The sequence below is a fragment of the Hypanus sabinus genome, chromosome 15 (assembly GCF_030144855.1).
Source record: "Hypanus sabinus isolate sHypSab1 chromosome 15, sHypSab1.hap1, whole genome shotgun sequence".
Lineage (NCBI taxonomy): Eukaryota > Metazoa > Chordata > Chondrichthyes > Myliobatiformes > Dasyatidae > Hypanus > Hypanus sabinus.
Genome location: NC_082720.1, coordinates 65605819 through 65677907, shown reverse-complemented (window position 1 = coordinate 65677907; position 72089 = coordinate 65605819). Strand labels below are relative to the sequence as shown.

The 72089-nt window shown below is 41.9% G+C and overlaps 1 protein-coding gene across 1 annotated transcript; it reads right to left on the bottom strand.

Annotated features, from left to right (window-relative positions):
• Positions 1-35394: 35394 nt before the first annotated feature.
• On the bottom strand, positions 35395-48358 carry LOC132405173 (uncharacterized). The gene is made up of 5 exons (XM_059989871.1): positions 48253-48358; positions 39661-39930; positions 36159-36497; positions 35820-36080; positions 35395-35438 (listed from the first exon to the last, which is right to left on the bottom strand). Exons 2-5 carry the CDS (start codon positions 39764-39766, stop codon positions 35401-35403), a joined length of 744 nt encoding a protein of 247 aa, XP_059845854.1. The 5' UTR covers positions 39767-39930; positions 48253-48358; the 3' UTR covers positions 35395-35400.
• Between the last annotated feature and the right edge of the window lie 23731 nt (positions 48359-72089).

Here is a 72089-nt window from a genome sequence, read left to right as displayed (position 1 = left end):
GCATATAGACAAAAGTTCAGAGATTTGAGCAAGTCTTGGAACCAAACCTATGTGCAGTTTTCCCATGAAAAATGGGGGATTTTGATCATTGATATACATTAAAAAGGGCGAGAGAGGATATTAACACCTTAATGGAGGTGATGCTGATTGAAGAATTTAAAAACTGGGTCCCTGAAAACATAAAGACGTACTTAAATGAAAAAGAGGCTGCAACCCTGTCAGAGTCTGCTAGTTTTGCAGATGAGTATGCTTTAACCCACAAGGTCAAGTTTTTCCTGAGCAAGAACTACCAAAGAAGTAGCTGAGATAACAAAGATACCCCACAGGTTAAACCAGAGAGTACATTGGGAACTATGTGACAAGTGTAAGGAGGAAGAAAAGCAGTTAGAAGGGAAGTTTTCCATTTTTACCTGTCACTATTGTAAAAAGCCTGGTCATGTGGCAGCAAAATGTTTTGCTATGAAAAGAGAAAAAGGAAAAGAAAAGTAGACAATCCCAACTGGTTGTGGTCAGTTGGTTGAGACGCTGTGGGAAAGAAAGGGTCTGACCGAGTGCAAGAGGGATTTGAGCGGTTTAACTCAGATGAGTTTGTGTCTGTAAAGGAGGAGTCAACCCCGATTCCAGTGAAAATCTGGAGAGATACTGGGGCTTTTCAGTCAATGATATTGGATAGTGTTATGGACTTTGGTGATGAGACAAAATCCGATGAAGACAATATTATTAAAGGAATTGGAAAGGGGATTGAGTTTGTGCATTTGCATAAGGTAATTTTTTAATGTAGACTGGTATCAGGACCTGTTAAGATTGGGGTACGATCTGAGTTACCGATAGACATTGTTGATGTTTTGCTGGTAATGAATTTGCAGGTGGCAATGTTTATTCAGCAGTGCAACTAACGAGCAAGCCTCTGTCTGATGACACACACACACACAGATACTGATGTTTACCCCACATGTGCAGTAATTCGAAGCATGTCTAAAAAGTCTGCTGATGCAGATAGTTTGGGGCAGGGGGATTCTGAGGCCCATGATAGCAAAACCAGGAGTTCAAATCATGATGACTTGTCGCAGACTTCTCTACCTTCCATGTTACAACAGGATTTCGGTAGTAAAGAGGATGAGAAAGACTTGCACTTGTTCAGGGATGAACTAATTGCAGAACAAAGCCGACATTAAGAAATTGTTGTGTTAAAGGAGACAGCTCTCATAGGAGGTTCAGACAGAGTCAGTAGGATATTATCTTAAGGATGGGGTGTTAATGAGGAAGTGGAGACCACTTACAATGCCTGCAAATGAGGATTGGGCCATTGAACATCAAGTTGTGGTCCCGAAAGTTTACAGGGCTGAGATTTTAAACGTGGCTCATAGTATGTCTTTAGGTGGACACTTTGGAGTGAGAAAGACAGTGAACAGGATTATGAAGGAATTCTACTGGCCTAATTTAAGAAAGGATGCTTTGAATTTTTGCAGGACTTGTCATACCTGCCAGGTTGTGGGGAAACCGAATCATGTTATTCAAGTAGCGTCACTTAAACTATTAACTGTTTTTTGTGAACCTTTACCTAGGGTCATAGTGGATTGTGTTGGCCCATTGCCAAAGAATGCAGCTGGTCATCAGTACTTGTTAACAATTATGTGTACTGTGTCTAGGTTCCCTGAAGCAGTGCCTCTCAGAAATATCAAGGCTAAGACTGTGATAAAAGCACTCAAGTTTTTCACACTGGCAGGTCTGCCCAAAGAAATGCAATCTGACAAGGGTAATAACTTTACTTCGAAAACATTCCAGCAGATCATTGGTGAGTTGGGAGCTAAGCACATTGACTCATCTGCATATCACCCAGAGTGGTTCCACTCTACTCTTAAGACCATGATTAAAACATATTGTGTGGAAAATTGAGAAAAAAACTGGTGTAACACTTGCCCAACAGGCTGGTATATGTCTAGGGGAAAAAGTCCAGCCACTCACCAACACCATCTCCCGTATATGCAGCTGCTGTGGAAATAAAGTTAATGCAGCGTCGCACACACAATATCAAACTCACACCAGATACCTTTATGGAAAAACTTCAAAGATCTTACTAAAACTAAATTAATACTACCAATACAGTATATATGAAGGAAAAGAAAATAAAGTAAAAGGTGCCAAACTTATCAGTCAGTTTAGTGCATATTATTGGAGCTCAACCATCGAACCATTCAACCCCTCGTCACTTTCCTCCAACCTCCACGTCCTCGCACCTGGGAACACCTGGGTGGTCGATCCAGCAGTGTAGCACATGTCCACCTTCTTTGGTGTCTTCTTCCTGACTCTCCGAAAAGACCGTGAAAACCCTGCTCCCAGACCCACAAGACAAAATAACATTTCCCCATTGGTTAACAAATGAATACAGTCCTATTATCAGCAATTCTAAAGCTAAACAACTGTGAAAGAAAGCACTTATCATAACAAAGAATCATTCCTAATCTTAACAAATCAAAGAAGCCATTTTGATTAACATACGCAGTACATTGTACACTGGGATGAAGGGGTTCCTCTGCTCTTATTTGCTGTTAGATATATGATTCAAGAATCATTATCGTTTAGCCCGTTTGAACTTGTTTTTGGTCACAAAGCTAGAGGGTCTTTGACACTACTCAGAGAGCAGTGGTCTGATCAGAAAGTGTGTGTAAGTGCGCTTAATTATGTTTTTGAATTCAGAGACAGACTTAACAAGGCTTGTGACCTTATGAAGCAGAATTTACAGCACTCTCAGACAAAAATGAAATTTTAGTATGACCGGAATGCTAGAGAACAGAGATATCATGTTGGAGATAAGGTTCTGGTGCTGCTCCCCCTCCTTACCTTCAAGCGAGATTTAGTGGACCATACCAGATAATTTTAAAAAATTGATTCTTTGAATTGTGTTATTAGAACTCCTGACCGAAGAAAGGCTACTCAAGTTGTGCACGTAAACATGATCAAGCCTTATCATGACACAGAGGCATCACCTGTGAGTACTGTTATGACAACAGATAAAGTTGTGAAGCCTGGTACCGAGATACCAGATAATTTTAACAAGCTCACTGTAGTCTCCATAAGGCTTGAAAACGCTGTTGTTTTGAAAGACCTTGATAGTAAAATCCATCATTTGGAGCATGAGCAACAAAAACAATTGAAGGGCTTAATTAGCAAGTATAAAGATTTATTCACTGACATTCCAAAGCAGTGCACAGCTACAGTGCATGACATGATTGTAGATAAAGTTGATTTGATTAAGAAGCAGCCTGACAGAATGAAACAAGAGAAAAATAAAATCATTGAACAAGAAATTGGATACATGCTGACAGCTGGCATTATTAGGCCATCTACCTCAGACTGGGCATCAACCTGCGTTATTGTCCCTAAACCTGACTTAAACATGAGATTCTGTACTGACTACAGGAAAGTTAATGCAATAACCAAGACAGATGCTTATCCTATCCTAAGAATGGATGACTGTATTGATAAAGTGGGGAAGGGGAAGGCTAAATACCTTACAAAGATTGACTTGTTGAAAGGTTACTGGTGTGTTCCTTTGACAGAAAGGGCTAAAGAAATATCTGCATTTGTGACACCATCTGGACTGTATGAGTACAATGGTTTACACTTTGGGATGAAAAATGCTCCAGGGTCATTCCAAGGGATGATGAATTCAGTGATCTGGGGTTTAGAAAATACAGGGGCTTATATTGATGATTTGGTTGTATGGATTAACACATGGAAGGAGCATATCTCAGCAGTAGAGGAAATATTTGAAAGGCTGTCCAAGGTGAATCTTACTGTAAACTTCACTGAAAGTGAATTTGGCCATGCCACTGTCACGTATCTTGGCTATGTAGTAGACCAGGGCCAACTGGCTGCTGTGCAGCTGTTTCTTTATAGAAAGTCTTCAGTCTCATCAGGTATGTAATTATAATGCTCCTTGACTTAACTGCACATATTGTCCCCTTGACTGCTACAGAGAAAATCTAAAGCTATACAGTTTTAAAGAACCATCTTATGCATGGTGATATCATGCATATGAATATCATTATTAAAAATGAACACAGTGAATAAAGGAAACTAGACACGATACATTGCTTTCAATGTATCGGGGATATGTAATGCTCCCTACCCTGAGATACTTCCATAGTTACAGATTATAAACTGGCTAAAGGGACTGGCATGTTGCTCTAAAACTCCACACCCATGTGACAAAGGACTGCCCCAGGATAAAGGGGCATTTGGTGTCCAACTCTGGAACTCCCCATAATGATCATGGCCTCAACAATAGGGCATGCTTCTCTCTCATGAAAATGTACAGATTATACCTTGTAAAAGGGGATAATTGTGCATTATTTCATAGCAATAATATGAGGAATTCTAAGAAAAAGCAATACGATAATACATGTAGTTAAACAGTCTATTTAATTCTCTTGAGATTATTTTTAACTCTTGCTGCAAAATCCATCTCAAATTCCCTTTTTTGCCCCCCTGCTTTCCTTATTTAGCCACCTGTTAAACATTTTCTATCCATCAAAGGATTTATTTGTACCAAGCTGTTTTAACTCAGTGAGTACCTCAGTTTTTTTTTCCTGACCGGAGCCTCAATATCTCTCTTTATCCAGGGTTTCTTGAACTTGGTATGTCTACCCTTACTTTGTATGGTATGTTGAAACATAATTTGTATGTATCATCTGAGAATGAAACTTTCGGTTCTTACTGAACCATTAAATTTTGATGACACCAGTGTGTGGAAAATAAGTTTATTACAATTAACGAGTGAGTTTGTGTCTTGGTTAGAATCTCACAGACATAGCTCACAACATTGAGGTAAATACACATATTAATGACACAATAATCAACAGAAGCGTAAGCCTGTGACATCAAGGATGAAACATGTTCTATTTTTCTTTGGTGTGAAGAGATTTCAGTATTATTAATGTAATAAGGGATGTGATGATTCCTCTGCTCTCCCTACCCTCTTTGCTTTAAACATACACTCAATCACCTTTGGGGTCAATCTCTGACAAGCCCATGAGGCACAACAACCTGTAACTGACCAGGCCACCTTTCCCAACTGCAGCACCCCTGAGGCTGAGACATTTCAATTTGAATGGAAAATCTATGTTTCTGTTAGCAGCTAAACTGGAGCTTCCCCTTTACTCTTCTACAACATTTCCCTATTCCCCTTCCTCTGACTTGAGCGAATGGGAATTCAGCCCAAAATATTTCTTCTCATAGAAGTCATAGAGAAGGACAGCACAGAAACAGGCCCATTGTCAAAACCATTTAATCTGCCTGATCCCATCAGCCTGCACCAAAACCATAGCCAACCATATCCATACTTTGCATGCAACTCACCTATCCAAACTTCTCTTAAGGGTTGAAATTGAGTTCCAATGCGGCACTTTATCTGACAGCTCTTTCCACACTAACACAACCTTCTGAATGAAAATGTTTCCCTCATGTTTCCTTTATATCTCACCTTTCACCCTTAACCCATGACCATTTGTTATAGTCCCACCCAACCTCACTGGAAAAAGTCTGCTTGCATTTTCCCTATCTATACCGCTCATAATTGAATATACATCTATAATATCTCCTCTCAACCTTTTATGTTCTAAAGAATACAGTCCAAGCTATTCAATCTTTCCTTAAAACTTAAGTCCTCCAGACCCAACAATATCATTGTACTCTTTTAACCTTGTTTACATCTTTCCTGTAGGCAGGTGACCAAAACTACACACCAAATTAGACCTTACCAATATCTTATACAACTTCAACATAAAACCCCATCTCCCATACTCAGAACATTGATTTATATGCCAAAAGCTTTCTTTACGCCAAAATGATTTTTATACACCTAAAATCTTTCTATGTTCTATGTTCTATGTTTACGATACTGTCTACCCGTGACACCACTTTTAATGAATGATGTACCTGGATTCCAATCACTTTGTTCTACCACACTCTGCAGTGCCCTACCATTAATGGTGTAAGACCTGCCTGGACTGGTTTCACTGAAGTGCAAACCCTTGCACTAATCTGTATAAAATACCACCTATCATTTTTCAGCCCACTTTTTTAACTAATGCAGATCCCTTTGCAAGCCATGGTAGCCTTCCATATTTTCCACTACACCCTCAACCCTGGTGTCATCCACTAATTTACTGATCCAGTTAACGACATTATCATAGAAACATACAGCACAATACAGGCCTTTTGGCCTAAAAAGCTGTGTGGAACATGTCCTTACTATAGAAATTACCAAGGGTTACCAATAGCCCTCCATTTTTCTAAGCTCCATGTACCTATCCAGGAGTCTCTTAAAAGACCCTATCGTATCTGTCTCCACCAACATTGCCGGCAGCCCATTCCATGCACTCACCACTGTCCGCATAAAAAAAATCTACCCCTGACATCTCCTCTGTACCTGCTTCCAAACACATTAAAACTGTGCCCTCTCATGTTAGCCATTTCAGCCCTGGAAAAAAGACTCGGACTATCCACACAATCAACACCTCTCATCGTCATATACAGGTCACCTCTGTCAAGGTCACCTTTCATCTTCTGTCGCTCCAAGGAGAAAAGGCCAGTTCACTCAACCTATTCTCATGAGGCATGCTCCCCAATCCAGGCAACATCCTTGTAGATCTCCTCTACACCTTTTCTATGGTTTTCATGTCCTTCCTGTAGATAGGTGACCAGAATTGAGCACCCTACTCCAAGTGGGGTCTGATGAGCGTCCGATATAGCTGCAACTTTAGCTCTTAGCTCCTAAGCTCAATCCCATGACTGATGAAGGCCAATGCACCATATGCTTTCTTAACCACAGAGTTAACCTGCGTAGCAGCTTTGAGTGTCCCAAAATCCCTCTTATCCTCCACACTGCCAAGAGTCTTACCATTAATACTATATTCTGCCATCATATTTGTCCTACCAAAATGAACCACTTCACACTTATCTGGGTTGAACTCCATCTGCCAATACTCAGCCCAGTTTTGCATCCTATCAATGTCCCACTGTAACCTCTGACAGCCCTCCGCACTATCCACAACACCTCCAACCTTTGTGTTATCTGCAAATTTACTAACCCAGCCCTCCACTTCCTCATCCAGGTCATTTATAAAAGTCATGAAGGGTAAAGGTCCCAGAACAGATCCCTGAGGCACACCACTGGTCACTGTCCTCAATGCAGAATATGACCTACCGACAGCCACACTTTTCCATCTGTGGGCAAGCCAATTCTGGATCCACAAAGCAATGTCCCCTTGGATCCCTTGCCCTCTTACTTTCTCAATAAGCCTCGCATGGGGTTCCTTATCAAATGCCTTGCTGAAATCCATATACACTACATCTACTGCTCTACCCTCATCAATGTGTTTAGTCACATCCTCAATAAAATTCAATCAAGCTCATAAGGCACAATCCGTCTTTGACAGAGCCATGCTGACTACCATCCAGATCACTGACATAGATGACTAACAACAAACTGCCCTGTTCTGACCCCTACAGCATTTCACTACTCACAGGCCTCCATTCAGAGAAGCAACCCTGTACTACCATTCACTGGTGTCTCTCACAAAGCCAATGTCTGATCCAGTGTACTGCCTCTTCCTGAATGCCAGGCGACTGAACTACTTTGCTAGTCTGCAATGCGGGACTTTGTTAACTGCGTTACTAAAGTCCACGTAGACTACATCTGCCACGTTGCCTCCATCCACTTTCCTGGTAACTTCCTTGAAAAAATTAATAAGACTTGCTAGACATGACCTACCACGCATGAAGCAATGCTATTCTTAATCAGTCCATGTCTATCTAAATACTTATATATTTAGTTTCTTGGAATACCTTCCAATAACTTTCCCACAACTGATGTCAGACTTACCGGTCTATAATTTCCTGGTTTATGTTCAGTGCATTTTTTAAGCAGCAGAACAACATTGGCTATCTTCCAGTCCTCTGGCACCTCTCCTGTCATTGAATGTGCTTTAATTATATCTGCTAGGGCCTCAGAAATTACTGCACTTGCCCCCTCTAGGGTTCAAGGGAACATCTTGTCAGGCCCTGGGGATTTATCCACCCTGATTTGCCTCAGGGTACCAAGCACCTCCTCCTCCATAATCTGTACAGTGTCCATGGAATTGAAGCTGCTTTGCCTCACTTCTATAAATTCTGTATCTATTTCCTGAGTAAATATAAATGCAAAGAATGCATTTAAAATTAAACTGTTAATGATTTGGAATGTGGGATTAATGGATTTGTGGCTAAATTTGCCGGTAATACAAAGATAAGTGGAGAAGCGGGTCGTGTTCGGGAAACAGAGAGCCTGCAGAGGGACTTAGATAGTTTCGGAGAATGGGCTATTAGCTAATACAGATCTTTATATTTTTAGTAATTATAATACCTAAATATTTAAAAGAATTAACAATTCTAAAAGGAATATCATTATATATAAAAACAGGGGCATTTAATGGAAACAATTCACTTTTATTCAAGTTAAATTTATATCCTGAAAATTTACCAAAATTTAGTGTTTCCAAAAGATTAGGAATTGATTCCTCAGGATTCAAAATAAAAACCAAAAGGTCATCTGCATAAAGAGAAAACTTATGTATGGTTCCATTCATAGAAATACCATGAATATTTTTAGCTTCATGTAGTGTTATGGCCAAGGGCTCCAATAAAAAATTAAATAATAAATGGCTTAATGGACATCCCTGTCTAGTACCACGTGAAAGTGAAAAGAAAAGAGGACCTGAAATTATTAGTAATAGCTGTGGCAATAGGATTCTTATAAATCATTTGAATCCACCTATTGAAATTATTACCAAAACGAAATTTTTCTAGTACTTTAAACAAATATGGCCACTCAACTCTATCAAATGCCTTTTCTCTGGCGAGAGAGGTAACACATTGAGGTTGCTTAGATAATGGTGAATATATAATGTTCATCAATCTCCAAACATTGGAGAATGAGTAACCACCTTTGATAAAGCCCGTTTGATGCATGGAGATGATTTTAATTAAATATTTTCCAAGCGGTTAGCCATTATCTTAGAAAGCATTTTGGCATCCATATTTAATAACAAAATAGGTCTATATGATGAATATTCAATAGGATCTTTATCTTTCTTAAGAATTAAGGAAATAGATGCTTCATTAAAAGAAGAAGGTAAACTACCCTTCTCAAAGGATTCATGAAATATTTCCAAAAGATACAGAGAAAGTAATCATTCAATTTTTTGTAAAATCCTGCTCAATAACCATCAAGTCCAGGAGCTTTGCCTGATTGCATTAATAATATAGCTTTCTGAATTTCATGCCCGGTAATTGGAGCATCAAGCATCTGTTGATCTTCAAAAGAAATTTCAGGAAATTTAATCTTATGTAAAAATGCTTTCATTTTGGAGGAATCTACAGGAAATTGAGGTCTATAAAGATCAGAATAAAAATCTTGAAAAATATTATTGATGTCTTCATAGTTACTTACTTTATCTCCATTATTTTTATGAATCTTTAAAATTTGTCTTTTAGCTCTCACTGCTCTTAATTGTGAAGCTAAGAGCTTATTACTTTTATCCTCAAAAATATAAAATTGACTTTTCAATTTAAGCAAATATCCTTCAATAGGACACATTAATAATAAATTATATTGAGATTCTAATTCTACTCTTCTTTTAAATGAAACATTTGGAAAGGTTGCATTAATGTAAAATAATTCTTTAATTTGTTTAGAGATTTTATCTAATTATATTCTTGTTTGTTTCTTCAGTTTAGCTGCATACAAAATAATCTGAACATGTAAATAGGCTTTTAATGCATCCCAGATTACTAACTTTGAGACATTTCCTGTATTATTAAAGAGAAAAAACTCTTCTATCTGAGTTTCAATAAACTCAACAAATTCAGAACTTTGTAACAAGTGTTCTGGGAAACACCAAAATGGTCTGGTAGAAGCAATATCTTTCAGTTCAAATATTAGGTTTAAAGGAGCATGATCAGAGATAACAATTGCATCATATTCACATTTCTGAACATTAAATAGAAGTCGAGGGTTGACTATAAAATAGTCAATTCATGAATATTTATAATAAACATGTGAGAAAAAAAGAGTATTCTCTATCACTAAGATACATATGCCTCTAAATTTCAATTAAGCCATAATCAATTAAAATGGAATTAAAGAGTGATGCAGAATGATTAGGGAGTTGATGTTTGGATGATGATTTATCCATCAAAGGATTTAAACAAGTATTAAAATCAGCACCCATTAATAACATTTATGTATTTAAATCAGGTAATAGATCAAAGACAGCTTTAAAAAAATTAGGGATCATCAACATTTGGTCCATAAATATTAACCAAAACCATTTTCCTATTATCAATCTACCATTAATATTGGCTATAATATCCTCCTGATTAAAAGGGATATTGGAATCAATAAAAATATAAACACCTCTAATTTTACTCTGAGAGTTTGCATGAAACTGGGGATCCTTTCAAGATTTAAAAAATCGATTTTTATCACATAACCTGATATGCATCTCTTGAGCAAAGATCATATCAGGTTGGAATTGGTTAGTAATTTTAAATGTTTTCTTACACTTAATAGGATGGTTCCAACCATGGACATTCCAACTTAAAACATTTAACTGTTTAGATATCATCATGAGACTTTTTATCTAAACAGAGTAGTTAGACGTATGTCAGGATAAGGTAGTTGAAAATAGTGGAGATGAACAACAATAATAATAATTTGCGTATGCTTCAGGATTCCATAATAGGGAGAAAAAAAAGAAAAAAAAGAAAAAAACTTACACAAACTACAAAGCCAGGAAATAAGTTGATATCAATTGATGCAAGCCCCAAGGAAAGCATAGAAAGTGAAAATAAACTCCACCTACATAAATATATTTTAAAAAATGAAAAAAAAGTAATCTCTGTCTCCCTCTACCAAACATAAACCTCATTACAGTTGACATATATCTCAATATAATTAAGATGGAAAGAACAGTGTTTTTTTTTGTAAAACCAACAGAAGGTAGGGGAGTGGGGAAGACTGGAAGAATTGGATCAGACCATGATTAAATGGTGGAGCAGACTCGATGAGCTCAATGGTACACTTCTGCTCCTATATCTTATGATCTTAAAATCGCCCCCATCTCTTTTGGCTCCACACATGGATGACCATTCTGGTCTTCCAGAGGACCAATTTTGTCCCTTGTAATTCTTCTGCTCTTAGCATATCTGTAGAATCCCTTAGGATTCTCCTTCACCTTGTCTGCAAGAGCAACTCCATGTCTTCCTTTATTTCTCTTGCATTGTTTATACTCCAAAAGCACTTCATTTGTTGGAATTGCATTGACCTGCAATGGGCCCCTTTTGTCTCTTAACAAAGGCTTCAAAATCTCTTGAAAAACCAAGGTTCCCTCCAAGGTTATTTTTACCTTTTGCTCTGACAGGCACATACAAGTTAAGTACTCGCAAAATTAATTTTTGAAGGCTTCCCACTTTCCAAGCACACCTTTGCCAGTAAACAGCCTCTACCACTCCACACTTGCCAGATTCTTGTCAGTCTAGTTTCCATTTTTGGCCCATTGGTCATGATTATTTTCCTATCAACCTCCTAGCAGCTCAACCCAATCCTATTCTGAATTCTGCTTAAGCAATCTCAACAAAGGTTCCAGACTGTAGGTGTAAAACCTACCTGCAAAGAACAGTCAGTCCCACAAATCACCTTGATATCACAAGTGACCTGGACTGGAGTTTCCATTTCTTAATGAAATCTATTGTTCATTGTTATAAATATCAGATGCCAGATGAATAGGCAGCAACGTTACCTACAATATTCAATTTGCAAAGTGTCCGTGTTTTCCTGTTACAGAATATCAGCAGGAGGTAAGTAAAAATGCTGAAATAATTCAGATAACTTATTCTCACTCGCAGGTGTTTACTCAGGAGTGCAGACACCCTGCTTTAAAAACTTAGTGCCATGATTATGTTAAAGCTGAGTATGGATAACAGACAAAAGCTCTGCAGTGGTTCTCACGTTAAAAATACATTTCACAACAACGTTCCATTCTGGAATGTCACCTCTGGAGAGGAATTTACTCCTCCTTTCCATGCTTTGTAGATCTTTCACAATTTTGTTTTTAGAGTTTGTGCACAGATGACAAATGAATCATTTTCCTATGAAAGAGTTGGGGTCTGAAAGATGAAAAAATAACTGTTATTTTTAAACAATTTCTAATATTATTTGCATACATCAAAAAACAGTTTAACATTAGTGGAAATTTCCAGAAATTAATATTTTAGCACCTGGGGTTTCCCCACATGTATTCATTATATCTGACACTCGATTGGTCAATAGTGAACTGTGACTTTGCCCTGTGATAATTGCAAACATCACAATTAAAGGATGCTATGGTGGATCACACCAACAAAGGAAGAGGCAAATTAAAAAGAAATGTCAGAAACTTACCGCATTTCACATTTCCTGATAAATGATCAGCTTGGCAAGGATTTTCCAGAAAACTTAATTGTAATTTGTGTGACTGGGATACACACATTTATACAGTATTACACTTCTATAAAAGTTCTTCCCTGCCTGTTCCAAAGCTGACTTTCCGGATCTCTTCCACATCACAGGACACTTCCAAAAGACTTTTTTTTATTTTGACCCCCATGGCTTCCTTTTCCAAAGTTGTGAACTCCACTTCTAAACTTCCATTGTAACCATATAACAATTACAGCACGGAAATAGGCCTTCTCGACCCTTCTAGTTCATGCTGAAGGCTTACTCTCACCTAGGCCCACGGGCGGCACTCAGCCCATAACCCCCCATTCCTTTCCTGTCCTTATACCTATCCAATTTTACTTCAAATGACAATACCGGACCTGCCTCTACCACTTCTACTGGAAGCTTGTTCCGTTGAAATAATATTGTCAGTAACATATCCAGTGTTGTCATTATTACCTATCAGATCATACCCGAACTGGTCATAGTCACATTTATTTGAAGTCACTCTTTGCCCAAACAAGGCAGTGATCATTGTCTGTGAGGTAACTACACTTTCATACAACAGTCAGGCATAACCATATTGTGTACAGCATCATTCCATTTAAACCTCTTTGCCTGCATACCGGATTTCAGCCAAATTTTATTACCTGAACGTGGGCTGCATTGCAACTGATGCCAAAATTTTATTTTACAATTGTGAAATTGAGTGCAAATACCTGACAAGCAGCATTCTGAGATCTTAGGCACAAAGTCACACAGTAAAGAGGAATCTGTGTTCTTCCCATCAGGGTCTGCACCAGGAATTTGCATATGTTATGTCATTGCCTCAGTGATCACCAGGAAGGGCACCAAACCTTCAAACTCTCCCTCTGGCACACACAGAATAGCTTCATGAAAGGCTGTCATGGGGCTGAGGGAAAATCGTAGTGAGGAGGGAGAAGGTGATCTCTTGAGTGTCTGAGCACCCAATGAGATGATCTACCCCAATCCAACCATGTGCAGTGAGTGGAAATGTGTCACAGTGAGGTATGGGTTTATCAGGGAACAGAGATCACAGCCTGTGTTTGGAACAAACTACCAATCTAATATCAGTGAAGAAATTTGATCATTAAAATAAAAAAAAGATCATGGAAGTTTAGATGACGTAGGAGTTTATCTGAATAAAGACACAATGTTGATGGGTGTTCTGGGATTCCCATGTCACACTCACACCTGTGGTTTCTACAGTTCTCTGAACTATTTCTTACTCCGACTCAACTCAATTCTGAGTTCCTCCAGAAGTTTGTTTTTTCTCTCTTGGTTCCATCATCTGCTGTCTCTTCCTTTCCAAATTGTTTGTGTTTGACAGATAATTTTAAATACAAATGGGAGACAAAATTACCATGAACAACTGGGATAAAAAGTTTGTAAAATTTCTCATACTTTTTGTCTCAGAGTTACCTTGCATCTGCTGGATTTCCTGAAGATTTGACAGTCGGTAAGATTCATTTTCTGTGCTTCCATTTGAATTTGGAGATGTCTGCCTTTGTTTTCTGAAACCTGTTCAGAGAGAGGGCACCTCAATCAGTTTTCCATTTAACTTCTTACATTTAACAATGAATTTTGCATTTGTGCTCCAAGGTCCCTGACTCTTCACAGCATTCATCAGTGTCCTGTCATTCACATTATGGGTCCTACTCTGGTTTAAATGTTGAAAACATAGCTCCTTATATTTATCCAAGCTGAAGACCACTTGCTATTCCTCAGCCCATCTTTTCAATTGATCACACTCTATTTCTAATACTTGTCACCTGTTTCATTATTAGTAATGTCACCTAATATAGTAACATCAGCAAACTTGCTACTTTTAAATTCACATCCATTAGAGTTATATAACTAATGAACAGAAGAGGTCCCAACACTGATACCTGGGCCAACGCACTAGACACAAGTGTCCAGTGGAAGAATCAACCATCAATCATTATCCTCTATTTCCTATCATGAAGCCAATTCGGATTCCAACTCACTATCTTCCACTGAACCACCTATAATTTAAACTTATAGATCAGGCTGAAATGCATGAATTTATCAAAGGTATCACTAATAGACAACATCCACTGTCCTCCCTTCATCTATCCCCTTGGTTACCTCTTTGAAGACTGCATTAGATTCCTCTAATATGACTTCCCATTCACAAAACTATGCTGACTGGGCATTGACTATTCAAGTGATGGTGGATCTTGTCACTCAGAATTCCTTCCAGAAATAACCTGACAAATCAAGTCAGGCTCAGGTGTCTGTAGATCCCTGACCTGACTTGTTACCCTTTTTAAGCAATGGAACAATATTAACCACCCTCTTGTCTCCTGGAACGTTGCCAGCGGCTACATTGAAGCAATTATCTTAACAGGGACCTCCACAGTTTCTTCCCTGGCCTCCCATAAAGATCAGGGCTGCACCTGTTCAGGCCCTGGAGATTTTCCACCATAATGCACTGCAATGCAGCAAATACTTCCTTCCTCAGAGCATGCATCAGATCCAAGATCTCACTGCTTGAAACTTCATTTCTTTGGCATCCATGACATTCAACACTGAGGAGAAAATAGAAAATAAAAGAGTCGACCATCTCCTCCAGATCCACATGTAGGAAACCCTGATGATCTTCATGAGGACTGTTGCCCTCTGTAGACACCATTTCACTGTTAATATAATTGAAGATTCTCCTGGGATTATTGTTAACACTTCCTGCCAATCCACTCAGATCCCTTTTTTTTTTGGCCTCTTGCTTTCCTTCCTAGGCCTTCTCTTAAACATTTTCTGTCCATCAAAGGATTCATTTGTACCCAGCTGTCTTATCCCAATATGCACCTCATTTCTTTTTCCTCACCAATATCGCTTTCAGCTAGGGTTCCTTGAACTTGATACCCCGACGACTCAACCTGATAGGAAGATGCTGCCAGAAGATATGACTTTTGATACAACTTTGTTAAAAACCTCCTAACCTGACTGCCAATGCTGTTGCGTTCAACGCTGACTGGCAACTCCTGCAAACACTGCTGGTGACAAACTATATCAGTCTCTGCTGCTCTTTTGGTTTCATCAGATGCATGGAGAGGGGAAGCTTGCCAGATTGGCAACAGCTTGCTCTCTATGTTCTACAGTCAAGGCTTGCATATCTAGACAGCTGAGAGGCAACATCCATGTTCCACCTTGACTGGTGGAGCTGCATAAAAGCCCTCCACTTACCAATTTTTCCTATGAGTTTGAATAGAGTCAGCTGATCAACTCCAGAGAGATCCACCCTAATGCCCTCAAAGTTGGTCTTGCCTCAGTTGAAGATTTTAACTTATTGACCCTGTTCTATCTTTCCCCATAACAATTTTTAAATAATAGATTTATGGTCACGTGAACCAAAGTTTTCCCCAACTGCCACTTCAGTTACTTGGCCTAGCTTGTTTCGAAGAAGTGGGTACAGTATTCTTCCTTCCCAAGTATGTTCTTTTATAGATTGGGTGAGGAAACTGTCTTGGATACACCACACGAATTTGGCTCCAACCCGAGAACCTGCACTCTGAGTGGCCTAGTCATTACAGGGAGAACTGAAACCTCCCATAAGAACTACTAGTTCTCAAGATTCTCACAACTGCCTGCAGTTTCTTTCCCTCTGACTATTGGAGGTTGGGATGGGAAGAGTCTCTAAACTTGCTGCAACAAGGTGACCATCCCATTCTGATTTATAAATTCTACCCAAACAGGCTCATTGGATGATCCACCAGAATATCTTCTCTAAGTACTATGGATATTTCATCTCTTATCAAAAGGCAACACACCCTTCATTCTGATCTGTTCTTCTGTCATGACTAAATTGGATTTTGGTAGTTTTCTGAATCATGTTCTGTATTAATAACCACTTCATGCACCTTACCTGAAATCTTATACATTCGTCGACAGAACAGCACCATCAGAATCGTGAAAATGAGAAGCACCAGACTCCTGATAATAACAAGAATGATGTGTTCTGAGGTGAAATCATCTGTCAGAGGATAATCATAGATGTCACATTAATTCATAAATTATTACTTTTATGCTTTTCCAATATCCCAGCTGTAATACTGTGAACCTACAGAGACCAGAGGTCATGGATTTAATTAATCGTTCAAGTTAGCTGACATCATTCAGAAAGTTTGGAGAGCTAAAACTCTTCTTAGTACCCAGCAGTTAGAGAAAGGAAACAATTCACTTAGTATTAGAGTTCCTGATATCAGTCAGATGACTGCTTTCAGCCAGAAATGTGTGCAGAGTGCAGCAAATACCACTCCATTCTTTCAGAAGACAGGAAGGCAAAAGAAAGGAATTTATAGGCCAGTTAGCCTAACCTCACTGGTTCAGAAACTGTTGGAGTCTATTATTAAAGATGAAGTTTCAAAGTACCTGGACACTAACGTTAAAATAAGTAAAACTCTGCATGGTTTCTGTCAAAAGAAATCTTGCCTGGTAAATCTGTTAGAGTTCTTCGAGGAAGTAGCAAGCAAGGTGGACAAAGGAGAGCCAGTGCATGTCATTTACTTGGATTTTCAGAAAACATTTGATAAGTTACCACGCATGAGACTGCTTAACAAGATAAAATTCTATGGCTTTACAGGAAAGTTAGTGGCATGGATAGAGGAATGGCTGACAGGCAGGAGTGAGTGGGAATAAAGGGTGCCTTTTCTGGTTGGCTGCCTATGATTACTGGTGCTCCTCAGGAGGTCAATATTAGGACTGCTACTTTTCACACTGTTTTTCAGAGATTTAGATAATGGAACTGATGGCTTTGTGGCAAAGTTTGTGGATGATACAAAGGTAGCTGGAGGGGTAGGTAGTGCTGTGGAAGTAGTGTGATTGCAGCAGGACTTATTCAATTTGGAAGAATGGGCAAGAAAGTGACAGATGGAATGCAGTGTTGGAAAATGTACAATAATGCATTTTTGTAAAAGGAACAATAGTTCAGACTATTATCTAAATGGGGAGAAAATTCAAGCATCAGAGGTGCAGAGAGACTTAGGAGTCCCTGTGCACGACTCCCATAATGTTAATTTACAGGTTAAGTTTGTGGAATAGAAGGCAAATGCAATGTTGGCACTTATTTCAAGGAGAATAGATTATAAAAGCAATGAGAAAATATTGTGGCTTTATAAGACATTAGTCAGGCCACACTTTGGGCCCCATAGCTCAGAAAAGATGTGTTGTCATTGAAGCAAGTCCGGAGGAGGTTCATGAGGATGATACCAGGAATGAAGGGCTTAACACATGAGGAGTGTTTGGAAGCTTTGGCCTGCATTCACTGGAATTTAGTAGACTGCATGCAGATCTCATTGAAACTTACCAGATGTTGAAAAGACTAGATAGGGTGCATGTGGAGCGGATGTTTTTGATGGTGGGGGTATCCAGAATAAAAAGGGCACAACCTCAAAATTGAGGGGTGACCTGTTAAAACAGAGGTAACGAGGATTTTTTTTTAGCAAGGGAGTAGTGAATCTGTGGAATGCTCTGCCACAGACTGCAGTGGAGACCAAGTTCGCATGTATATTTATGGTGGAAGTTGATTGTTTCCTGATCAGTCAGGGCATCAAAGGATATGGTAGAAAGCAGGTGTATGGGGTTGAGTGGAATCCAGGAGAAGCCATGATGGAATGGCAGAGCAGACTTGATGAGCTGAAGGGCCAAATTCTGCTCCTATGGATTGATCAGGAAATGATCTGATTGGGCTGTGTATCTTACAACTGTACAAATGATGAATACCCTTCATAGTCAGAGTTCATATTGGAACTATGGCTGAATTATAGGGTGCTGTCATTGTCTTGCACACATCAGGGTGATTGTTGGTCTAGAATTTCAATCTATCCGAACAGTACCATTAAAACTGCAACTGTTGAAAACACTCAGCAGTTCAGACACCATCTCTAGAATGAGAAACTGCATTAAAGTTCCAGTTTGTATATTGATTCTATCAAAGCCTCTTCAACTGGAAACAACAATTGTGTTTCTCTTCTCACAGATGCAATCTAAACTGCAATTTCCAGTTATTACTGTGTTTTTTTCAGATTTCCAGCATCTGCATAGTTTTTCTTTCCAGCACTCATTGAGATCAGTGTCACTGGGACATTCAGTTCCATTGCAATCTCAATTGCTTTGATGTGCTTGTGCACAGATTTCTTCAGGGTTGATCAGTGTTTTGATACCTCACACCTGCCCATCTACTCAGGCACTATGGCTCCAGCATCTAAAGGACACCTCAACACAAGGCAACAGTAGGCCGTAGATAGGTCAGAGAATGGGGAAACCTGAGTACCAGACAAACAACGGTCATGGTTCAACATCAAACCTATTCCAGAGAATTCTCACAGGGACTGTGGAACACTCATTTTTAAAGGCATCTTTACCACAGTACTGTATATGGAACACATAGCAGGGATGTTGAGGCTAAGGATGAGAAGGCTTTGAAGTGGATCTTTGGTGCTTTTTAAAAGTTTTCCCAATCTTCCAATTTCCTCCTATTCTTAGCAACTTTCTATGCACAAGCTTTTAGTTTGTTGCTTTCCTTTATTTCCTTAGTTATCCAAGACAGGCTTTCCCCACTTTTATTGTCCTTACTTTTAACTACAACCATGAAAAATCTCTTTCAAAGTTTTCCACTGTCCTTCAACTGTCCCACCATATAGTCTGTATTCCCAGTCTATCCTATCCAACTCTTCCCTCATCCCATTGTAGTCTCCTTTTTTTTTAGTCAGAATATACTGGCTTTAGTTCAAACTATTGCACCCTCCAATTGTACGAAGAACTCAAACATACTGTGATCACTCTTACCAAGAGGATCCCTACCTGTTCCATTGCACAGGACCAGAGCCAAGATAGCATGTTCCCTTGTAGTTTCAGTAATATACTGTTCAAGAAAGCTATCACATATGAATTCTATGAAGTTCTCCTCAAGACTGCCTTGACCAACTTGATTCACCCAATCTATGTGCAAATAAAAAGTCCCCCTTGATAACTGCTGTCCCATTCTTACATGCCTCAAATATTTCTCAGTTTAATGCCTGTGCCACTGTAATGCTATTATTTGGTGGCTAATAGACAACTACCACCAGTGATTTTAAACCACAAGACCATAAGACATAGAGCAGAATTCAGCCATCTGGCTCATCGAGACTGCTCTGCCATTCAATTATGGCGGATACTTTTTTTTAATCTCTTCCTCAACCCCAGTTCCAGGCCTTCTCCCTGTAACTTTTGATGCCATCTCCAATCAAGAACCTATAAATTTCTGCCTTAAATACATCCAACAACCTAGCCTCCATAGCTGCATGTGGCAACAGATAACACAAATTCACCACTCTTTGGCTAAAAAAATTCCTCTATCCTGAGGCTGTGCCCTCTTGTCCTAGACTCTCTCACCATGGGAAACATCCTTTCCACATCTACTCTGTCTAGGCATTTCAATATTCAAAAAGCTTCAGTTTGATCCCCACTCATCCTTTGAATTCCAGAGATTAAAGTCCCAGAGTCATCAAACCTTCCTTGTATGATAAACCTTTCATTCCTGGAATCATCCTTGTGAACCTCCTCTGGACCCTCTGCAATGCCAGTATATCTTTTCTAAAATGAGGGGCCCAAAACTGTTCCCAATATTCAAGGCGAGGCATCACCAGTGCATTATAAAGCCTCAGCATCACACCCTTGCTCTTGTATTCTAGACCTCTAGAAATGAATGCTAACATGGCATTTGCCTTCCTCACCACCAACACAACCTGCAAGTTAACCTTTCCTTTGTCCCTTTCCTGTTCTTAATCTCTACCCAAATGGATTCAACATTCTGTTACTTAGATCTTAAAGCATCTCACACTATCCCCCTGATCTCATCCTTAACTAAAAGTGCTACCCCGCCTCCCTTTCCTTTGGTATCCTTGTATACTTAATTTTCAGTCTTCTCCACCCTGCAACCATGTTTCTGTAATGGCCACTAAATCATACTCCTTGATAATGATTTATGCCACAAGTTCACTGACATTGTTATGAATATTACAGGCATTCAGATAAAGTGCCCTTACACTCACTGAGCCTTGAAAATCTAATGATCTTTGTCTCTTACGCGCTTGACTTTTCTGCACTCCACCTTTACTTTTTTTTTAACTTTTGCTATTACTTTATCTTTATATAGACTTTTCTCTTTTACTTTATCCATACATTTCCAATCTTTTGAACCCACCCCCCTGTTATTTGCAACCCTAGTTATGTGATTTGTCAGGATGCAGGTAACCATCATGGTTCATGTGGAGACCGTCCCAATGGAACAGCTCCCATCTTCTCCAATACTGGTGCCAGTTTCCCATGAATTCAAATGCACTTCTCCCACACCAATCTTCACCCATACATTTAATTCTAATCTTCATAACCCTATGCCAAATTGCACATGGTTTAGGTAGTAATCCAGAGATTACCTCTTTTTTGGTTCTGCTTTTTAATTGAGTCTTTAGCTGCTCAAATTCCCTCAGCAGAACCTCTTTACTCATTCTGTCTATGTTGTTGATACCCATGTGGGCATTGCAACTGGAACTATTACCTCCCCCTACCCCACAAACCACTGCAAATTTCTCTGCAAGTCAGATAAGATATTTCAAATCCAGGTATCAAAGAGTCCAGAAAATTGCTACAAAATATACCATGGAGAGCATTTTGACTGGTTTCATCATTATCTGGTATGGGGAACCAATGCACAGAATCCTTAAAAGCTGCAGAGAGTTGATGACTTAGCCAGCTCCATCATGAGCATTCATCTCCTGACCAGAGTACATCTTCAAAAGTCATTCCTCTAGAAGACAGCATCCATAATTCAGGAACCTCACCATCCAGGACACACCCTCTTCTCATTAGTCACATCAGGGAGGAAGTTCAGGAGCCTGAAGACACGCAATGTTTTAGAACCAGCTCCTTACCCTCTGCCATCAGATTTCTGAACAGTCCATAAACCCATGAACACCAACTCACTATTTTCCTCTTCTTTGCATTACTCATTAATTTCATAGAATTCCTTATTGTAACTTAAAAAACTATTTTATGTATTGCACTGTATTGCAATAAAGCAATGAACTTTATATTATTCAGAGATGATAAAACTCATTCTAATCAAATTCTGATCTGACTTTGCATGAAGCTAATAAGTTGATGAGATAAAACATCCAATCATTCCCAAAGCAATCTGCCTCTCCAATTATACTTTGGCCAATTATTTTAAAGGGAGAATGGTACATGTTTTCCTTATAATTGAATTTCACTCATCCTGATGTGGATCACAGGTGCTTGAGGGGTCCTTACTGCCGATGTGTGAATGGACGGCTGGTATTACTGGAGCAAAGGTGTGTGGTCAGACACAGCGAAGGCACAAGTTTTCCCATTTGTAGTGGCCTTTGGTGAAGTTATTGTGACTGCCCTGGACAGTCTACTCAAATCAATATCCATCACTCACATTTCCAATCGCACAGTCCTGCTGATGTTGTAGGGATCAAAAAGGGACAAAGCTGTTCAAATTAGGTTTAAAAACAATTCCCACAAGTTTTGCAATTGGCCATTGACTGGTTATTGGACTAATTGCAGTGGTTATTCTGTGCAGTAGAAATAAGTAAAATCTAATTTGCGAACAAATATATCACACTTATTATCAAGGTCTGGCACAACATGCTTCTGACTCTGACATTTTAAATCCAGAGATTTTATGTTCTTTAACCAATGCCATGGAATAGAGAAAGACTTTATTCCACTCCAGGACTTGATGTGACTAAGGAGGCCACTGCAGAAACCACAGACTCTTTGGCAGACGTGTTATGAGCTACCTGACGCAGTGGTCAGCAAGTAGTCTCTGAGGAGTTATAACCATTCCATTGCTTAGGCAGAGCTTCTGTTTGCTGCCAGCACAGGGAACTGAGGTTCTCAACTTTCTCCACCTTGAGAAGCCATGGGCCAGAGAGTCCCGAGAGTACACAGTACAAGGATCAAAGTAAATTTATTATCTAAGTACGTATATCACCACATATTACCTTGAGATTCATTACCTTGCTGGTGTTTGCAGTAGAACAGAGAAATACAATTGTATCAATGAAAAACTACAAAAAAAAACAAGAAACTGTAAATAATAATAAATAAATAATATGGACAACATGAGTTACAGAGTCCTTGATAGTCAGTCCATAGACTGTGGAATCTGTTCAGTGCTCAGGTGATTGAAGTTATTCAGCCTGGTTCAGAAGACTGATAGCTGTAGAGTAATAACTGTCCCTGAACCTGGTGGTGTAGGACCTATGGCTCCTGTACCTCCTGCCTGATGACAGCAAGAAGAAGAGACCATGGCCTGTACAGTGGGATACTTGATGATAGCTGCTGCTTTTTAGTGGCAGTGCTCCTTGTAATGTGCTCAATGGTGCAAAGGCTTTGCCTGTAATGGACTGTGATGCCAAGGGTAAATTAAATCTTCTCAAGGAATATTTAAACACAGATTTCAATCAATCTCTCTGTCCACTTGGAACCCTCTTCCCCTCATGAAGCTCAGCAGACAGTGTCTGTTTCAGATGGTGTCAGATGCATGATCAATGTGGGCAGCCCTACAGAGTGTAACTCAAGGCTTAGTGGGATTGTAAAAGTTAGTAAGTTGTGAGCATTCTATATTGGTGGAGGAAGCATGGCAACACTTGTGGGTTACCCTCAGCTGAATCTTGAGATGCAAAAGCTCATCATCGTGCAAGGTCACTAAGAAGATTAAAATACAAGCAGTTTCAGTGTGAGATTCATTTGGGAGAAGAGTGCAAATGCTGTATCTTGCCATCACACAAGGCAGATGAAAAGTTTCCAGGATAAAAGGGAGACACTGCCTAGCAGAGGGGTTGTCGAAGGAACAGTTGACAGAGTAGTGTGAGACAGGTTAACAGGGCTTTGGTTCATTGGGGCTTCAATAAGGACGGTCCTAGGCAAAGTAAGGAAATAAGTTACATTCATTTTTCTTTTTACTTCTTTATCAATCTTTTTATTGATTTGAAAGGAGCATTTTTTCCTCTGACTTAAGAATATTGGGTATGACTGCAAGGCCAGTTTTCTGCTCTAAGGGTCAGCTGTTGGATTTCCGGGAGACTTCCAGCCTCTCTGATGGCTACATCTGCACCAGGTGCATCAAGCTGCAGCTCTTTAGAGATAAAGTTAAGGAATGGAGCTGCAGCTCGATGACCTTCAGCTTGATAGGGGAAGTGAGGAGGTGATCGATAGGAGCTACAGGCAGGTAGACAGACTGGGGCCACAGGAGACAGATAAATAGGTGAAGAGAGGGAAGAGAAAGCATCAGGTAGTGGAGAGCACCCCTGTGACCATTCGCCTTTACAATAAGTACTCCATGTTGAGTAATGTTGCTGGGGACAACCTACCTGGGTTGTGTGGCTGTGCCTCTGGCACTGAGTCTGGCCCTGTGGCTCAGAAAGGTGAACCAAAGAGGATGGCAAAGAGTATTAGGGGACTCTATAGTTAGAGGGACAGATAAGCGAAGATGAAAAAGGAGGCATGGATGGTAGCTTGCCTCCAGGTGCCAGGGTCCATGATGTTTCTGAATGCATCCACAATATTGTTAAATGGGAGGGTGAACAGCCAGAGATCATGGTACATATTGATACCAATGACATAGGTAGAAGGTTCTGAAATCAAAATACAGGGAGTTAGGAAGGAAGCTCAGAAGCAAGACCTCAAGGGTAGTAATCTCGTAATTGCTGCCCGTGCCACGCCACAGTGAGTCTAAGAATAGAATGAAGTGGCAGATAAAAGCATGGCTGAAGGATTGGATCAGCGGGCAGGGATTCAGATTCCTGGATCACTGGGGCCTCTTGGGGGGCATTTGTGACCTGTACAAGAAGGACCAATATCCTGGCGGGGTGGTTTGATATTGCTGTTGGGGAGGGTTTAGACTAGATTTACAGGAAGGTGGGAACTGAAATGAAGAGGCAGATGGGGGGGCGGAGGTTGGAGCAAAAGAAGCTTGTAGGGAGTTTGTGAAGAAGGGTAGGCAGATGTTAGAGCAAAGATGCATTCAACCTGATAGTTTGAGATGTGACTATTTTAAAGCAAGGAGTATTATAAACAAGGCAAATGAACTTAAAGAGTGGATCAAAACATGGAACTCTGATGTTTTGGTCATTACACAGACATGGATGTCTCAGGGAAAGGAATGGCTGCTGAGTTTGCCAGGCTTTTGATATTTCAAAAAGGACAGGGAGGGAGACAAAATTATCCACCATTATCCCTATACTATAAAAGACCAAGGTAACATGCCTGAACGACTGATGTCCTGATGCACTCACCTCAATAATAAGCAAATGCTTTGAGAAGCTAGTCAAGGATTACATCTGCAGCTTGTGTCCACCCAAACTGGGCTCCCTACAATTCACCTACTGACATCATAGATTGACAGACGACTCCATGGCCACTGCTCTACATACTGTCCTTACACATCTAGAGAAGAAGGATGCTTATGTCAGAATGCTGTTCTTGGACTATGATTCAGCATTAGTGTTCCATTCAGGCTCGACAAGAAGCTCAGAGATTTCAGCCTTGACCCTGCCTTGTGCAGCTGGATGCTGGACTTCCTGTCAGATCGCTGGCAGGTGGTAAGAATGGGCCCCCTCACCTCCAACCCTCTGACTCTCAATACAGGAGCCCCTCAGAGCTGTGTACTAAGTGCCCTCCTTTACTCCCTGTATACCCATGACTGTGTTGCTTCCCACAGCTCTAATCTGCTAATTAAATTTGCCAAGGACACTACATTGATTGGGCTAATCTCAAACAATAACGAAGTGGCCTACAGGGCAGAAGTCATCTCTCTGACACAGTAGTGTCAAGAAAACAATCTCTCCTTCAATGTTGCAAAAACAAAGGAGCTGGTTGTAGACTAAAGGAGGATTGGTGATTGGTTAACCCCTATTGACATCAATGGATCTGGAGTTGAGAGACTTTAAATTCCTTGGCATCCACATGTAAGGACCTCACGTAGTCTGTACACACCAGTTGTGTGGTTATAAAGGCACAACGTGGATCATCTCTGACGGCTGAGGAAATTTGGTATGGGCCTCCAAATCAAAGGACTTTCTATAGAGGCACAATTGAGAGCATCCTGACTGGCTGCATCACTGCCTGGTATGGGAACTGTACCTCCCTTAATCGCAGGACTCTGCAGAGTGGTGCGGACACCCCAATGCATCTATAGTTGTGAATTTCCTATGTTTCGGGACATTTACAAAGACAGGTGTGTAAAAGAATACGTACACAACACTGGAAAAACTCAGCAGGTCAGGCAGCATCCGTGAGAAAAGTGTAGCCAACATTTTGGGCCGAGAACCTTCATCAGGAAACAATGCATCTCAGCCCAAAATGTTGGCTACTCTTTTCTCATGGATGCTGACTGACCTGCTGAGTTCTTCCAGCGTTGTGTACGTATTCTTTGATCCATAGCATCTGCAGTTGTACTTTTGTGGTCAGGTGTGTAAAAAGAGCCCGTAGGATCATTGGGGACACAACCACAATCTATTCCAGCTGCTACCATCTGGAAAACAGTACCGCAGCACAAAAGCCAGGACCAACAGGCTCCGGGACAGCTTCTTCCACCAGGCCATCAGCCTGATTAACTCACCCTGATTTGAGTGCACTTTTATGTTACATTGACTGTTCTATTTTATTATAAATTATTTTAAGTTACTATGATTGTACATTGCATATTTAGACAGAGACGTAACATAAAGATTTTTACACCTCATGTATGTGAAGGATGTAAGAAATAAATAAGGCCAATCAATTAGTTTCACAGGTGCAGAAGGGGAGGAAGTCATGGAGGGATAATCTACTGAGTCAGTGTGGGTGGAAGTTAGAAAGAGGAAAGGGGGCCACCCAGTAGTAATAGGGTTATCGAGGAGCAGATAGGAAGACATATTCTGAGGATGTGCAATAATAATAATAATGTTGTGATGGGAGATTTTAACTTTCTTAATATTGACTGGCATCTCCTTAGAGCAAGGGGTTTAGATGGTGGAGTTTGTTAGATGTGCTCAGGAAGGTTTCCTGATGCTGTATATATATATAATCCAATTAGAGCGGAGACTGTTCTTGATCTGGTATTGTGAAATGAACCTGGTCAGGTGTCAGATCACTCGGTGGGACAGCATTTTGGAGGTAGTAATCACAACTCTATCTCCTTTATCATAACAAAGGAGAAGGACAGGAACAGACAATTTGGGAAAACATTTAATTGGTGTAGGGGGAAATATGATACTATTAGGCAGGAACTTGGGGCATAAAGTGGGAGCAGATGTTCTCAAGGAAATGCTTGGCAGAATGTGGCAAATATTCAGGGAACATTTGCATGGCGTTCTACACAGGTATGTTCCATTAAGGCAAGGGAAAGAATGGTAGGGTGAAAGAACCATGATGTACAAAGGATGTAGAAAATCGAGTTGAGAAGAAAAGAAAATTTTATAATAGGTTCAAGAAACTAGGTACTGATAGAGCTCTAGAAAAATACAAGTTTGTTAGGAAGGAGCTTATGAATGAAATTAGGAGAGCTAGAAGGGGCCATGAGAAGGCCTTGTCAAGCAGGATTAAGTAAAATCGCATGGCATTCTACAAAAATGTTAAGAGCAAGAGGGTGAGCCGTTTGAGAATAGGACCAATCAGGTGTGATAGTGGAAACATGCCTATGGAGTCAGAGGAGGTAGAAAAGGTACATAATGAATACTTTGCTTCAGTATTCACCAGAGTTTGCAAGGGAAATAGACATCGGTAATTATGGGGATGACATACAGCGGAATGAAATGCTTGAGTGTATAGACATTAAGAAAAAGGGTATTTTATAGCAGTGTTACCCTATACATGTATGCTAGTTACAATAAATGCAAACTTGAACTTGACTTCCTCCATATCAGGAATATGCTAGGCCCTTATATGACCTGATTTTCAGAGATGAAAGCGTAATTATTCCTAGTGGTGAAGGACTAACATGTTAGTCATGTTAATTTTGCACTTTTAGGAGTGATTAGTTGCCTCACTGAGAGAGGAGTTCTCTAATGATTGTGAATAAGTGGGAGATCAGGTTTTATGTGCTGAGATACAAGGTCTGCAGATAGCTGGAAATGAACGACAGAGTGACAGAAAATGAGAGGTGACCTGATAGAGATGTATAAGTTGATGAGAGGCATGTGATTAGCCAGAGGCTTTTTTCCCCAAGGCTGAAGTGGTTAACATGAGGGGGCATAGTTTTAAGGTGCTTGATGTACATACAGAGGAAATGTCAGGGGTAAGTTTTATTCCATACAGTGTGGTGGGTGTGTGGAATGCATTGCTGGTGACGGTGGTGGAGGCGAGTACAAAAGGGTCATTTAAGAGACTCTTAGATACGTACATGGAGCTTAGAAAAATAGAGTCTGGATGGTGCTTTAGATGTCTATGCTCTATGTCCTATGTTCTAATTTTGGCTGGTGATGCAAAAGATGCAATTCACTGTGTGTTGATATGCATGTGGCAAAGAAATCTGATCTATTTGATGCATTTTGCTGAGACTGCCTTGGAATTTTACTTTGAAAGGATGGTCCCACCCAACGACTAAACAAGGATCATCCAATACCAACCCCATTGTATAACACTGTCCATAGATAATAAAGGTTTATAATGATACCTGAGAAAACACAGATCACTTGCCAAATCTCAGAAGTCACCTCTCAGCTAGGACAGACCTTGTTGAAGAAATTCATGACTGCTTTCTTCGTACCAGCATAGCTTTTGGTAAGTGGTCAACCAGCCAGCAGTGATCCCTACCCTTCATCTGAGACCTGGATTAGCTACAATAGAGGTAACTTTACAAGCATAAGATGGACCCAGAGATATGAAAGAAATGTCCAATATTTGAAAGAAATCTCTAATTGCAGTAGGACATGTAATGTTGCAAGATATAAAAAGAAATATCATTAAAATATCATGAGTTTCCTGTAGCGATCTCAAAGTCTCGAAGCTAAGCCTCGTACTGCTTACCTGAAGACGATATTGAATAAAAACCTTGGGTCTGTTTTGATTAAACAAAACACATGTCCATTTTCTTCAGACTTTATTGTCTTTTGGAATAATCAGCTGCAAAGAGTCACCTTCATTCTTCCGTTCTATGAATAATTTCTCATCCACAATTTCACCATCACTGAAGATCCAAACCATTCTCATTGATTCACTGATTGTGGTGAACTACATATACCTGTCTGGAAACACCCCCTGCTGACTGCTCCTGTGGCTCCTCCCACAGACCCCTGTATAAAGGCGATCAAGGCCTGAGCCCGGCCTCTCAGTCTCCAGGATGTAGTATGGTGGTCACTCACTGCTTGTTCCTTCTTCCAGACAATAAAAGCCGATATCTCACCTTAAGTCTCAGAGTGAGTTATTGATGGTGCATCAATGATCTCAGACACAGAACAGGTCAGGGTAACATTGTCTGAAGCAGATCACAAATCATATGGATCACAACAGATGTGTCTGTTGTAAAATTGAAAATGGAGCTGGATGCAGGGTCAGCTTTGCCTGTACATTATTCCAGAGCCTGACTACAACAGACTGTTTCCAATGCTGCCATTAGAGAAGACCTCAGTGATGTTCCAGACCTACACAGGTAGAAAAGTATCTCCCAAAGGCAAATTGAAAGTGTACATGACTTATGGAGGCCAAACGCAGCAATTACAGCTTCATATATTGACAAGAGGAGAGCCAGTGCTTTTCAGATGTGAATGGTTGAGAAAAATCCAACTAGACTGGCACTCAATCAAAGCTCTCAGTGTGACATCAACAGGCAATGGCACCCGAATGGTTGCACTGACCAGAGACTGGTGCAGCTGTTTAATGCTAATGAGAAGGTGTTTGAGAAGGAGTTTGCTGAGCTCAATGACATAAAGGCCAGAATTGAACTGGATGAAGCAACAACACCAAGATTCCATAAAGCACATCCAGTGCCTTACATGATAGATCCATAAAGTGGATGCTGAACTTCAGAGCTTGGAAGCACCTGGAATTCTCTCCACCATTGAGTGGATTGATTGAGCTATACCCATTGTCCTGGTGATCAAGAAAGGGAAAGACCAGAGCCATTCTCATAAGTGTGGATTTCAAAGTGAGCATCAACCCAGGGCTGCATACTGCGCAGTATCCCCTGCCATGAATAGAAGACAGTTTTGCATCTTTTGCAGACTCAGAGAGGTTTTCAAAGATTGACTTGTCACAAGCCTATCCACAAATAGAGATTGAGGAGTTAAGCAGGAATTTCCTCATTATCAACACTCAAAAAGGACTGTTCCAATATAACTGGCATCACAACAGCTCCAGCAATTTGGCAAAGAGCAATGGACCAAGTGCTCCAAGATATCCCAGGAAGACAATGTTACCTTGGTGACATCATTGTGATTGGCAAGAATGATGAAGAGCATCTACAGAACCTTGGTAAGGTGCTTTCCAGGCTGAGTGAGTACGGTCTGCGAGCAAAGAGAGAAATGTGAGTTTTTGTTTTGAAGAATGAAATCTCATATTATGAAGATGTCATTGACAAGCGTGGCTTATGTAAGTCACAAGAAAAGACTGAAGCAGTGCTACAAGCACCCAAACAGGAAATGTACCACTACTCAGCTCGTACTTCTACCTCTGGTTTCTCCCAAACATTGCTACAGTGCTGCATCCATTAAGCGCACTGTTACAGACAGGAGCAAAGTAGGAACAGGCAGAAAGATAAGAAAGCATTCAAGGAAAAAAACAGACTAATAAATCAAATGAATTTCTCACCCATTATGACCCATCTTTGTCCCTCAGACTAGTGTTCATTGTATCCCCTTATGGCATGGGGGCCGCTTTGTCACACATTATGAAAGATGGATTTAAATGCCTGATCGTGTTTGCATCCAGATGAGCACAGAACACAACTACACCTAGATCACCTGAGAGGCCCTTAGCCTAGTATGGGGAATAAAGCAGTTCTACCACTACCTCTATGGGCAAAAATTTACACTCGTGGCAGATCACCAGCCCTTTGTGTCCATTTTCACAATACAGGAAAGGAATTCTAGTGATGATTCCTACCTGGGTACAATGTTGGGCACTGTTACTAGGAGCCCACTCTTACAGCATAGAGATCAAGGGTACCAAACAAAACAGCAATGCTGACAATTTATCACATCTTCCACTAAACAGTTCAACCAGTTACCAGGTGAATCAGCTTTAAGATAGGACAGGAAGCCCTAGGGCATAATTACCAAGAAAATAAGTAGATACTCAGTAGGGTAGCTACAAGAACTGGACCATTGCTTCACACAGTGGATGTTCGAGATCAATCATGGAGACATCATGTGGACCAGATACTGAATGCTCAACTAAACATCACACCTGATTCGATTGCATCGAACAAGACAGACACATTACAGTCACTGGACTTAGGAGAAACTTTCTGTCTACATTTTCAGTCTAGGGGGACAGCTGCATTGCTTGTGCTGTAAAGGGGCCATTCAACTGGCTGAGATAATTTGGTTAAGGATGGGGCGAGATGTGAAAGGTGGGCTTTCAACTTTCTACACCTTGAGTGCCCATTGGCCAGAGAATCCCAAGAGTTCAAAATTGAGTGTTAAAAGTAAATTAATTATCAAATTTTGTATATGTCACCATATACTACCTTGTGATAACAGTTTCTTGCATCTATTCACAGTAAAACAGAGAAATACAAAGGGATCCATGAAAAACTACCCTCAAACAGAGAATGACAAACAACTAATCTTCAAGACAAACTGTGCAAGTAATTTTTAAAAAGTGAGGAAGTACTGTAAATTATGCAGAGAACATGAGTTCAGTCTTCTTGAAAGTGAGTCCAGGTGCTCTGGAATCAGTTCAGAGTTAAGGTGAGTGAAGTTATCCACGTTGGTTCAGGAGACTCATGATTGAAATGTAAAAACTGTTCTTGAACCAGATTGTGTGAGATCTAAGGCTCCAGTACCTCCTGCCTGATGGCAGCATTGGGAAGAGAGTATGGCCTGGATGGTGGTAGACCTTGATGATAATCCTATTTTGTGGCAGTGCTCCTTGTGAATGTGCACAATGGTGAGGAGGGCTTTACCTGTAAAGGACCGTGATGTAATGGGGATGTTGCTGCTTCTCAAGGAGCATTTACTCACTAACTTGAATCACTCCCTCTCTCCACTGGGTGCTCTCTTCCCCCACAGAGCTCACCAAACAGTGTCTGTTCCAGGCTCTGATGTCAGATGCATGATCAATGTGGGGAGCCCAACAGAGCTAACAAAGTGTAACTCAGGGCTCGGTGGTGATGCTGACCTGAGAGAAGGCACTACCATTGGCTCACTGATCCTTCTAGTGAGTTCCAGTGGCAGGCACATTAAATAGTGGCTATCACAATGCTTAACAGCACCAGTGAACAGGGTTCAATCCTGAGGCTATCTGTAAGTAATCTGTACATTCTCTCCATGATAAATATTTCTTCCAGTGCTCCAGTTTCCTCCCACATTCCAAAGATATATGGTATATTAATGGTTAATAACTTGTCAGCATGCTACATTGGCACTGGATAGTAGTGGACTGGCAGTAGTGATAGGGAACTCAATAGTGAAGGGAACAGACAGTGGATGCTATCCGGACACCCAGATGGCATGCTGCCTTCCAAGTGCTGGGGTCAAGGACGTCTCAAATCGCGTCCACAATATTTTGGAGAGGGAGGGAGAGCAGCCAGATATCTTGGTACATATTGGTACCAATGACATAAGAAGAAAAAGCAATGAAGTTCTGAAAAGAGATTTTAGAGAGCTAGGTAGAAAGCTGAGAAGCAGGACATCAAGGGTAATAATTTCTAGATTGCTGCCTCAGCTATGCACCAATGAGGGAAGAAACAGGAGGATTTGGCAGATAAACGCATGGCTGAAAAACTGGTGCAGGGGACAGGACTTCAGAATCTTGGATCATTGGGAGCTCGTCTGAGGGAGGTATGACCTGTTCAAAAGTGATGGGTTGCCCCTGAACCTGAGGGGGAACCTATAATCGCACGGGCAGTTTTGTTAAAGCTAATAGGGAGGGTTTAAACTAATTTGGCAGGGGAGGGGAGTAAGAGCGATGGAACTCAGGACAATGGTAAAGGTATAAAGATAGTGTGCAGTCAGACTGTCAGGAAAGAAAGGCAGGTGATGGGTCATAGTCGCAGCCAACAGGCTGAGTATCGGTACAGTAGGAATGCAGAAATGAAACGGGTAGCAAATACGGTACTCAAGGTGTTGTATCTCAATGTGCGGAGTACAAGAAATAAGATGGATGATCTTGTTGCACTATTACAGATTGCCAGGTATTCAGTGATGGCTGGTTATGATGTTGTGGCCATCACTGAATTGTGGCTGAAGGATGGTTGCAGTTGGGAGCTGAATGTCCATGATAACATGTTGTATTGGACGGATACAGCCAGAAGGTAGGTGGGGTGGTTGGCATGTCGCTACTGGTAACAATCAGCATCAAATCAGTAGAAAGATGTGACATAGGATCAGAATATGTTGAATGCTTGTGGTTGAGTTAAGAAATTGCAAGGATAAAGGTCATTGATATACAGACCTCCCAACGGTGGCTGGGAGGGGGACCACAGATTACAACAAGAAATAGAAAAGGCATGTCAAAATGGCAATGTTATGATAGTCATAGAGATTTTAACATGCAGGTCAATTAGGAAAATCAGGTTGGTAATGGATCCCAAGGGAGTGAGTTTGTTGAATACCTAAGAGATAGCTTTTTAGAGCAGTGTGTTGTTGAGCCTTCTAGGGGATCAGCTATACCGGATTGCGTGTTATGTAATGAACCAGAGGCCAGTAGGGAGCTTAAGGTAAAATAACCCTTTAGAACCAGTAATCACAATATGATTCAGTTCAATTTGAAATTTGATAGGGAGAAAGTAAAGTCTGACATAGCAGTAGTTTGGTGCAGTAAGGGAAATTACAGTTGTATGAGAGAGGGTTTGGCCAAAGTAAATTGGAAGGAGCTGTTGGCAGGGATGACAGCAGAGCAGCAATGGTGTGCATTTCTGGGAAAAATGAGGATGGTGCAGGACGTGTGTACTCCAAAAGTGAAGAGGTACACAAAAGGCAGAATAACAATTATGGCTGACAAGGAAGTCAAACCTAATTTAAAAACAAAAGAAAGGGCATACAACAAAGCAAAAATTAATGGGAAAATAGAGGTCTGGGAAGTTTTTAAAAACTGACGGAGAGCAACTAAAAGAATGGGAAAGCTGAAAAATGAAAGCAAGCTAGCAAGTAATATCAAAGTGGTTAGTAAAAGCTTTTTCAAGTATGTACGAAACAAAAGAGATGGGAATGGATATAGGACAACAAGAAAATAAAGATGAAGAAATAATAACTGGGGCAAGTAGGTGGCAGAAGAACTAAATGAGTATTGTGCACCAGCCTTCACTGTGGAAGACACCAGCAGTGTACCAGACGTTGTAGTGTGTGAAGTAACAGAAGTGGGTGCAGTTACTACTACAAGGGAGAATGTGCTCAAAAGGCTGAAAGACCTAAAAGTACATAAGTCACCCAGACCAGATGAACTGCAAGCTAGGATTCTGAAAGAGGTAGTGTTAGAGATTGTTGTGGCATTAGAAATGATCTTTCAAAAATCACTGGACTCTGGCATGGTGCCAAAGGACTGGAAAATTGCAAATGTCACTCCACTCTTTAAGAAAGAAGGAAGGCAGCAGAAAGGAAATTATAGATCAGATAGCCAGACCTATCTGGGAAGATGGTAGAGTTAATTGTTAAGGATGAGGTGATGGAGTACTTAGTGACACAGGACAAGATAGGATAAAGTCAGCATGGTTTCCTTAAGGGAAAATCCTGCCTGATGAACCTGTTGGAATTCTCTGAGAAGATTACAAGTAGGATAGATAAAGGGGATGCTGTGGATGTTGTATATTTGGACTTCCAGAAGGTTTTGACAAGGTTCCACACATGAGGCTGCTTACCAAGTTAAGAGTCCATGGTATTATTAACATTGTTAGAGCATTGGCTGGTTGAAAGAGGCAGCGAGTGGGAATAAAAGGATCCTTGTCTGGTTGACTGCCAGTGATTAGTGGTGTTCTGCAGGGGTCAGTATTGGGACTACTTCTTTTATGCTGTATATAAATGATTTAGATGATGGAATAGATGGCTTTGTTGCCAAATTTGCAGATAGGTTGGTGAAGGGGCAGATAGTGTTGTGGAAACAGGGAGGATGCAGAAGGAATTAAACAGATTAGGAGAATGGGAAATAAAGTGACAAATGAAATATAATGTTAGAAATTGCATGGTCATGAAGTTTGATAGTGGAAATATATGTGCAGAATATTTTATAAATGGGGAGAAATTCCAGGAATCTGAGATGCAGAGGGACTAGGAAGTCCTTGTGCAGAACACCCTAAAGTTTAACTTTGATGCACCATCAATAACTTTCGGAGACGGGAGTTGAACGATAGGCTTTTATTAGCAGCAAAAGAGAACACGACATCCTGGAGACTGAGGGAGGAGCAGTGCCTCCAATCGCCTTTATATAGGGGTCTGTGGGTGGAGCCACAGGAGCAGTCAGCAAAGGGGTGTGTCCAGACAAATATACATAGTTTACCACAAACTTGCTGGTTGAGTCGGTGTTGAGGAAAGCTAATGCAATGTTAGCATTCATTTCAACAGGTTTAGAATACCAGAGTAGGGATGTGATGCTGAAGAGCAGGGATGCAATGTGATAAGAAAGTGTGTGGTGATTGTGGCACTGGGCCTGGTCCAGGAATCCAATATAGAAAGTCTCCATTTTGCTGTCATTACTCAATGTTGTCTTGGCTCCATGATACTCCCAAGAGAATCTGTGATGCAGAAAAAAGGACGTTTCTGGGGGCACAGAGTTTTCCCGTGGTCCATATTAAAATCCTGTTGGATTCGGCTGTGGAATTGTTAGTTTTCTTGTAGTTTAACAATGTTGTTATGCTTGTTTGTATTTTTATTAATTATTTGTATACATTAAGTATTCAGTGGTTAAAGTTGACTCTATTTTTCTGGAAATTTCTTGGCTTCAGAGGCAAATTCTATTTTTCTTTAACTTCTGAAGAATATTTGGATGACAAAAGCCCCAGAGGAGAGCTTCCCACACAGGACATAAAGAGTGGTCACGGCTGGCAAATAGAACAATTAATGACACAAAATGTGATCTTGTTTCTCAATATGAAGAGCAAACCTGCGATACTCACCATTGAGCTCCTGATAATATGGGACGATAATCTGGAGCCTGTCTTGATCAAACACACCACACATCCATTTCCCTCTGTCTCTCTCAGCTTTCTGTATGATCAGACTCAGTGATTTCTCCTCCCCATTCAGTACTTTTTCTCCAACAGTTTCACCATCTCCATTGATCCAAACCAGTCTTGTTGATGCAGTGACGTCAGACACAGAGCAGTTCAGGGTAACGTTGCCTCCCTCAGTCACTGTGTCAGACAGTTCAGCTGTGACTGTGGAAACAAGCAGATTATTTACATTTTAAACTATGACTTAATTGGTAAAAGCAGCTGCAGTATTTTGTCTCCTACCTTTCACTGTGATTAACTCAATGGTCGGAAATATATTTGATGCCAGAGAACATGTGTAAACTCCGGCATCTCCAAACAAAACCGGGGCAATCCTCACACTGAAATTCTTGCCGTCGAATTGTTCCTCCAAGGTCACCAGTCGATTCACAAAGTCAGTGCGGCTGACGTTGATGGGCTCAGAATATTTTACAGATGCTATTTGTTTCTGGTGGTCCTGTTGGTGATGTGACTTCCAGTTCCACACAGCAGTAGAGAAATAAAAAGTAGAATAGCAAAGCAGATGGAGTTCACTGTAATCTGTGCTGGGACGATAAAGGGTGTAATGCTTCTGATATAAATCTGTATCAGAGAGACAGTGGAGAACACAATTGAATTTATAACAGCCTATTACAGAAACAAAGAGGAAAAATTCTCAACAAAATTTATTTTTAAATTATTTGTGTTTTATTCAGCAGATCAACATTCAGATTGTGATAACTTATGTGAATTACACACAAAATCCCATTAAATATAAAAATAAATATTAATCATAATTTGGTATGGAATTTTTAAAATTTCAAGTTTGACAACTCTCGCTATCGGTGTACAAGTGGTGGGTTAAGTTCAGTCAGTGGGCAGAATAGCCCAGAGATCAACTACACAGTGAATGAACCAGACAGGTTGGAATTTCAAGATCATCGGACCTTCCCATGCAAGAAGAACATTTTTACTAGGGTGAGTTTTGCCATGAAGTGAGTTGGCCTGGATCTGAGCAACTCCCCTGAATTGAATTGAATTGAATTGACTTTATTTCTTATTTCCTTAATATACATGAGGAGCAAAAATCGTTATGATATGTCTTTGTCTAAATGTGCAATGTGCAATTTATAGTCATTTATAATAAATAGTATGCACAACAGGACAGTCAATATAGCATAGAACTACAACTGTCTCAGCGTGAATTAATCAATCTGATGGCCTGGTGGAAAAAGCACTCTCAGATCCTATTGATCCTGGCTTTTATGCTGTGGTACAGTTTAATAGATGGTAGCAGATGGAACAGTTTTGTGATTGGGGTGACTCGGGTATCCAATGATACTTCAGACCCTATATACACATCTGTCTCTGTAAAAGTCCTGAATAGTGGGAGTTTCACATCTACAGGCGTGCTGGGCAGTCTGCACCACTCTCTGCAGAGTCCTGCGATTGAGAGAAGTACAGTTCCCATACCAGGGAGTGATGCAGCCAGTCAGGACACTCTCAATTGTGCCCCTGTAGAAAGTTCTTAAGATTTGGGGGCCCATACCAAACTTCCTCAATCGTCTGAGGTGAAAGAGGCACTGTTGTGCCTTTTTCACCACACAACTAGTGTGTACAGACCATGTGAGGTCCTCGCTGATGTGGATGCCAAGGAACTTAAAGCTGTTCACCCTCTCAACCCCAGATCCATTGATGTCAATAGGGGTTGTTAGCCTGTCTCCATTCCTCCTGTAGTCCACAACCAGCTCCTTTGTTTTTTGCAACATTGAGGGAGAGGTTGTTTTCTGGACACCACTGTGTCAGGGTGATGACTTCTTCCGTGTAGACTGCCTCATTATTATTTGAGATAAGGCCAATCAGTGTAACATCATCAGCAAATTTAATTAGCAGATTGGAGCTGTGGGTAGCGACACAGTCATGAGTATACAGAGAGTAAAGGAGGGGCCTTAGGACACAGTTCTGAGGGGCATCTGTGTTGAGGGTCAGAGGGGCAGAGGTGTGGGAGCCTACTCTTACCACCTGCCAGTGATCTAACAGGAAGCCCAGGATCCAGCTGCACAAGGAGGGGTCAAGGCTGAGGTCTCTGAGCTTCCTGTCAAGCCTGGATGGAATTATGGTGTTGAATGCTGAACTGTAGTCCAAGAACAGCATTCTCATATAAGCATCCTTCTTCTCCAGATGTATAAGGATGGTGTGTAGAGCTGTGGCTATTGCATCATTTGTCGATCGGTTGTGTCAGTAGGCGAATTGTAAGGGGTCCAGTGAGGGTGGTAGCAAGCTGCAGATGTAATCCTTGACCAGCCTCTCAAAGCATTTGCTTATTATTGAGGTGAGAGTGACAGGACACCAGTCATTCAAACATGTTACTTTGGTCTTTTTAGGTACAGGGAGAATGGTGAACGTTTTGAAGCAGGAGGACATTCTACACTGGGAGAGGGAGTATTCCCTAACCCTCTCACTCACTGTCACACAGAATCAGAATTTTGTGACCATCAACACAGACAGTCCAGACTTGTAAACACCCTGAATCATGTGGAAAATGCAAAAGGCTGACGAAAAGAGAATCTGATAGGAGAGGAGACAGGATCATTGGACAATGGGAAGGAGGAGGGGCACCAAGGGCAGTTGTTCACAGGTGAGGAGAAGAGAAAAGGTAAGAAGGGTGCTAGAGAGGGAAATGGAAAAAGCAAGAAAGGGAGGGGGGATGTTACCAGAAGTTAATAAATTTGATATTCATGCACTCAAGTTGATGCTACCCCGATGGAATATGAGGTATTACACCTCCATCCTTAGCAGCTTCATCGTGGCAGTGAGGGGGCCATCAACCAAAAACCAACTGAACATGGACAATTGGAGTGGGGACTATAATTAAAATGGTTGGCCACCAGGAAATCCTGCTTTTTTTTGCAGATGGAGCAAAGGTAAAGTGGTTCCCCAATCTATATCAGGTCTCACCAAGGCAAAGGAGGCCGCATTGAGAGCACTGGGTATATCAGACAACCCCAACAGGTTTGCAAGTGAAGTGCTACTTCACCAGAAAAGACTTTTTGGGGCTGTTAATGGAGGTGAACGGACAGTTATAGCAATTTTTCCACTTGCAGGGTTAAGAGCACCATATCCTGTCTCTTTAACTTCTCTCTGTTCACCAACTGCCCTCCTCCTCTCTCATTCCATCCTATTCCAACTTTCCCTTTATTCCTCGTTATTATTCTCCATCCCTCTGCCATTCCCACTAAGCAATACTCTGCTCTCCCTCATCCCTTGGTTCTGCTCACAGCCAAATGCTGCTCTGAAGCCTGAGTCCACGGCAGATACATGACACAGCATCAGGACTTTGTTAGAAGCATCACTAAGGGAGAGGGGACAGTTTGTTTTGCAGTGTTAACATGTGAACCGCGACCCCAGTGCTGAGCGTGTACAGCAAGTGCTGGTGGTTGTCATGGTGACTCCACTTTCTAATCAACATTTGGACATGATGCAGCATCAGGGTCTCAGACTGAGATATTGAAGGACTGATGCTAAATTAAACTAACAAAATGTTTAAATGATTCGCTCTAACGGAAGTACCTCCCTCCTGTGTGCTCTAACTGTCACAGCAACAAGCTGACAGTTGCTGTACAGAGAGAGTTTCTGGAATCTTCTCTCCAACTATTGCTGCATTTATACAGGACAGTAGATCATGGGACTATAATCTTTCAAGGGGTTCACTCCTAAAATTCCATGAATACAATTTTAGTATCCAACATTTACTAACAATACTTACACATGTCTACAGTAAAATTTGCTTTGTTTGTGAGAACAATGTTTCCGCTTTCCCGCACTTCACACTGATACAACTTCCCATCCTCCAATGTAACGTGTCGGACCATCAGATAGATGGTGTTATTCAGCTGGATCTGATCAGTGTTTCTCCTGTTCTGCTGGGATGAGCCCACTGGTTTCCAGTGGAGACTGACGGTATCCGGGAGTCTGGAGATGGTACAGCTGAGGGTGACGTCACTGCCCTCCACAGTAAACTGTGGTCTCGACTCAACTGTGAGAAACAGACCAATGAGATTCAGAGTGAGTGGTGACATATACAGTCCAATGATCCTGCTCAAACTGAACTCAGGACATGACCATCATGGAAAACTGCAGATGCTACAAATCTGAAATATAATCTATTCTGATAATGTGTGTTTGACCAGTATCTTTCACTGTTTCCCTTTCCATAAGTGCTGCCTGATTGGCTGAATTTTCCAGCATTTTCTGTTCTGAGCTCAGGATGTTTCCGTTTTCAGCAGTTCTGCAGTATGTATGCATCCAAGTCGTGGAATAGCACAGCAGGGCCATTAAAACTCAGCCCAGCTCAAGCTGGATTAGTGAGGCAGAGCAAAAACCAGGACCTTCCCCCTGAACCTGCTGGAGTGACAGAATTCAGCTCAGGGACACACCGTATGAGGGGGTTTATGGCTGTCGACACCCCAGTGGGAAAGTGATAGAATCTCACCAAGGGAAATGTAGCGACTGTCTTTCCGGGATTACCGTATTATATGGAAAAGGCACCAGTCTGACTCTGTCCTCAATGTGCCAGCTCACTTTAATAAGTCGACCTGACACATGCCTGGGAGACTGTGGATTAAAATGACATCTAAGGTCATCACAGTCGCACAATTACTTAAATTGGTAAGCTGCCGAAATATCCCTGGGCAGGTCTCCAATTATTGAGCCTCCATGAGGATGAGCTCTTCAGGACAGGCTGGTTGTTCTCTAAATGCCTGCCCTGACTTTCAAACCCTCCTGGAACAGAGTAATAAATAATGAAATCCAGGATTGTGTAAGTTAAGGGACATTCTGCTGTGGAGGATTCAATCTGGTGCAATTTCACTACAGGATCGATGGTCTGGGGCTAGTTCTTTGGTCAGGATGGTACTTCAGGACCCAACTCGACTGTTCTTTAGTCTGTCTGACAGCAGCAGATAATGAGCCGGAGGAACTCAGCAGGTCAGGCAGCGTTTCTGGAGAGAAATAGTTGTTGACTGTGCATTTCTCTCTATAGATGCTGCCTGACCTGCCAAGTTCCTCCAGCTTTTTGTGTATTTCTCCAGATTTCAGCAGCTGTGGTCTTCTATTTCTCCATGAGACAGTGACTTACCTTTCATTTAGATGTTAACACAGCACCAATCCAGCAAGCATCAAAGTTTATCCCCATCCCTGACCCTCAGACTGGATTAGTCTGGGATGTGCTAAGGGATTTGGCAGCTCACATCACTACTCTGACTCCCCAGGGTCCTACACTCACCTGGGTTAGATCTATGAGGACAAAGATTGGCCCGGAGCATCCTGGAGCCAATAGGTTATGCCAAAAAAGATGCACGGTCTAATTGAATAGCCTTGTGTCATATAAATAGACAGACTAACCCCACCTCCAGAACTGTGGAGTATTTTCTACAGGAGGCGGAGTCACACTCCCAGGATTGTCCTCTGCTGAAGCTGCCAAACTGTTGGAATATAGTGAGTGTTGAATTGCAATAGTTTTGAATGGCATCAACTACTGTATATTAGAATTAAATGAATAGGTAATTTTATTTCACAACAATTTAACACATAATATCATTTGAAAATGCTTCTAAAATCAACAAATTCATCCAAATGCAAACTCCTAGAATCAAGTAACTTCCTTCCTCCCTTTCCTCCTTACTGCTGTAAATTCCACAATGAAACGAGTGACCTCACGGATCCCGCACCAGCACCAACCAGGCACAAAAACCGTCAGCAGTTTTCCTGCTGTCAGTGCCGGGGAATATCAGAGTATTCCTGCTACACCCTGGGTCTCCACGTGGCGTGCAGCAATGGGGGCTGCCGGCAGATTCACCTACAGGAAATGTCAGCAAGTCCCAGAATTTTAACTTGGGAAATGCAGGGCTGAAAGTCCATAACTTGTTCACATTTCTCGCAGTGAAATGCTGCTTATTCGAAGTGTGTTTGCTGGAAAATCTCCTGGTCTCAGCCTTGTGATTTTGATTCATGAACACCAATGGGTTTTCAACGCAACTGAATTAATGAATTTATCCTTTTGTCTTTGATATTTCTCCCTCAGCTGCTCTCATGAAATGAACTCTCTGGCAGGGTCCAAATTCCACAGACAATGGACTTCCTCACTGAACTTGACCAAGTGAGCCATTGACACGGTCCACTGGGTAACACTGATCATCAGTTTCAGTGTTCAGTCTCACCCCAGGCCCACTCTGCTGAGGTTTATGTTTCTATGACAAGAGTCCTTGACGAGGATGGTTTGGTCCCAAATGCTAGAATATCTGAAGCAAGGATCGAGACATGGTATCAAATTGAATTGAGAACTGAGCACAAAACAAACACTAGGTGGTATCACTAGTAGGGTCTATGACTGAGCACTGACGCTGCATTCAGGTGGTCTTTAAATCCTCAGTTCTTGGTACCCAAAACATGATTGGCAATTTGCGAGATGGTCCTGAACCCTTACACTGGAGAGTTAGAGCATATAAACCCCGTAAGCTGGTGTGGTTGGGTGCATCTTGTGACAGAATTGCTCTTTTACGGCCGACTCCTGATGGCCTTAGCTGCTCGGAGAGGTGGTGATCGTAGTCATGGATGAGAGCCAGATACAAGGTATCTCTTTCAGGCACCCAGCACCTTTCCTCAGGTCTGAATCCTTCCCAGTCCATGAGATATTGCTGAACATGAGTTCTTACCATGAAGACCCAGTCCTCAACTATAAAACTGGATGGCTGTGGAGCTGATGGTGGTGGAGCTAAGTGGCTGGTGCAAGTAGTTTTTTAATCTTGACGTGTGAAAGATGGGATTGATCTTTAGGGTCTTGAGGAGCTGAAAGGTGTAAGCCATTGGGTTTACTTTCCTCATTGACTTTGAAGTGTCTAAAGAACCAGGACACCAAATTTCTATACTCCAAGTGGAGAGGCAAATCATGAGTGGACAGCCAGCCCTATTACCCAGGCTGCAAAGTGGGTCCATGTCTTCACATTTGGTTCACCTTAGTTTCTGCCTTCCAAGTAGAAGCCAGGAAAATCTCTCTTGCTCAAATCTATTTCTGCTTGCAGCTTTGGATGAGATCTTCAGCTGCAGGGACACCAACCTCAGCCTCCTGTTCCAGAAACAGTGGCAACTGATGGCCAAACTGGCACTCTGTTGGTAACATCCCATGAGTGGAATGCCATAAGGTGTTGTGGGCGACCTCTGCCCACATCAAATGATCGCACCGTTCATCAGGTCATTCTGAGGCCAGACATCTTTGGGTATGTTCCAAAACTTGGTTGGTCTGCTCCATCCGACTATTGGAGGAAAGACTTGCTGCTGCCCCAATCAGCTTACAGAAATGGCATGTGAATTGTGGACCATGATCTCAGACAATGTCCACCAGGAATCCGTCGATCCTGAAGACCTGGTCCAGGAAAATTTTGTCCGTCTCCGCTGCAAAAAATAGGTTATCCAAGACAATGAATTTGCAGGCATTTGAAAACCAATTGACAATTACCATGATGACAGTCTTGCTCTTGGATGGCGGAAGACCCATGACAAAGCCTGTGGTCTTTCTGGAACAGACAGGGGAGGAAGAGCCCTTGAGGTTGGGAATGGGGCTCCTTATTCTGTGCACATACCTAGCATATCTGCTCATACTGCTCAACCTCTTTCACCATTCCAGAACATCATTGCTTCCTCTTCAGGGTCCTGGCAATCCCTGGGTGATTGATCATTCTTGATGAATGTCCCCATTGAAGCACCTGGGACCAGCTGGATCTTGGGATGGACAGCTGAACTGGAGGACTGTTCTTAGGAAGCTCCCCTTGTGCTTGGACCTCATGACCAAGAGCTTCGATTCCCCAATGGACTGGTGCTACCATGTTGGCTTGGGGAAAAATGGTGGTTGGCTGCTCCTCTCATTGCAATACGTCAAACGGACAAGACAAGGCATATGGCTTCTGGTTTTTTGACCACAGTTGATAGGTCAGATGAAATTAAAGTGGTTCAAGTACTATGATCTCCCCACCTTCCCGGAATTCAGTCTCTTGGCTTTCTGAATATAAGCCAGGTTCTTGTGATCTGTCTAAATGACCTGTAGTCAGTGATGCCACTCCTCCAAAGCTAACTTAAACGTATGAAGCCCCTGATTTCCAATATCATAGATTCTCTCTGTTGGGGATAACAGCCTGGAGAAGAATGCACATGGGTGCAGTTTACCATCTGAAGGAGACCATTGAAACAATACTGCACTCACTCCGATGTCTGAGGCATCCACCTACAGGATAAAGGGATGGTACGGTTTAGGAGAAACCATGATGGGAGCTGATGTGAACAGCTGTAGTCCAGACAAAAGGGCCCATGGATTTCTTTGTGCCATCAGCGGAACTGCCACTGAGCTGAAGTTCCTGATGAACTTCTGGTAAAAGTTTCCAAACAGCAGGAAACATTGGACTTGTTTGATACTAGATGATTGTGGCCAGCCTCAGACTGTCTGGGTCTTGCAAGCGTCCATTTTCAGATTACCATTGGAGATGATGAAATCAAAAAATGAAATGGCCTGAAATTTGAACTTCTCTAGCTTAACATAAATTCCATGGTCTGAAAGCTTCTTAAGATATCTATGACATGAGCAACGTGCCCCTCCATGGACTTTAAGAAGCTTAGGATATCACCTATAGTGGATACTATAGAGTGCAGAGGAGAGTTACAATGATGTTCCCTGGATCTGAGGACATACCTTATGAGAACAGGTTGAGTGAACTTGGCCTTTATTTCTTGGAGCGACAGAGGATGAGAGGTGGCCTGATAGAGGTGTATAAGATGATGAGGAGGATTGATCATGTGGATAGCCAGAGGCTTTTTCCCAGAGCTGAAATGGCTACCACGAGGGGATATAGTTTTGAGGTGCTTGGAAATAGGTACCGATGGGAATGTCAGGGGTAGGTTTATCACACAGATGGCGGGTGCATGGAATGCATTGCCAGCAGAGGTGGTGGAAGTGAATACAATAGGGTCTTTTAAGACACCTCTGAGATAGGGACATAGGAAAATAGAGGGCTATGTGCGAGGGAAATCTAGGCACTTTCTAGAGTAGGTTACAGGGTCTGCACAATATTGTGGGCCAAAAGGCCTGTAATGTGTAGTAGATCTCTGTGTTCTATGCTCTATGTTCATCCAAGAGGATGAAGGCATTCTGATGGAGAGTATCCTGGAGTATGTCATTGATATATGCCTGAAGTACTGTAGGAGACTCAAGAGAATAACCAGGTACTTATGGTCCCCATCAGTGCATTGAATGTGGTTTTTGATTCATTCACCCTCCTTAATGGGAACCAGATTGTCTGCACTCTGCAGGTCTAGCTTCATGAATACTCTTGCCCCTTGGAGCATCTTGAAAGCCAGATTCATGAGGGGAAGGAGTAATGATTCTTGGCCATTATGCAATTTAACTCCCTTTAATCAATGCATGGCCACAGACACCCAACTTTTTTTTTGTAAGAAGAAGAAGCCTGCACCAGCTGGTCAGCTGGAAGGCCAAATGAAGCCCATAGAAAGAGCCTCCTTTATATACTCTAACATTGTACATCTCTCTGGGACAGAGAGCACATACAATCCACCCTGCGGAGGATAAGTACTGTGCAGTTGGTCCATAGCACAGTCATATGGTTGGTGCAGTAGAAGGTTGTAGGCCTTTTCCTTGCTGAAGACACCATCAAAGTCCTTATAGATGGAAGGGATTTCAACCAGCATGGGTGTTGCAATATCCTCCCGACCTGCCTTCGAGGATGACTCCTGAGGCTTCTTAAGAGGTACAGACCTCAGAGTTCCCAACATTGGTTCACAAAAGTCATTCATAGAAACACTGGCCAAATCAGAGTCCAAATCCCCATCTGTATCCTCAGGGAATGACAGCAAGGCTGGGAATAAGCTTCAAGGATCTGCGTAGAGAAGTCTTTCCTTTCCCCAAGACCTGGTGGCTGATATAGCTACAAGTTTTTCAGACTGCCTGGGCATCTCCTTGGTCTTCCACTGAACAGGAGATTCCCTGTCTCTAGTTCTTGTGTGTCCCTGACTAGACAGGGCAGGACAGGTCTAGATCTCCAGAAGGCGTCAGGTTACCATGAACTGAAGGCTGCCGCCTTGTTGGTTGCTGATTTCAAACCATCTGGGGGTCGGAACACTACACCGCAAACAAGCACTCTTACATTTACTGGATTATGAAATGATTCTCCCTCCCTCCAGTCCATGGATGTGTTCTGTTGGGATAACCAAGGGTATCGGAGATCAGGGATGTGATTGAAGTGTCAATAATGTAAAAACCATTGTATTCTACATGATCCCCTATCCTCATCTGCAAGACCACAATCTGCTGCTGGATTAGCCTGAAACTTAGCAGGTGGCAATCCAAGACAGTTGTGGGCATGGAGTGGCTCAACTCTTACAGCAGTATGCCATGCCAACAGGTGGTTCTAAGTCCAGAAAATTATCCGCTGCCCTAGAGTCTATAAAAGCATTCGAGCTCTTACCCCAGTTGAACTCAACCTTCAGCATGAAACCAGAATCCATGGGATTTGGCACAGTGCTGCCATTGTCACAGTCCTCCCAACAATGTATGGTCTTAGCAGTTCTCCTGCAGCCTGGGACACTCAGTCTGCAAGTGACCTTCTTCCCCGTGGTGAAAGCAGCTACCTTGATTCCGAAGCTGGGACCTCTCATCTGCAGAGAGTCTAGTGCAGCTGACCTGCATGGGCTCAGCAGGATCTTGAGCAGGAGACGGGCTGGTCATAGTCCGAGTTTGGATAGTGGAATAGTGATGCATTAGGACCAGGCTTGGACTGGCACTCTTCAACCTCCTGAAGTTGTCCCAGTGTTGTTCTACCAGGCGATTATCAAGATGAAAGGACTGGTTGGCCAAAACCTCTAAGCACTCTGTTCACTCTCCCAAAGCAAGGGCATCCTTCAGTTCATCTTGTAGCCTGTGGCAGTATAGCATAGTCAAAGTCTCCCTATTCCAACTACTTTCCTGGGCCAAAGTCCGAAATCCAATCGTGTAATTTGCCTGACCATTCACCCTGTTGAATCTTCATTGGGTGGTCAAAGGCTCAGCTGCATCTGGCAGACTGATAGAACACCTTCCTCATGGTGGCCATGAATTCTTCTGAACCCAATTCTTGGCACCCAAAACATGATTGCTTATTAGCGGGATGCTCTTGAACCCATAAAGGAGCCAGACCAGCTCTCCATTCTCTATGGAGTTAAAGAGTCTAAACCCAGAAGCTGGCATAGTTGGGTGTGTCTCCTAACAGTTTCATAACACAGTTCAGTCTATCTTATGTCCAGCAAACAGACCCTGTTACTCACAGTGGGGTAGATTCCTTGGCTTCCTGTTCTTGCAGAAAGTTGTCAAACCATTTTATGTTAGAACAAATGCTTTTTCTCTCAGTTGTTTTTATGGGAGATTTACTCTAATTATTTGCATAGAAACATGTTATTGATCCCTGTCTGGCGCACTCACTTTTACTCTCAAGGTTTTCGTATTATTTCTGAATTTGTTTCCTCAGCTGTGTTTGAATCAAAGTGGACAATCCTGCAAGTTCAAGTGGGTGTTTTCTAATTCTCAGATTAATGGTGCCTGAATCCAGATCCATCTGCTGGTACAAGTGTCTGCTTCTCTAGTGTGACACCTTGTTCTACCAGGCCCTGTCTGTTCTTTGGAAAGGCCCCAGCTTCCAGATGTCCTGCCATGAGTTGGTTTCCATTCCCAGACAACAGGGCCCTTCCCAGTCTCTTTACCCTCAACAGCCTCTCCAAAATGCACATTCCACACACTTTTTTCGCTCATTTCTCATATCCTCCCTCTTATTCCATGCTTCATAGTCCTCTCCTCTCAGCTTCCATCTACTTCAGCCCTTTGCACCTTCCACCTATCACAGTCCAGCTTCTCAAATCATTCCCTCCCTCCCTCACATACCTATTGTCCTCCTTCACATGGAGTCACTTAACATCCACCAGCTGTTGCTCCTCCCTCTACCCATCTCTTTTATTCTGGCATCTGCCCTTTCCCTTTCCAGTTCTTGTGAAGGGTCTCGGTCTGGAACATAAACAGTTCATTTCTTTTTCTAGATGCTGCCCAACTTGATGAGTTTCTCCAGCAATTTGTGTTTGTTGCTTCCTTTCCTTGCTTTTTCTGGTAAAATAATCAAACACTATTTGCTTGAGTCAAGAATCTTCCCCCTATCTATTTTTTAATGGAAGATTCACTCTTCACTGGATGAATGAAATCTCTCAATTTTCACAATCCTTCATCTTACTGAAAAATATTTTCAGACTAATGGAGATCCTTGTCTGATCCACTCACCTTTGATTCCAAATAATTCATATTGTTTCAGGATTTGCTTTGTCGGCTGTATTCGGGTTAAGGTGAAAAATCCCGCAAATTTAATATTGGGTCTTTGAATTATCAGATTAACATTACCAGAACCCAGTCTCAGTTTCTGGTACAAGTCTCTGCTTATCCTGTCGTTATTCCAATATTCAGTCCACTTTCCTGAATTTTCTCTGGTGAAATTCCCCAGCTGGTGGGTGTGCTGCCCAGAGTGTGGTTTCCATTCCCAGACAACAGTGCCATTCCCAGGATTGTCTGGTCCTTTCAACAGAATATTGTCTCTCTGATCCAAGAAATAATTCTGATTTCTGTTTTCTGTTGGAAAGAGAAACAACAGGTGAAAGAATATTTAAGGCACATTTCCTTCATCCCATGTAGGTCATTAATGTTGAAGTTCATTATTTCCATTCTTTTTTTAACTTCTGCAGAGTCTTTAGTGAGGCAGACACAGACTGTGAAAATGTCTGTCTGAAACAACCTAGCTGAATCCTGAGATATTTCATGACAGGAGAGGAGTGAGTGGAAGACAGACTGAGGTGGGAGGTGGTTGTGCTGGGTCTCCACCTGCTCTGTCCTGTGACAGGATTTCTGGAGACGTGTGGGGATCAGGCAGATACTGTACACACTGTATCTCTAAACCTTGTTAGGAAAGACCTGAGACAGAATAACTTGCTCCTTTATCCTTCCTGGAATGTGGTCACCAGAAGTGCTCACGATACTCCAAATGTGGCCCAAACAAAGAGCTATACAGCTGACCTGCTATCTTTTATACTGAATATCCCAGGCAATCATGCTGTCTGGCTTTATTACCATTCCTATCTACATGTGCTGCACTTCAAAGAAGATATGGACTTGCATCCTTCTATTAATCAGTACACCAAAGAGTCTTTAGAGTGACATTTTGTGTATGTATTCAGAATCAAAATCAGGTTTAATATCACTGGCATATGTTGTGGCTGCAGTACATTGCAATACATAATAATAAAAACAATAAATTACAATAGGTATATATAAAATTAAATTAAACAAGTCATGCAGACACAGATGGAAAATACTGAGGTAGTGTTCATGGGTTCATTGTCCATTCAGGAATATGATGGCAGAGGGGAAAAAGCTGTTACCGAAACAATGTGTGTCATCAGGCTCCTGTACCTCCTCCATGGTGGTAACAATGAGAAGAGAGCACCTTCTGAGTGATGGGGTCCTTAATGATGAGTGCTACTTTCCTGAGGCATTGCCTTTTCAAGGTGTCTTGGACGCTGGGGAGACTAGTGGCCATGATGGAGGTGACCGATTTCACAACATTTTGCCGCTTTTTCTGATCCTTTGCTGTGGCCCATCCATACTAGACGTTGATGCCATCAGTCAGAATGCTGTCCACAGTACATTTGTAGATATTGGTGAGTGTATTTGGTGACAGACCAAATCTCCTCAAACTTCTCACAAAATATAGCCACTGTTGTGACTTCTTTGTAAATTCATCAATATTTTGTGCCCAGGATAAATCCTCAGGGATGTTGACAGCCCGTAAATTGAAGCAAAGCAGTCTTCCCACTGCAGATTTCTCCGACTTCCCCTTCTTGAAGTCCAAAATCAGTTCCTTGGTCTTACTAATATTGAATGCAAGGCTTTTTGCAGTAACACAACTCAACCTCTATCTCACTCCTGTACGTATCCTCGTCAACATCTGAAATTCTGCCAACAATAGTTGTGTCATTGGCAAATTTAGAGATGGTGTTGAATTGTGCCTAGTCATACAATTATGGGTATAGAGAGAGTAGAGCATTGGGAAAAGCATGCTTCCTTGAGGTGTGCCAGTGTTAATTGTCAGTCAGGAGAAAATGTTAGTTCCGACTGTGGTCCCCCTGGTGAGGAAGTCAAGAATCCAGTTGCAGAGGGAGGTCTAGAAGCCCACGTTTTGCAGATTGCTGATTAGTACTGAGGATATGATTATGTTGAACACCAAGATTGATTGTAGCAATGAACAATCTCTCAAAGTGCTTCATCACAGTAGATGAGAGTGCCAGTGGGCAATAGTTGTTGAGGCAGCTCACCCTGCTCTTCTTGGGCAGTGGTATGAGTTTACAACATTCCGCAGCTTTTTCCTATCCAGAGCACTGGCCGCCCCATACCAGGCAGTGACATGACTCTTTAGAATGCTCTCCATCATACATCTACATAAATTTTGTGAGTGTTCAAAAGTTCAAACTTCAAACTACATTTATTATCAAAGTATGTATAAGTTATACAACCTAGCGATTCGTCTCCTAACAGGCAGTTATGAAACAAAGAAACCCAAAACCAAGCCTCATTTATATGAAAAAAAGACTGTCTAACACCCAATATGCAGAGAATAAAAACACATTATGTCCATAAGAAAATAAAAGAATAAAATATCCCATAAGAGGACTGTCGAACACACAATGTGCAATGAAAAAGAAACATCATACAAACAATAACCACAAGCAAATAGTGTTTCTGAACTGAAGTCCACAAGACAGTCCCATTATTCAGCGCAGAGCCAGGTAAACGTTATGGAGCAGTGAACTTAATTGACCATGCCTGGCCTCAGGCCCCGACATCCTGACCTTTGCAATCTGGCCTGGTGCTTAACTCTCCAATCGAACGTCAGGTTTTGCCACTTTGAGCAGCGACCTGAAGCGAACCTCACCTTGGGCCTCGACACCTTGCCCTTTCCAATCTGGCCCAGTGCTTAAACATCCATCCGAACAACAGGTTTTGCCATTTGGATACACTGGACTTTGCTGGTTCAATTCAGCCTGTGAATCTCCATCTGTACATTGTACTCACTCGAGTATGGAGCCTGGACCCCACAGCTTCGATTCAGCCTGTGCCTGGTCTCTCATGCTCTTCCACGATCTCAGTGATGGACCCACCGACTCATCTTGCCTCAGATCTGCTACATCACTTTGCCACCAAGTCCAAACGTAAGTTCAAGTCAAGTGAAGTTTATTGTCATTTAACTACATACATGTATATAACGTATATAATGTATATAGAAATAGGAATTTTCTTTGAACCAAGGTGTAAAGCACATAACACACGACAACTTATGAAGGTAGAAATGAAATCTACAGATGAATCAAAATAACAAACTAAAGTGCATTCATGTTAAATAGAACAGATTAACCAGTAACACATCGACTGTGATGCAGCCAGGAGTTCAGAAGCTGGATGGCCTGGGTGAACAAACATAGTGATAGTTCTTGTTTTTATGCATCATAGTCTCCTCCCTGATGGTAGAAAGTCAATGAGGATAGTGGATCCTAATAATAATAAAAGTCCTGCGTATGCAGCTCTCCGATAATGTAGGTAGACCCATATGATCCTCTCAGCTGAACTCACAGTCCTTTGCAGGGACTTCAGGTCCAATTCTTGACTGGTCCTATACCAGATCGAGATGTAGCTTGTCAGGACACTCTCAATAGTGCTGTAAAATGCAGTTAAAATGGGATGGGGTGAGGTGAGAGCCTTGCTTCCCTCAATCTTCTTAGAAAGTGGAGTTGCTGCTGTGTGATGATCATTTGACAGAAAAAGAATGGTTAACAAAGTAGTTAGTTACTTTCATTTCTTCGTAAGTCACCAGCCAGAAGTCGCAGAGATACACCAGTGCCATCTTAAACTGGAGTGTCTTTGGTGACATACCAATTCCCTTCAAACTCTGAATGAAATATTGCCACTGTTATGCCTTCTTTGTAATTGCATCAATACGTTGGACCCCGGATAAATCCTCAGAGATGCTGACACCCAGGAACTTGAAACAGTCCACATTTTCCATTGCAGATTCCTCGATGAGGGCTGGTATGTGTTCCATTAACTTCTCCTTCCTGACATCCACAATAAATTTCTTGAGCTTACTGATGTTGAGTGCAAGGTTGTAGCTGCAGCCAATTGACGTATCTCATTCCATTAAACCTCCTCATTACCATATGAAGTTCTGCCTACAATTGCTTTGTCATTGGCAAGTTTAGATATAGAGTTTCACCTGTGCCTTGCCACACAATCATGGGTGTAGAGAGAGTAGAGCAGTTCATTAAATACACATCCTTGAGGTACTCCAGTGTTGATTGTCAGTGAAGAGGAGTTATTATTTCTGATCTCTATAGACAGTCGTCCCCCACTGAGGAAATCAAGGATCCACTTGCAGAAGAAGATACAGAATACCAAGTTTTGGAAATTGACGGTTAGAACTGAGGACATGATTGTGATGGACACAGAAGTTGACCAACCTCTCAAAGCACTTCATCACAGTAGATGAGAGTACCACAGGGTGATAATCACTGAGGCCTCTCACCCTGCTCTTCTTGGACATTGATATGATTGTTACTCTTTTCAAGCAGATGGTAACCTCTTGCTGCAACAATGAGAGAATGAAGGTGATTTTGAACACTAATTGAAGAAGTCTTGAAGTTCAGTATAGTCTTTTGATAATAAAAATACACGCGTTTCAAATATTAAAAAAATCCTTTACTTGGCCTTTGAGGGACTACTGCATAGGAATGTGCAGTCAGCTTACCAGAATTTCTATGACTTTGTGCAGCTAACAAGGGTAATGAGATCTTAATCAAGGATCCAAAAATCTGCTTTTTTGCCTCCTTCAATAACTTGGGAAAGAACCCAGCAGGTCCAGGGGCATCATCTACCTTAAAGCTCCAGAAGGAACTGAACCTGTCTTGCCTGTGAATATCAGCAAATTCTTCCCTGATCTCAGTTTCCTTCAATCCTTCTCCACCGTGAATACTGATACAATGTTCAGAGTTGATCAATCATAAGTGCATTTATTATATTTGCAGCAAGGGAAGACTTGGACTTCACAAGAGCCGATAATAGCTTTAAGAAAAACAGACAGCATAGTCACTTCTTTATACATAAGTGTTAGCAACTGTACATCTTTTCCAGGAAGAGTTCAAATCTGTACGTCTGCTTAATCAGTTTACTTGGCATTCTTCCAATAATACATCTGCTTGCCTTTCTGCAATTTGTCAAATACTCATTGTTCTTTAGCAGAATGTTGCACAAACACAATTACCAAAGCACTCTGGTACAATACTGGTTCCATTTTGTTACAGACCAAAATGCCATTCTGTACTCCAAGTAAAGTACATTTCCAAAGGCTCCAGGTAAATGTTTCCTTCTTTGTCGCTGAATGGTGGTACTTTCCTTCCAGTAACTCTATTGATTTTAGTGTTGGTGTAAAAGTCCTTGCAATTCTCTATAATCCCATATACAAAGGGCATTTCATGGAGTCATTTGGCCTTTTTGCTTTCCTGTTTAAGTCCACTACTGCTTCCTTTATATCCCTTAAAGGCCCAGTCTAATTTCAGCTCACATATTCTTACTTTCTTTTTATGTCTAAATTTGAAATATCTTGTCACCTAATATTTCCTAACCTAGCCTTCCTCAACTTTTTTTCTCTCACAAAAACATAAGACGTTGGTCTTTAACCACTTCTGACATGTCTGATATGGACTTACCCAATAACTGCTGCTCCCAAGTAACTTTCTCCAGCTCCTGCATAATGCTGCTCTAATTAATATTTCACTGATTTAGCAATTTGCCCCAAATTCAGTCCTCTCCATATCTATAACCGATTGACCATTTATAGTTGTGAATGCAGTTCTCTACATGCTCCCCCAATGCCCACCACACCCCCACCCCCGACTTTGTGGTGTGGCTGAAAACAATGGTTTCAGTTATCATTATGTTGGAGTGTGTGTGTGTGTGTGTGTGTGTGTGTGTGTGTGTGTGTGTGTGTGTGTGTGTGTGTGTGTGTGTGTGTATGTGTGTATTATTTGCTTATCCAATATTGGGCACCCCACATGCAATGTGGAGACAGTCGCTGATTTGAGGTAGGGTTTGGTGATATTGAGGTGGTGTCAACAGTTGACTAGTGGAAGCAAGAATCAGTTTTCTGTTCATGTCATCAAAGAGGGTGGAAAATAGGAGGGTACCAGGATTGGTATTCAGAGGGAGCCAGGGGAAACTGTACGGGAGGTAAAGTGAAGAAATTATGGGTGAGTCTCAAGGTGCAAATGGATTGGCAAGATGAGAGCAGTTCCACCCGGCTGGACTGTGGTGGAGAGTTGTTGGGAGATATTGCTGCCAACTATATTAAAGGCTGCAGACAGTTTGGGCAGGATAAAGGTGAAGAGTTTCCCCCTGCAACATGTCCACTGGATGACATTTCTAACTGTGGTAGGAATTGTGTTGGTGCAGAAGAGAAGAGTCCTGGTGGGAGGAGCTCAGAAATGGAGCTCCGTTAATAATAAGATGGATTGTGAGACAGCAGCACGTTCAGGCACTCAAGAGAGGAATGTGAATTTGACACGGGTTAGCGAGTTTACATTGACAATAATAAAACAATGTGATTGTGATCGGCAAAGAAAAATCACTTACTTTGAGTGGAAACAGGATTAAGAAGTAAAACAAAGATATTAAACATCGAAGCCGCTGGGAAACTTCTGCAGTGAAACCTCAGCCACATTTTGTGGGTTTCCTGTAAGAAATGAAATGCAGCTTTAGACGGAGCAGCAGGAACCGAGCCAAACCCACAGCCAGAACAAGTCAGCCCACTGAGTTTCACTCTAGAAATCTTCATGTGAGTTACGCAGCTTAGCAAATTATTCCTGAATTTAAGTGCGTTGTTTATGCACCCAGTGTCTACTTAGGTACACCTGTACACCAGCTCATTAGTGGAAATATCTAATCAGCCAGTCATGTGGCAGCAGCTCAATGCATGCAGACCTGGTAAAGATGTTCAGATCAAACGCCAGAATGGGGAAGAAGCACAGCTTTGGATTGAGAAGCAGGAACTAAGTGACTTTGACAGTGAAATAATTGTTGCTGCCAGATCTGGCAGATTGAGTATCTGATAAACTGCTGATATCCTGACATATTCATGCATTGCAGCCTCTATAATATATAAGGAATGGTGTGAAAAACAAAAAAAAAATCCAATGAGAAGCAGTACCGTGGGTGAAAATGCCTTGATAGTGCGAGAAGTCTGCGGAAAACAGCCAGACTGGTTGAAGCTGACTGGAAGGCGACAGTAATAGCCACGTGTTACAACAGTGATGGGTAGAAGAGCTTCTCTGAATGTACAATAAATTGGAACTTGAAGTGGATGGGCTAAAGCCGCAGAAGGCCACACTGATACTGAGTGTTTACGGGTGTCACTGATGAGGTCGTATTTGATGCCCACCCTGAATTGTTCGAATTGAATGCGAGTCCACTTCGGTATTAGTCACGTTACTGTGAATCATACAGTACATAGTCAAGGCTGAGTGTGAATATATAATGAACCTGAGTAGTTTTTGCAAGAACAAAAAGTTTCACAATCACCAATAACAACTATTTGCCCCCGACTCCACTCGCTTTACACCTGTGACAGCTCCAATACCATATACCAGTTTGCTGATATGGACCATATCAAAGTTGATGATGAATGAGTGTGAGGGAACTGAGAGGGTTAATGATAACGTGTGACTGCTGAATGTTCTAGTAGAAGGCAATAGACAATGTCGATAAAATAAAAGGGAGTGTGGAAAACCAAGTATTATTAAAACATACCAGCAAGTCGCTAATTGCTAACCATCCTTCCTCAGCGGCATGGCTTGTTGTGAAAAGCTACTTTTATTCAGTCTCACAAATGCTTGGGTTGTTACATCTTTTTACCTTATCAGGAAACCTTGACTTGAAGTCTGTAGCTGTCTTAAAACGGAGCATTATGGACTATATAGTTCAGAATCGCCGCTCTCTGAGAGACGATTCTCACGTGGCCACGGAAATAAAAGACAATCGAATATCTGTGTCTGAGTGTTGTTTTGAATTATTCTACAGCCAATATTTCAGTCTAAATGTTATTTGATTTGCCCTGACGTTATTAGCGACGGGGTTGGGATCCCTTCATACGGGATACAGGGTATCCCTGGCCGATAAATTGGCCGCTCGAAAGGGAATAACCCTAAAAAAAATACGGGATTGGAGATCGGGATTGTACGAGGCAAGCTCGCCGTCAGATAACCCTGAAAGACAGAATTCAAGACCGGGGACTGGGACTGTCAGACAAGGTTCCCCCTTACCGGCCGGTGACCAGCGTTCCTGAGTTTGGGTAAGAACAAGACGGAAACTTGGAGAAGGGGCAGAGAACCCTTCTTTTGAAATTTAAAATTGCATTAGAATAAAATTGATCCTTTTTGGGTTCCAGATGTTCGCTGTCATAATCAGCTGATTATACAAGGGGTCCACTGGGGCGCGGCAATATATTAACATATGTTAGGTAAGATTTAAAACTGAAAAAGATGGGTAATCGTCGTGGTAAATTTGGCGGTCATGTCTATAAGGTAAACCTCACCAGCGATGCCCAAGTGTTCTTAAAAATAAAATACATGTACCGCAAAACGACACCACGATGAAGAATATCGAGAAGTACAAGAAGACAAAGAAATGGCCGGGTGAGCTGCTGATACCCCGGGATCGCCCGCTAGGTGGGGGGGGGGGGGGCGATGTAAGACAAGCCACTGAGCAGTGAGTCGCTAAATGAAGGGAATCCAATTTAATGACAGCCCGACAACTCGGGGATTTTGGAGAGGTTATCCAATGTCTACCGAAAAATAAAGGAGAATCCCGTGCGGACTTCATTGCTCGTTTTAAGGATACTTGGGAGTCCAATGCCTGCATCGGATTCCCAAGTATCAGAATGGCCAGCTGGCCACGCAAACTTTTCTAAACACCCGCCCCCACACCCCAGAGCCGGGATTGCCCACTCATTTAAATCTGATCCACCAAGAAGAGAAGTGGTGATCTCTTTAAACCCACCCGGCAAAAGGCAAAGGCAAACCACTACTGTAACCTGCCAATACATGATTTCCCAATATGTCAGTCTCAATAAAAAAACCAAACAAATGACGTTAACAACTGTCGAGACAGAGTGGCGTGGAGGGAAATCCTCCACCAACTGGAAATTTCAGATGCGACCTGAGGTGACTCAAATTCTGATTAATATGTAGCGCAATTGACTCTTTAAATGGACTATGAAAAAAAAGAGACCATGCGCAGAGAACCGGTTAATCAGGCGTCGGAGTTTGGGTCCCGACCGAAAACCTCAAACGGATCGCAGGATCAGTGCGGGCGAAGAGGACACCGAGCTAAGGACTGTAGAAAATGGGTTTGCAGAAAGTGTGGAAAGAGGGGACACTGGGCCGGGGACTGCCGCCCTGCAACACAGAGAAAGACAATAGGGGCGAGGAAGAGGGTCCAGGTCTCAAAATTACTCGACAAAAAACCCCTTTTACCCTCCCCAATCCTTCGGACCACAGAAAGGCAGCCAGGAGGGGAGGACGTCTGACCATGATGTCAGAAAATACAAGAGAGGGCCCTCTCCTGGAAATTGAAGTAGCAGACAAAAGAGTATCTGGCCTGGTTGATTCGGGTGCCACCTTGTCATCTGTAAGCCCTCCTGTGGCACTTCCTAAAAGTTCCGAAGTGGTCTGTGGGATAGCCAGAGTTTCCATGGTCGACTCGGTTTCTGATTCCGTGGAAGTTAGGATAATAGGGAGGCAGCTAATAATTCACCTGTAAATCTGTTAGGCCGACCACTTTGTAAATAGAACGCCATTATCCACTGCACCCTCGAAGGCTTGTTTCTTAAGTTTCCTGAAGAAGGTTACTGAGCTTCGCACTATGATGTACCAAAGAGTGGGGTCCCCTGCTACTCAGGCGGCATTATACGCCTGGCATGTGGAAGGTCTCCCATGGGGTAATTGGCCGTGACAGGACATATTAACACAAATAAAAGGGAAAGGGTATGTTGAGGAATTCGTAAATACTTGCCGTGCCGCTACTATGTTGCACTGTACCGCCGCCTTTCACTGGCCATTGAGCTCGGGTGGAATTGTAGCCTTCGGTCAGAAAGGGCTGGTCGTAGATGTTGGCTTGGACACTGGCTTTGAACACGCTCAAACCCAGTTGTTTCTTGAGGCAGAGATCTCAAGCTTGCATGCGTCCCTCGACTTGAAACCCAAAGACCTGGGGCCCATGGTGAAAGAGTGCGAGCCGACTTGGCGCCTAGCTAACGCTTTACGTCCAGGAATCCATTTCCTCACTCCGGATTCTGGAATCACAGTGACAACTTTAGGGAGGGGAGGGAAGGAATATTCTCGCGCCGTCAGCTCGCAACCCCTGGCCAGTGGATGGAGCCAGCAGAACTTAGTTGAGAAGATCCGAAACTTTGGGCAAAAAGCAAACATCAGGAGGGACTAGTCAAGACCGTGGCCCCTCACCAACTAGTCCTGAAGCGGAACTTCCACCTGTCTTCCAACCGTTAGTACCGCATGTCGCTAGAAGCCTTGTTAAGAGTCAAACCAATGGTGGAGACTCAACTCCAGCAAGGGTTCTCTGACTAATACAAAGCCCGTGCAATACCCATTCATCTGGGGCAAACTGAAGAGTGGCACTTCGTTCAAGATCTGCGGGCCATTAACCAGATACTACAACCTAATGAGCCGGTGGTGCCAGATGTCAATGTTATGCTGACCTCTATTCACTTGTAGAGTCGTTGGTACATGGTGGTTGACTCGTGTTCTGCCTTCTTCTCCATCCCCTTTCACGAGGATAGCCAATATCTATTTGCCTTTACCTACAACAGCCATCAGTACAGCTGGACACGTCTTCCCCAAGGATACAAAGTTCAACAGTTTGTGATGATCTGGCTGATTTGCCCCACTAGGAAGAAATGGCGTTGTTATAGTACACTGACGACCTGTTGCTGGCTTCCATGAATCTGCCCGTTTGCAGACAGGACTCGGTCATCATTCTGAGTCACCTAGCTGCAAGAGATCACCGTACTTCTCTATCAAAACATTAGTACTGCCAATCAATTGCTACATACCAAGGATATGCGCTGCTGGGAGACTTCAGAAGACTTGGGCTGGAGCGCACAGCTGTTATCGCCCAAGTACCTAGGACCACGACAACGAAACAGCTAATAACCTTCCTGGGCATCACCAACTACTGTCGTCAGTGGGTCCCAGAGTATAGAGCCCTCTGACGCAAGCCCAGAATGTGCCAGACACTATTCAGTGGACCGAGGAAAGGGAGGCTGCTTTCGCCACACTACGCCAATCCCTGCTGCAAGTCCCCACTCTTGGTCCGACAGATTACACCAGGGTTTCACCAATGCTGTCCAAGAACATAGAGGACTTTGATGACCCATTGCCTACTACTCGACTCTCCGCTTCTCCCCCCCCCCCCCGCCATCGTTTGTGGAATGCTGGTTTGCCTGCAAACAGTGGCCGCCAAGGCACTGATGGTTGAGAAGACAACTTTGTTAATACTTGAACACTCCTGCATGGTCTTGGCACCCCAAGTGGTGTTGCTACTTCCCAATTCAGTGGCCATCCAACATTTCACCACAGTCTGCTGGACGGGCTACGAGGTCATTCTCCTTAGTAAACTCAATCTCGCATTTAAGTGTTTCAAGCACTTAACCCTTTTACCCTGGCACCCTATCCCGAACCAACTGAGCTTCCTAGTTGTTTGGAGGTAGTTGAGACAGTAACCTCACCCTGACCAGACCTCCACTCCACCCTATTAGACAACCCAGACCTGATCCTTTTTACAGATGGGTCCACTCATAAGCCTAATAACCATTCTGGCAGATATGCAGTAGAATCCCCCTCGAGATGCTAGAAACTGCATTCCTTTCTCCAGGAACCAACTTACTACCCTCTACAGTGCCTATTGTCTTCTTTATTATTTATTGTAATGCCTGTACTGTTTTGTGCACTTTATGCAGTCCTGGGCAGGTCTGTAGTCAGTGTATTTTTTACGTAGTTCAGTGTAGCTTTTGTACTGTTTCATGTAGCACCATAGTCCTGAAAAATGTTGTCTCATTTTTATTGTGCACTGTACCAGCAGTTATGGTCAAAATGACAATAAAAAGTAACTTGACTTGACTTGAACACCAGGAAAGGCAGCCGAATTGTTTGCCCTAACCCGAACCTGTAAAATCGCTAACATCTACATTAACTCCAGCTATGTTTTTGGTGTGGTCCATGATTTCAGTACTCTGTAGAAGTGATGGGGCTTCATAACATCTTTGGGTAAACCCATTAAACATGCCCACCTAATCACAAATCTTTTCCAGGCAGTACAGATGGCATGAAGATTAGCAATATTCAAGCACAAAATTCATACCAACTCAACAGACACTATTGCCCTTGACGCTAGAGCTGTGGATGGAACTGCCCAACACATGACCACCAAAGAGGTTTCCCTGCAGGCTGTGGCTCATGCCTCTCCATCCACCACCATTTCACTCCAGGAAATGGCCACCGCTCAGCGGCAGGCACCAGAGAGAAAGAGAGAGGTGGGCCAAAGCCCAATGTGCCCCCGATCCCCAGGGCATTTGCTGCCACTCAGAGGAGTGACTTGCTTATCACCAGAATCTCCTACATATCCTTGTCAGCTTGTATCATGGGAAAGGATATGTTGGAAAAAGTGGCATTATACACAAAATATTACAACAATGGAGTAACTATCATGGCCTGATGTGTTGTTCAGAGCTATGAGATATATCAGACAAACAGAGGGAAAACACCAGATAAGTTTGACCACTTACCCCCTGCGGAGACCACCTTTTCTAGACTACAGATCAATTTGTGCACAGGCCAACTAGTGGAGGGTCTAAACACTTACATGTTTTCTAAATGGGTAGAAACCTTCTTGACTCGCAAAAATGATAAAAGGATTGTAGTCAAGGCCCTCATGTCAGAGATTCTTCCCCGTTTATCAGGACACTGACTAAAATGAGGCCTTGTCGGTAGTCTTCCCTACCTTGCAGAACCACTAAATTATGTCACTAATAAATGTCAGCAGGACCACTAAATTAACACCATTTGAAGTCCTAATGGGGCCACCCATGCCTGCAGGTTCCTGCCCTCCCAATAGGAGGAGAAAATACTCCCTGGATCTGGAATGATGAGAAAACTTTAGAAATAGTAAAGACTTGTCAAGGAGAACCAAAAACAAGTGGAAGAAGCCCTACCTCAGCTGGATGAGGAAACACTCATCCTTTTAAGCCAGACAACATGGTGTATGCAAAAACAATGTAAAAGGATTCTTCCTCCTAGATGAAAAGGGTCATTCCAAGTGTTGCTGGTCACCAGGACAGCACTCAAACTTGAAGGAAGAGCTGAATGGATTGATGGTAACCGAAAGCAAGTCAAAAAACCCATCAGTTGAGTATCCTCCTGCTGATACTGATAGCATTAAAAGGGATGTGGGGGAGGGTTGCAGGAGGAGCAGGGGAACAGGGAATAGCACACCCGCTACCTAATTATTTTATGCGTATGACTTATGAATACGCACCTTGCAAGAACATATCAATTTGCTGGATCTGCATAGCCATACCCACCAACTCTGGTTCTGAGGTACCATTAGTATCCAACCCATTTAATCAAAATGAGACCATAGACTATTGACCCTTTATGAAAGGGTATTTTGGATCCTGGTGCTTTGGGAATATATCGGGGTTGGGGCATACTATCACCCTCTAGTATCCCCACATTACCTATAAGGACCCAGTAATGCAACCCTGAGACAATCAGTTTAAAGGATGGTGGTATCTCCTCTATAATTTGATTAATCCTGCACCCCCGATGTTACAAGTAATCCTGCAGAAGGTTGGCGATTGTTGCTGTTAGGAAAATGGAAGCAGTTTTATGGGCTGAAGTAAATGTGCTCAACAGAGCACCTATTGAGCTGATGGGACCAATTCTTCCATGGGGATCCTATGGACTCTAAAGGGGACTTATGTGTGTTGATCAGGCATTCTCTTGGCTCACATGGGAATGGGGGGGCTTTCTACTACCCCTATCTGCCCCTCTTGTCAAGCATGAGGACCACCACGATGAATGGAATTTCCCAAACAGATGAAGAGGGCTATCTTTGAGGCTGAACAATTTTGGATATTTATATTTCTCCCTTGGGGAACAGGGTGGATATCCTCAGAAGTTATAAAATTAACCAACACCCTAGAGAAAATAGCTAATGATGTCACCTCAGCCTTAGAGGAAACACAGCAACAAATCAGGGAACTTATGGCTGAGGTAATAGTGATATGAAAAGTCACCCTGCAGAATAGGGTGGCCCTTGATTTTATATTAGCTGAGAAGGGGGGATTGCCCACCATTATGGGTCACCTACATCACCAATGAATCCAAATATATTTCCCTTTTAGTGGACTATATACAGAAAAGTGTAGAACAAATTCAAAAAATGGGAAAAGAATTTCATGATTACAACCCCAAAGGGATTGGGAGACCTTTTGGAGGGATAGAGGGCCATGCTAGCACAATATGTGTTAAGGCTTCTTCTAATAAACCTGGTAGTAGGGCTCCTGCTGTGCCTAGGACCTTCCCTTGTTTCCTGCCTTTGTCAGAGTCTGGGTCCACGTGTTGTTCTGGATTCCCTGACAATATCATTATTTGAATCAGCATGTTATTTGATTTGCCCTGACAATCAGCATACAGGAGGGATTTTGAAAGTTTGTTTGAATGACAACAACCTCACAATTGTAACTCTCGCCCCCATAATTGCCCCTACAAATGTAACTCTCACTTCAGCTGGTGGCTTAATATAGGGGATGATAGCCGCTAACCCGGTCAAACTTAAGAATTCTTGTTTGGGTGGATGCTGTGCAATGTGTCCCTGTTACAAATCAGTAATTCAAAATAATTAACGGTACACAATATATGATTAAACAATTAAGCTTTATAATTCTTACTTTGACTATATTGTTAGTAAAGAAACAAAAAAAGAAAAAAAAGGGCCCAATCTTATTAAACAGTCTGTTGTGCAATGTCGGAGCTCACTGATAAGCCAATCGTCCAGTATTGACCTCCTCCGATCATTGCTGCCCTTCAGAATCTTGCTCCAAGTCCACTCCATCCAGCAGTCTACCAACTCTCTCCATTCGCGTCTTCTCTCCTCATCTCACCCCAGCAAAAGACTGTGAAAATCTCTCTTCCAGACTCACAAGAACATCAGCATTCCAAACCCTGTTATCTCAAGTTGTAACCCAAACATTGCTGCTACTGAGAAACCATTACGTTATCAGAGAAACCTTACACCATGTTACACAGCCGTGAAACCCCAGAGCATGTTACACTTCTATCTGCACTCAGACCATGGTCCTCCATTTACCTCTTACATCTATGTACTCTGCTGACTTCACTAAAATGTTGCAATTAAACTAACATAGAGTCATAGAGTCACAGAGCACTACAGCACAGAAACAGGAACAGCACTCCATCCGGTCCATGACAAACTATTATTCTGCTTAGTCCCAGCGACCTACACCTGGACCAAAACCCTCCATATCCTTCCCATCCATGTATTTATCCAAGTCTCTCTTAAGAGCTGCAATTAAACCCACATTCCCCACTTCTGGTGACACCTCATTCCACACTCTGAAGAAGTTCTCTGTTACTTTTCCCTTAATTTATTTACTTTTCACTCTGAACCTATGACCTCTAGTTCTAATCTCACCAAACGTCACTGGAAAAAGTCTGCTTGCATTTGCCCTACCTATACCCCCCATAATTAGTCTAACTCTATTAAATCACTCCTCATTCTCCTACACCACAGGAAATAAAGTCCTAACCTATTCAACCTTTCCTTATATCTTATGCCCACGAGTCCCAGCAACATCATTGTAAATTTTCTCTGAATTTTTTCTAACTTATTGATATTTGTTTATTGACTAGGGCTCAGCATTTAATGCCATCATTCCTATAGTGCTGATCGAAAAGCTACAGACCTAGACTTCTGCAACTGGATCCTTGGCTTCCAAACTGGAAGACCACCATCTGTACAATTTGAAAATAACATCTCCACCTCATTGACAATTAACATTGATGCTCCACAAGAATGTGTGCTTAGCCCACTGTTCTACTCTCTCTACACCCATGATGTGTGGCTAGGCTTAGCTCAAACAGCACTAAGAAATTTGCTGATGACACGATCATTGTTGGCAGAATTTCAGATGGTGGTGAAAGGGTGTACAAGAGTGAGACATACCATTTAGTTGAGTGGTGTCACAGCAACAACCTTGCAGAAAACGTTAATAAGATCGAAGAGCTGATTGTGGACTTCAGGGAGGGTAAGATGAGGGAACACAAATGAACTTTCATAGAGGGATCCAAAGTGGAGAGAGTGAACAATTTCAAATTCCTGGGTGTCAATATCGCTGAGGAACCAACCTGGGTGCAAAATATTGATGCAGTTGTAAATAGCCATTAAAATAGGCAGGACAGTGGCTATATTTCATTAGGAATTTGAGAAGATTTGTTTTGGCAACCAAAACACTCAAAAACTTTTACAAATGTATTGCTGAGAACATTCTGACTGGCTGTATCACTGTCTGAAATTGAGGTGGTGGGTGGGGGCTACTGCACAAGATTGAAATAAATTGCAGAAACTTGTAAAATTAGTCAGCTCCATCATGGGTACCAGCCTCCATAGTATTCCAGATATCTTCAAGAAGCTGTGCCTTAGGAATGTGGCATCCATTATTAAGGAGCCACACTATGCCCTCTTCATATTGTTATGAGTGATGGACAGACCTGATGGACAATGGGGTGCAGAGTTAACCATTCCCAACCCCCCTCCTGAGGACTACGAACTATTGCTTTTGTTATGCTGCTCATGAGAGAGAGATAAAGCCCAGGCAAGAACATCTGCTACAGATAAGAGGGGGAGAGAGACAGTTGATTTACTGTATTATGACTCTTCCTGGATTATTTACCTTCCACTACAAGGACTGTACTTTGCTCATTAACATTCCTCAGGAGACAGCAGGAGTGGCCTGATTTGATGAACACGGTCATTCAGAGTTGATGGATAGCTGAGACCCCGTGAGTGGGGATAAAAAGACAGGTCTGGAGAGACACCCTTCAGACACACCCATGGACACTGACTAAGTGTTGGGAACCCACAGAAAGGTGGGGGCTTCAAAGACCGAACCAGGAGATCAGTCAGTAAAGCTCACAGTGTTACAGCAGGGCCGGTGGGGACTTGTGTGTGTGTCCATTCATGCTAGAGTGACGAGTCCACCACAGAAGAATGGTCCAGCTGAAGACCAGAGGGGTCATAACTGAATGACCACAATGATACGACGGATTAAGAAAGCAAAGGAAAGTTTGGCTGCTGTAGCTGTTACCTCTCGCTCTCTCTCTCTCTCTCTCTCTCTCTCTCTCTCTCTCTCTCTCTCTCTCTCTCTCTCTCTCTCTCCAACGATTTCAATACAACAACCATAATTACTTCAGCATTTATGAACTGAACTCTATACTTTTCTATGACAATTCATTTACCCCTAGACATCAATAGAGCTTGTTTATTATTGCATTATTATTCCTACACTTTTAGGTTTATTACTGCTAACTTGTTTTATATGTATATTTGCATTTTTGATATTGTATTGTGTAGTTTACTAATAAACACCTTTAGTTTGGTACCACCAGACTCCAACGGATTCTTCTTTCGCTGCTGGTCAGACACCCAGTTATGGGGTACGTAACAATATGGTGACCATCGGGAAGGAGGTACAGAAGCCTGAAGGCATTCACTAAATGGACGTTGAACCCAGAAGCACTAAGTCACTGCTTCTTTATTTCTGTTATTTTTGCATGGCTTATTTTAATCTAACCATTTAATAGACATATAATGTAAATCAGTTTTTATCTCCATATTTATTTATCATATATTTCATTGTACTGCAGCTGTAAAGTTAACAAATTTCACAAGATACACTGGTGATATTAAATCTGATTCTGATTTGGATACTTTCCTGTACGTAGGTGATTGAAACTGCACCCAATACTCAAAATTTGGTGTCAGCTATGTCCCAATATACTGATTTATGAAGATCAATGTATCCACAACTGTGCAGCACGCTAGCTACCTGTGATGACACTTTTTCGGATAATAAATCTGTATAACCAGATTACCTTTCTTCTGCCACATTCCTCAGGACCCTGCTGGTCACTGTATAAGGCCGAGCCTTGTTTGTCCTCCCAAAGTGCAACACCTCAACTTGTCTGCTTTAAATCCCATCTGCCATCTGTCAATCTATTTTTTTCAGTTGGTTTCGATCCCACTGCAAGTGTTGATGGTCTTCCTTGTTGTCCACTACCATTTTTGCTGGCAGCTTGTACCACACTCACAAAACCTCTGACTGAAGAAATTCTGGAGTTACGGCTATTGATCTATGTTTTCATAGAACATAGAAATCTACATAACAGGCCCATCAGTCCACAACGTTGTACCGACCATGTAACCTACTCTAGAAAATGCTTAGAATTTCCCTACTACATAGCCCTCTATTTTTCTAAGCTCCATGTACCTTTCTAAGAGTCTCCTGAAAGACCCTATTGATCCCTCGGGATCAATAAAATATGTCAGTCTGAATCACTTTAAAACTATGCCCTTTCATATTCACCATTTCAGCCCTGGGAAAAAGCCTCTGGCTATCCACACAATGAATGCCTCTCATCATCTTCCACACTTCTATCAAGACATTTCTCATCCTTTGTTGCGCCATTCATTTCACATTAAGGAGCTGCCTGTTTAATTTCTCTGTCATATTCAAATACACCCTTCTCAGCAACATGGCTTCAACTGAGTTTGACCTCACTACTCAGGTCATGAACTGAACAGGCAGCAGAACTGTGAGCGAGAAGCGAACTTCAAACACACCCAGAGCTTTGGCAGGGAAACAGGAAAAATTAAATCCATTTTGACATTGAAAGAGTTTTATTGTCCAGACAACAAGAAGGAAAGTTTAAAACCTTGATAATATGGGATGCTGTTAATTGATCTATGAGAACCCTGCATCATTGCAATTGAGAGAAAACCAAGAAGAAGAACAAATAAATAATGTTTTAATGCACTTGTTTAACGGACAATGAGACAGACTGCAACAATAGGACTGATTGAAGGAGCGAAGTATTAAACACTACAAGATAATTAAAATTGAGTTCATTGTCTGACCCCATTTAAACCTCTCCTTTCCTTGAATTGAGATTGCGGTAAGGTCGCCTACCTTTGAGGAAGGTGGTGGTAACAGAATCCAGTTGCTGAGAATAGAAACTCTGGGCGCAGTGACACACACAGACTCTATGCTGTATGAGACAGCATTTCGCGTAAAACCACAGGGCAGGGCAGCTTCCTCTCTCTCTTCAGCTCCGGGTTCAAACATCACTGGTGTTAAATGTGCTTGAGCCAATGAAAACTCAGAATGACATAGCTAAGTTGGACAATCCAAAAATGGGAAGTTACTGAACACAGAAACATAGAAAACCTACAGCACAATACAGGCCCTTCAGCTCGCAAACTTGTGCCAAACATGTCCCTACATTAGAAATTACTAGGCTTACCCATGGCCCTTTATTTTTCTAAGCTCCATGTACTTATCCAAAAGTCTGTTAAAAGACCCTATCATATCCACCTCCACCACTGTTGTCGGCAGCCCATTCCACGCGCTCACCACTCTCTGTGTAAAAAACTTAACCCTGACATCTCCTTTGTACCTGCTCTAAAGCACCTTAAACCTGTGCCATCTTGTGGCAGCCATTTCAGCCCTGGGAAGAAGCCTCTGACTATCCACACAATCAATGCCTCTCATCATCTTGTACACCTCTATCAGGTCACCACTCATCCTTCAGCGCTCCAAGGAGAAAAGGCCGAGTTCACTCAACCTGTTTTCATAAGGCATGCTCCCCAATCCAGGCAACATCCCTGTAAATCTCCTTTGCACAATTTCTATGGTTTTCACATCCTTCCTGTAGTGAGGCGACCAGAACTGAGCACAGTACTCCAAGAGGGGTGTGACCAAGGTTCTATATAACTGCAATGTTACCTCTCAGCTCCTAAATTGAATTTCATGATTGATGAAGGCCAATACACTGTATGCCTTCTTAACCACAGAGTCAACCTGCACTGCTACTTTGAGCGCCCAAGCGACTTGGACCCCAAGATCCTTCTGATCCTCCACACTGCCAAGAGTCACCATTAATATTATATTCTGCCATCATATTTGACCTAAAAGGGACTTGAAAGGGAATTAAAAGGGACTTGAGGAGCAAGTTTTCCACACAGTGTTCGAAGTTCAAAGTAAATTTATTATCAAAGTACATATATGTCAGCATATACATCCCAGAGATTCATCTTCTTGCAGCCACACTCAATAAATCCATCACTGAATATGTAATAGCATAATAGAATCAATGAAAGACCTCACTAACTTGAGCATTCAACCAGTGTGCAAAAGACAATAAACTGTGCAAAATTCAAAAATAAATAAATAAATAATAGAAATAAACAATAATTATCGAGAACATGAGATGAAGACTACTTGAAAGGGAATCCATTGGTTGTGGGAATATTTCAATGATGGGGAACATTAAGTTGAATTGTCATCTTCTTTTGTTAAAGAGGCTGATGTTAGAGGGGTAAATGATCCGGAACCTGGTGGTGTGAATCCCAAGGCTGCTGCACCATCTTCTTCTTGGCAACAGTGAGAGGACAGCAAGACCTGAGTTGTGGGAGTCCCTGATGATGGATGCCACTTTCCTGCAGCAACACTTCATGTAGATATGCTTAATGGAGGGGAGGACTTTATCCATGATGTATTGGGCTAGATCCATTACTTTTTGGAGGATTTTCATTCCAGGCTGTAAAACAGCCAGTCAATATACTCTCCACCACACATTTATAGAAGTGTGTCAAGGTTTTAGTGTCACGCTGAATCTTTGCAAAATCCACAGAAAATAGAGGCACTGTCATGCTTTCTTCTTAATTGCACTTACATGCTGGGCCTAAGTTAGGTCCTCTGAAATACAAGCACTGAGAAATTTAAAGTTGCTGACCCTCTTTACCTCTGATAAGGATTAGCTAATGGGCTTCTGGTTTTCTCCTCCTGAAGCTAATAATCAGCTCCTTGGTCTTGCTGACATTGACTAGAGGTTGTTGCTATGGGAACACTCAGACAAATTTTCAATCTCCCTGCTATATGCTGATTCTTCATCACTTTTGATTTGGTCTACAACAGTGGTGACACAATAACAGATTGATGACTTGAATATGGCCTTGAAGCTGTGCTCATTCTCACAGTCCTAAGTGTACGGTGAGTTGAGTAGGGGGTTAATCACACAGCCTTGTGGTGCACCTCTGTTGATGGAGATCATAGAGGAGAGTTTGTTGCCAGTCTGAACTAACCAGTGTCTTATGTGAGGAAATTAAGGAACCAATTGCACAAGAAACTGTTGAGGCCAAGGACCAGGAACTCATTGATTAGATTTTCAGGGATGATGATTTTGAATTTTGAATGCTGTATTCTATAAAGAGCACTGCAATGTACACATCATTACTGTCCAGATGTTCCAGGATTGAGTGAAAAGCCAATGAGATGGCATCTGCTGTGTTGCTTCAGGTGGCAAATTGGAACAGACCTAAGTTGCTTCTCAGGTAGGAGTTGATATGTTTCATCATCAACCTCTCAAAACACTTCATCACTATGAATGTAAGTGCTATTAGATGATAGTCATTGAGGTAGCTTACCACGTTTTTCTTGGGCACCCATGTAACTGAAGCCTGCTTTGAAGCAGGTGGACATCTAAAACTTCCAAAGTGAGAGGGTGAAGATCTCAGTGAATATTTCAGCCTGCTAGTTGTCACCTATGTCGCTTGATTTAACTTTACAAGAGATGATAATATTCAGACCCTGTCACAACTGTTAAGCATCCACCGTTGATATAAGTTTGGTCTGGAATTGCCACTTTGCCCTTGAGCTGGCTTCACAGAGATTGTACTTAGACTATAGGAAATTTCTGGGGAAGACTCTGAATGATTTTCTGGGGGACACACTCATCTATAACTGTTTTAATAAAGTCCGTGACAATCATGACAGATCCATAGATGAGTCCTTGAACACGGGCCTGTCCACTGACATGTAGCAATTCCGTAGCTGCTTCTCTGCCTCCCACGACCACCTCTGTTGTCCTAATCGCTGGATCTTTGCTCTTTAGCCAAAATGATAGAAAATACAGAACAATGACTTGGAGGAAACAATATGTAACTGTGAATATTTAGCAGTTTGATCTACATCTGTTGGGCAATTGCAACTGAGACAATATAAAATGAGGAACAAGCTTCATTGCCTATTTCCTCATTTTATTCACTGGAAAGGTCTGATCAAATGGAAAATTAACATTTTGTGATGACAAAGATAAACTCAGTGGTCAGATGGACATGGACTAGACAGTGGAGATATCTATGCGTTACAGTGTCTTTGGCAACAGTGGAAATTGACTACAAGCAGATCAGCAGGGTGCAGAATATCACTCCATTGTGTCAGCCAGGTCAATAGGTATATTTAAAGTGAACTTGGATATGTTTTTGATGAGTAAGGGTGTCAAAGGATACTGGGAGAAGACAGAAGAATAGAGTTGAGAGAGATAATAAATCAGCTGTGATGGAATAGCAGAGCAGACACGATGGATCAAATGGTCTAATTCTGCTCCTATGTCTTAGGGCTTTATGGATAGACAACAATGTTTCACAGCTGTAGTTCAAGAAGTGCTCAGAATAGATTTCAAACTTTAGCCGATCAACACCCTGAACACCCTTAAACAGCTTTAGGCTTCCAATTTTAATAGCATTATTCATACATTCAAGATATTTTTTCATTTATTTTTAAGTAAGAATTATGTAGTTCCATTAACACATCTTAAAAAGAAATTTGGCTTCCCTGAGTGAATTAACATTTTTAAATAAGATTTGATTTATTTGGGAGTAACCAGACCTTAAATAAATGAAAATTACTTTACAAACGCACATTAAATCTAATTGGCATTGGATCAAAGAAGATCACCATTTGTTCTCGAAAACTGTGACGTTCTTGGTCAACTGTAAACTCACGCTCAATATTGGATTAACAGATGCCATGACAGATATCAACCCTAGATGTTCATACATGCTGCCTGGCCACTTGAGAAGTCCATTCACATCTTCAAGGGAATGTAAAACTCTTCTGATTGTGATAGTTTGGGACATGCTTTGGGATTTGTGGAAAGCTGTTGAGTTAAGAGCAGTTTGTGAAATTATGCGCTATTAGCCCCAGTCCTGCCAACTTCACTTAAGATTAGAACTTCCTGTCATACTTGTCATAATGATCTGATTTCCTGATGCATTTTTCTTTGCTTCCCTGACATCTACTCCTAGTACAGCCCCACTGAAAAATCTTCACTTGTAACATATATTCAATTGCAGTCTGACAAACCTGATTGGAAATATTTAGTTTTCAATCCAGGGCTGTGGAGGCTGCTACAAAGCCAGCATTTAGTGCCTATCCCCAACTAATTCCAAACAGAGTGGAGGATCAAGGCACTTCAAGGGGCTCATAAAAGGCAACCACATTGCTGTAGGTGTGTATTATGATACGTTGGTTATGGGTTGGAGTTGCTTCGAATTTTCTTGCAAGGATGTTTAGTCGGTGCATCAAAGTATCAAACTGAAAAACAATTAGTGAAAATTGTGTAAAGAAAACTGACAATATTTACAAAAAAAAGATAGCTACCAGAAAACAAAACAAAAGCCAGTTCGAACTCCCGACTGCTAGATCTCTCTCTACCCACAAAGTTAACTTGAGAATACACATGAATTAGAATATGACACACTTCTCAATGTAGTTACAATCAGATTACAAAATAAACTGTGGTATCTATCTTAAA

Excerpts from the sequence above, each read along its gene's own strand:
- LOC132405173 (XM_059989871.1), bottom strand. The coding sequence starts at position 39,766 with ATGGTCCGACACGTTACATTGGAGGATGGGAAGTTGTATCAGTGTGAA. Across the intron at positions 36,081-36,158 it reads TGAGTTAATCACAGTGAAAG|TCACAGCTGAACTGTCTGAC; the intron begins GTAGGAGACAAA and ends TTGTTTCCACAG. Across the intron at positions 35,439-35,819 it reads ATATTATCAGGAGCTCAATG|ATTCTCTTGGGAGTATCATG; the intron begins GTGAGTATCGCA and ends TCTGCATCACAG.